Consider the following 59859-nt stretch of genomic DNA (forward strand, 5'->3'; position numbering starts at 1 on the left):
CACATCTGCCGCTTGGTGCGCTGCACTTAATGTTTACCGAAAGGATTACTTCCGGTATCGTAAAAAACGTTTTGACACACTTACGATTTCTTCAATCAAAATCAGAGACAATAGAAACAATTATCACCAAATAATGGAAAATGTTTTTTTAAGCGTGCATGCATGTACAGGTTGTCAAATTTTCGAGTGCAATAAAACAGATTGTACGTGATTCACAGCGCGCGTTTCTGCGTGATCGGGAAAACACTGACTAGTGACTAGACGGCAACCATCTGTCAGAAAATCTTGCGTCCGTTGTTCAGAGCTACGTCACTGCCACTAAGTTAACGCTGATAAAGATTCTTGAATCTTTCAAAGTATATTCATAAGACCATTCGTATATAGTAATAAGTTATGTCACAATGGCCATCTAAGCTCCAGCCACTGGTGGTCTAACTTTGGTGGTTATGTTACAGTGCAATTTTTTAATTAATGATTTCTTCCTTATTTTTACCGACTGATCATTATATGTCATATACCAAAATGGATTTCGGATTATTCCATTGTCTGTATATATTGTGATAGAACGGGTTTCTATCATTGTTGCATTTATTTCTACAGTATGTATATTTGTTATTGCACTCTTCTAAGTCTTCACTTCAGTGATCTGTTTATGTATCTTTGACCCAAATTCAGGGGAACACCGTGAGAACAGGTCTTATCTAGGGTGTGTTTGCTGTTTAGCAGTCACATTCATCAACCTAGTTGTCCTCATGATCACCCCGATGATGACCGCTGGCCGGACTACACGTGTGGTACACGTGGGAGGTGTTTATCAGTTAGTTGAGCCTTGTCTGTATTTAAGCGGAAGTTATATTTAGTGTGTAGGTGGGTTGTTGTAGCAACGGTTTTTAACCTAAATATGGTGCTCTGTCCGGACTTTGACCAATCAGTGGTCACTTTGGGGGTACTGGGTTGATGTGTCGTTATAAAATTGGCTGCTTCTAAGGAAGCTTTGGTCTTGACTAGGGAGTATGGTTAGGGACAGAACCACGCCGTGCACTGTCAACAGTGCAAACACTTGCGGGGTCTCTGAACTACCATTTGGGTTTATACTTAGAGCTACATGACTAACAAGGGTTTGTGTCGTTCTAGGGGATTGTCAGGGGCTTAGGGCTTAGACATCCATAGGAAACCTAGTTCGCACAGTGTAGTAGGGGATCGTCAGGGGCTTAGGGCTTAGACATCCATAGGAAACCTATTTACGCAGTTAGTTATGTCTCTTAGAGTTGGGAACATTTGGTAGGTCGGTTGTCTCCCGTTAGGTGTTGTTGGACTGTGTTTGGGAACACATGGTCTTGTTGTTCTGTAGCTATATAATTAGGTTTCACTACATTATATACGACGGACTGTATGCTTATTTCTCTTACTGTAAGTGGTCTACATCAGGCACTATTGTAAATATATTCTTTATCAATTCTATATTACTTGTCTTTATATAATAAATAGTTATTTATACCTGTATTTTACCTAGTTGAGTTAATGGATTAGTATCTGTGCTTCCGCTACATCCTAGAGATCGAACCTGTTGTGATACAGGCCTGTAACCTGTGGAGGAAACGGGATCCGGAGAGGATTTGTGACGACTGTGGACTCTGTTGTATACTAAAAAAATACTATACGATCACGATTTGGGACTTATACATATAACGGGAGCTACAGTCGGATTGCCCCTCAGGGTCTCTTGTGGAAAAACCCATCCCTATTACATTATCAATTAGGCCTAACCTTTATTTTTCTCACTATATGTCTCTACTAAACCCCAACCGATTTAGACCACCAGTGGGCGTGGCCTAATCTATTGTTCTGACCAGTGTGACATCAGCCTGAACGGCCCTATTAAATTGGTTAATGTGTGTCACTTTCATTCGCTCATGTTGTTTTTATTTTATCCAATAACCTAGATTGTAATTTTAAAACAATAAGTTTACCATCTCCATCTTTCTTTTCCTCATCCTCATCCTCCCAGCTATCCTACAAAAACAGATTACACGTTAGCTGACTTACTATATAATGTATAAAAACATATAGATATACCATATAGTTCGCTAGTCTACACAAGATGTACACATCCAGTCTTTCAATCTAGTTTGGAGGAATAAAGGTACAAACACACAAAGTACGAATCGCCAACTATCGAATCTGGGTTTACGATACATATCCGATAAAGTAAAGAGCTGAAACGTACTAGTACCACAGTATTAGATCCAGTAGCAACTAAATTTGACTTCGATCCAGTTTTGAATTGGAATTAAAGCGAAATGGTGAAGGGAAAATCAATCTTCTTCGAGTAAAAACCCAAATCTTCGTCAATGGGACAAATCTTTGAAATCATATCGTACAAAATTTGAGTTAAAAAGAGTGCCCTGGTCAGATTATAGACCATAAAAATGTATACAAGTCACTAGGCCAAATTTCTGGGATTACACGTCTTTTTCCACGCGAGTGGCCGTCTGTACACCACAATACCTTCACTTCCTCTTCGGTCCTACTCTGACAGGCATCGCTAATTTCCTGTCCCATAAAGTCCAGCATTCAAGTCAAAAACGTTTGCCATCTGAAATAAGAAACAGTTTCACAATATTATCAAGAACATAAGACGTAAACGTAACGCATAACTGAGAAAATATGAGTGAATACACAATGTGCATTTTACTCCCATTGCGTTTTCCGACATCTTGGGTATTTACGTTGCGAATGTTTCACGTTGCAAATTAATTGATTCGAACAGGAGGGCCGAGACACTCAGATTTCTTTTTTCAATTACTATTCTCCAATTATTCTTTCATGCTGCATTTTACAGGTAAGGGCTATCTATGATTTTTATACAATACTTTATCGTTAAAATACGAACTAATATACGATCCCCATCAGGGACACATTAAATCTATAAAAGAAATGGTGACAAGGGAGTAGCGGTTAGAGTTTGCATAATTAAAAACCGAACGCATACAATTTGTAGTCTGTTTTGTATAAGCCTGAGCCCCGATAACTCGTTTAGGCTTCAATAGAAGCATATCATTACAAATCCATGTCGCTTAAGTGTGAAAACGAAACAAAGATTCACCAATAGCGCTCTACCTTTAACGTCACTACTTCTACAATCAAAGCGTAATCATCAGTTTTCAAAACGCAGAAAAGGAGAATTACCTAAATCACGTGTTTTTTAGTACATGCTCCTAATATGAAAAATGTGTAGGAGTTTATTCCCCCTACGCATCTTTTGACTCAATTTTCTGTTACACTCAATTGCATACAGAAATTAAGGATAGAAACCTGATACATGTTATCAATGTGGGATGAGAGATTGCTCACCCGACGTATCGAGTTTACTAAATGAATAACCTGGAACTCTCTCATGTCAACGGTCATCGGACGGTATCACATAGCTAGGCATGACATTCTAGGTCTAGAAAACTGATAATTGGCATGTGTTACAAGCGTGCTCTGGGATAAAACGAATTATGGCTCTCCAATATCAGCAAACTAACCATTTCCTTTGATTGAAAACGTGCTGTTTAGCGTCTACTCTATTCAATCAATGTCACAAGTCATCAGTCTGAAGATAATGATGCGTGCATTTTTAGAACATTTTGTTACTACCGTTGATTATTCTATTTAACAGATATCTTATCCATTTCTCTATACTTCAGGTTACTGCGGTAAATTGAACCATCCACGTATACATCCCAGGGGTTCCGATCACTTACGATCACTCGTGTGGCTACAAGCCCCTGGAACTATCTCATAAAGTAAAACTGGATGGCCACTTAGAGACACAAAACAGAAACACTTCAAAGGCCTGCACTTAGCCAAATGTACTCTACTTCGTTATGGACGAATACAGAGAGAGAGGTGACGCCCCCTACATAAAAATCTACACATTCGACCACAGTGATCGCCGTTGTATGGCTCTTCTGACATGCTTAGAACATCATCAATGAACAAATCAACCGGTTTAGTTCTGTTTCCCTCCAGTTTTACTGAGAACATAGTCCATGGGTTGTAAGAGATCGTTATGCGTGATGCCGTAAACCCAATTGGATGACATCGAGTGATAGGCGGAACTTTATTTACACACCAAAAAAAATTTGACAAAATGAAAAAAGTTTTGTGTGTCAACGCCAACGCAAAACTACTATGCGTGTGAAAGCGCCTACATTTTTGCGTTCGAACGCCAATATTATAATCCATAAGTAATAGAACAATTTAATTGTCAATTTCGTAAAACTCTTCGATAATACTTATAATTTTTTTTTTCATTACGCATGAGATATTTTTGCTTTGGACGCGTTATAATGATGTAATCATTCTAGGTACATGAATAACACAATTCTCTACACTTTATCATGTTTTTAGCTTTTGGATGCGTTCAGCACAACGCAATATACTTCATTCCCCGCTACACAGCCGACTTGCGGTTAAAATTAAAAAATTTCATGTCCTCTTCCAGCCACATGGTAAGCATCACCCACATTAAACTATCGATGGAAATTAATACGTAAAACATATAATACATACAGTAGTAAGTATTTACAGAAAAATGGTAGTTATTTTTTCAAAGGATACTTGCGAAGGTGAGGCTTTCTTAGAGACACAAACCTACGCACGGCTTCATGTATCTGGTACGGGAATCATGGCTCTTTAAGCTGAATAGTCGACTGTGTTGTTATTCTACCACTTTTGCAGGCACTGTACTATAGAACTTCAACAATCAGTGTGCCCCTCTTTATCATTATGATCGAGACAGATTGAAATTGGGACAGGTTAATTTTTCTTAGTATGCTTCAGTGATCACCAGAGCAAGCAATATTCCAGCCATTTAAACGAGCTAGCTACCACACGTAGACACAACATGACAATGTAAATCAGTCTCTCGTCAAGGCACGTTCGCTTTCATCACAAGAAGACATATATCGAGCTCAGGGAAAACTGGCTGCTATTAATATTGACATGGCTTTTAACAAAGAAAGCCAAGTCGAGATATCAATTTTGTCTAACGAAGACACTTTTTTTTTATTTCGTGAATACTTCTAACGAAAATCTTTAATCTCTGAGCTCTGTAGAATATCAGTCTTTAGGAGTGTTTATAGCCATATGTCTAAGATGTTGCTGCTAATAGCACAGGGACATGGCACGGATTTCTAACAAACAGTATTTATGTATTTTAGTATCATATACATAAATACCGTTGGTTAGAAATTCGTGCGAGGTCCCTGTGCCTAACAGACGATTTATATGTTTTAAACTTATCAATACCTGTTCTGTAAGAAAAAATGAACCCATAAACTAGGGTACTGTCATAAAGAGATTTGAGATGTTTTTTTTGTTCATATTTTCCTGACACATTAATCAAAGTTTCTAGGAATGCTTTTACCTAAGGCAATATATAGTTTATGAATTTACACTAGTATACACACAAACACGTTCGTATTACAGTTATTGAAACTTTCCAAAATTGAAATAAAACAAGTTTGAATTTAAAACTATTTGGTCAAATGAAATAAATCACAGTTTAAAATAAAACAAAATAAAACTCTCTTTTTCACCTTTGTGACATTATACAGAACATCAAATTAACGCAACCATTTTAACGCAGCATTTTCCTCGCGAAACGCAAAGAAATAGATTAAATAAAATGTGTACATTTTCAACTTATTGCCCATTTTTTCTCAATACAACTATTACTGCGATTAACAGATGAAATCATATATTATCAATGATTTGATCTTATCAATATTTGGTATCATTTTATCTATATTTGATTTGAATTTGACCAATGTATCATTTACTTCAACCATTGTTTCATTTTCATTTGTCATGGTATTATTTTTCTGTTACCATTATATCAATCGATTTCACCATTATTTGATTTGGTGACATGTATATATTTTTTGATTTGCATCTATCATTGTTTTATTTGGTGTTATCATTGTATTATTTTCATTTATCGTTATATTATTTGATTTCATCTTTATTTTCATTTGACTTTACCATTGTATGATTCTACTTTACATTATTTACAGACATCATTATTTTATTGCATATATACTTTATATGATTATACTTTTCCATTATATGGTTATACTTTCCCATTGTATGGTTATACTTTTTCTTTGTATGATTGTACTGTTTCATTGTATGTATGAGTGATGTAAGCGTCTCTGTGACTCCGATTCGGAACTTTTTACCGGGGTTATTTTCTGTCATGTGTCTGCCACCATGACACTACCGCCATGACACGAGGTGTAGAAGCTTGATCTTTTGATGCAGATGCTGCAGGTTTGTAAATTTTCTATCATGAAGTATTTATCAGCAGCTCCAGACATTCGAAAATCTATACGCACAGTTGGATATGCACACAATCACGATTACTGGTTGGGTCCCAGTACAGTAACAATTTGGGTACAATGACGTTAACGTTAGTTTGTATATTTTTAAGCAGTTGATGAATTAGTCTAGATCTACGTTGAATTGTAACTTACCGGTATGTATAGGGCCGATTTGAGTCGGGACTGATTTAATTAAATACCATATATAAGTGACCATGGCATGACCTAAAAACAGATTGGGTACAACCCTGCATATGATATGGGTAACAGTTACCTATTTGAGTAGTTACCTGTTTGTAGTAATCAATAAGTTACCCAATTGAGGAATTCTGTGAAAATAAAACACATACTGGTTAGTAGGCCTTATGTTGTTTAAAAAAAAAAAATATTAAAAACGGCGTCATAATTTTTAGAATGCCTTACAACTAAACAAAGAGTAAGACTCTATGTTTCTATGCATGAAATGTCAAATTCTGTTGTCTCATTTTGTTGTAACTTGTAAGATGACAATTTAGGTTTTCTCCATCACAGGGATCTGAGAATTAGTTATAGATTATATAATCATGGACCCACCAGAGTGTCCTAACACAGGGATCTGAGTATTAGTTACAGATTATATAACCATGGACCCACCAGAGTGCACCAAGACCATCTTTAGACGTTTTAGAGGTCTAAGCTTAGATAAAAAAAAAACGATAAAAATCATACTTTACAGTACATGGTACGATATACGAGAAGGGTGGCCAAAGCTCACAGACTCAAAGTTTCTAACCTGCCTACCTTAAGCGGCGATAAAAACACATTTCTAGCACATCTTCATAAAAACGGTTACTACCGTTGGAAAGAGCGATAATTTTCCTTTCAAAATCATCCTACACATCTATACAAAGTGCCGTCACAAAGACGATTTAAGCCCCATTATGACAAACATTACTCTGCATTTGTAGATTTTTGACAATTATTTAATTAAGATTCATACTGTCTGTAGGATATATACATGTAATATGCGTGAGCGAGGCCTCCACTGCAATCTCATTGGCCGGATTAAAAATCTGTCTTCTTGGGAGGCATCGTATAGTAATCACTAGTTTATCTTTGGCGTCAACTACGCACTAGAGACGCATCGATAAAGGGGAAATTTTTATATCTATATATAGATTTCACCATTAGTATTCAAACACATACACACTGTATATGTAGAAGAGAGAGACTTTTTATCGTTTTTTTTTTTATCTAGACCTCTAAAATGTCTAAAAATGATCTTGGGGCACTCTTCTTGTTGGTCCATGATTATATAATCTATAACTAATTTTCAGAAACCTGTGTTCTCCATTGACTACAGTGCACAGCCCATCAGGGAAGTTCAATGTAAATGTCATGGTTGAATGAGTTTTACCTGTGTTCTTTTGTTAGCACCATAGTAACCTGTTTTAGTTTGTGACTTTTACCAAAATTAAATCAATGAAGTTTGTCCCATTTAAAAATGTACTAAGTTATGTTTGTAATGGTGCCATATCAAAATTATTACGCCCTTTTTTGATAAAAAAATTTAAAACTTCATGGATTTTTCTTTCACATAATTCCTCATTTGGGTAATTTATGATTACTCAGACAGGTAACTGTTACCCATATGCAGGTTTGTGCCCAACCTGTAAAAGGCATCGTATATACCCATTCATAAAGCTTTTAATGTCTGATGACTATTAAGGCCCATGGGCCTGTTGTTGTTCAACAAATTAGTGAGCATTTTCTGAATGAAGTGATATGTCACATTGTCACCAATGGGCCAATGGCATCCAAAATGTAGTCTTAGCAGACTTGGAACCTTCGATTTAAAACAAACAAAAAAAAAAAAAAAAAAAAAAAAAAAGAAAGAAAGAAAAACATGTTCATTAGCAGGCAATGTAAAATGTGCTTTTATCAATATTGAATAAGCAATGTAATTTTTTTTGTATATATTCATGAATTACAGAAAAGCCTCATAACTTCTTTTGATTGTATATATAGATAAAGATTTAATCTGTTTTTATGTTTTTGCTTTTTAGCGAAAAATGGAGGACAATCAGATGTCAGTTATTCTCAAGAAGCTTGACTTCGACCATGCATACAACAATTTTGAAAGAGAGAAAATAACGCCAGATATTGTTGGAAAACTATCTGCTGTTGAACTTGGAACATTGGGTATAGTCAACTCTTCTGACATGATGAAACTTAGAACTGAATGTGTAAAGTATGGTCACACTCCTCCTGCCAAAGTGTCATTGGATGGCAGGGCACCTGTATTTGACCTCCCAAAATGTACACTAGAGTATTTATTAGACAATGGATTTCAAATATCTGATATATGCAAGATACTGCAGGTTTCTGAAAGCACAGTTTATCGTAGAATGCGTGCCTACAATTTAAGTAAAATGTCATTTTGTGACATTTCCAATGATATGCTTGATCTAAACATAAAAAAAATATGTGGAGATTTCCCACTTTGTGGTGAAAATATGATAAAGCAAATTTTATCCAAGCAACTACATATCAAAGTTCAAAGATGGCGTATCCGGGATTCTATACACCGTATAGACTCTAAAGGAGTATCTCAGAGATGCAAGGGACGGCTCCACAGACGTGTGTATAATGTCTTGGCACCTAATCATTTGTGGCACATAGACACAAATCATAAACTTGTTAGGTGGCGGTTTGTAATAGCAGGTGGCATCGATGGTTTTAGCAGAAAGATCATGTTTTTGAAGTGTTGTGACAACAACAGATCTGAAACAGTATTTCAATGTTTTTCGTCGGGTGTTTCTGAATATGGCACACCAAATAAAGTTCGTTCTGATAAAGGTCTGGAAAATATTGATGTAGCAAACTTCATGCTATCTAAGAGAGGATTAACTGGGTTTATAACGGGGAAGAGTACGCACAATCAACGGATTGAACGTCTCTGGCGAGATGTTTATGAAGGAGTTTTAAGCTTTTTTTACAATTTGTTCTATTATATGGAAGACCAGGGAATCTTGGACTGCTTGGACATCACTCATTTGCAAGCTCTTCACTATATATACATGAACGAAATTAACAGAAGACTTCATGTATGGTCTCAGGCATGGGATGCTCACAGAATCAGAACAGTGAAATCATCCCCTCAAGCTCTCTGGATTGCCGGTCAGTTTCAAAATACAACTGGTGCGGATCTAGACGAAGAAGCTTTAAATAACATTGGCGAAGAAAGTTTCAATTCAGAAGCCCTAAGAGGAGAGCATAATGAAAGGCCTATATTTGGTTCTCCAGCTGAACTTGATGAACAGTGTATGCAGATGTTAGCACTTGAAGTTAGGTTCTCCTTGTTTTGATGTGAATTTTGGAATCAATGATTATGTAACATCTTTGAGAGTAATACGTTTAAACAATGACAGTTAATTAATACCTATAGAAATAAATTACGGTTTGGTGTGTGGGATTAACTTTATAACCAACAAGAGGCTAATGAGTCTTACTGTAATAGTCATCTGACTATTGTCACAATGCAACACCTCAAAGAATAAAGTAGTGGCAAACAATTAAGGCAATACAAAGAACTATTTTTTGATAAATTAATAGACACTGAATAAAGGTCAAGGTCATTCATTTTAATAAACATGGTAGCCCTTTGCCCCAGCATGTCACAGACCCAATATCAGGTCTCTTATAATTAGTTATTCACAAGAAGTCGTTTAAAGATTTTAGCCCTGTGACCTTGAATGACAGTCAAGGTCTTTCATTTTAACAAACTTGGTAGCCCTTCATCCCAGCTCGTCACAGACCCAATATCAGATCTCTAGTCCTCTGATTTATTTGTAAGAAGTTGTTTAAAGATTTTAGCCTATTTGATCCATGTCATGGTTCAAGGTCATTCATTTGAACACACATATATGGTAGCCCTTCATCCCAGGGTTAATATCAGGTATCTAGGCCTCTCAGTTATTCACAAGTCGTTTAAAGATATAAGTGTATTTGACCCCTGTGACCTTGAATGAAAGTTAAGGTCACATTAATTTTAACAAACTTGGTAGCCCTTCATCCCAGCTTGTCACAGACCCAATACCTTGGCCCGGCACCATAAAACTATTCTCAGACAGAATTTTTTTACTCTAGTATATGATTTTACATAGACTTGATCAGTAAAAGATCTGTCTGAGAAAGTTTTATGGTGCACGGCCCAGGTCTTCATGAATATAAACTAAGTGGTATACAAATATCGTTTAAATAAAAATGTTTTTTTTTTTTTTTTTTTTAATGTTTCCCAATCCAATAAAAACCTATATGGCCATGGGCTTTTTTAGATCACCTGAGACAAAGTCTCAAGTCTTCTAAATGTATGTACAAATGTAAAATTTTCTTCAGTATTTCCCTTATTGACACAGCCACTTTGGCTCCAGGGGTCAGAGTCATCATTAATGAAAAATCTGTTTGTACATCTCCTTAGGACATTTCTAACTATTATTTAGTGAATATCCATTTGGTACTTATAATGAGAAGTAGAAATTTAAAACAATTGTCTGACTGTCTATTTCCCCTATTTAATCTAAGTGAGCTGACACATTATCCCTATTATGTTGGTTGTCATTTGTTATTTTTCATTCAATTTCAAATTCATACAGTAAAATTGCAAGTAGCTCTAGTGTGTTTGGTCACAATATAATACATTCACGATTATCACTGGTTCTACAGTAAATGAAAACCAAACAAGAAATAACTCATCAACATTTATTGACCTATGGCAATTACATTTGCAATAACTAAAATTAGTGATATCCACATGGTTTTGTGCTCATGTTCATAATTATATTAATTATAATACTGGTAATAGGAAACAATTTGATTGATAATCAATGATATTAAAAAAAGTGGGGGGTTGATAGTTAGAAATTTTACTACCTGTATTGTAGAACATTTACTTATCCTCTTAGTTACAATGTGTGCATATGTAAAACCAGGAAATGTTCACCTTTGTATCCAACTATTAATACTGATGTTGTCAACAAATTACTTTTTGTTAATGTCTTAATCTTGCACAATCATAAATTACTAATTTATATGGTGCTAACATAATACTGGGCCTTAAAGGTCTATGACAGATGATGTGCCTTGGTGCAAGAGTTCACTTGCCCTTTTACTTGTAAGTTGAAACTAAAACCGAGTACTACCAATTTTGTCTATAAACCAATTACATGTAATTGAAAGGAATCAGAGTTCCCCCAGTCCTGACCCTCTGTTAACCTTCACATTTGAAGGTCATGACCTTGAATGTAATTAAGGTACTGGTATATGAGCTTGTTTGATTTCAAATCTTCTTTCCACTTCATAACAAAATGTTTAATTGTTCATACAAGTAATTATTTATTTTACAGTTATTCTAACCTACTAAAGGAACAGAGACTCTGCCCTGTTCTGTTTAGAAAATTCATTTTCTTTGTGAATGTGCTTCTTATAGTGACATTTGTTCAAATTTATTTACACAAGCGAGTTCAATATCGGATGAGTTCTCTTCTCTTAGTGCCAGAGATAAATACTATTATATTCTACAGACAGATGAGCTCCAGTATAATTTAGCTAAATCATTATACAATACGATGAAGCGTAGGTGGTTAGATTATAGATAGACATATTTTAAGTTTATAGATAGACATATTTTAAGTTTATAACAGGTTAACTATAGAAAGGGATTTATAGAATCTTACATGGGCCTGTTATCATGTGGACAGGGATATCTCAACCCGAGCGAAAGATTTTGGCTAATCAACCAGAGGCTTGCCGAGAGTTGATGGTCAAAATCTTTCACTCAGGTTGAGATATCCCTGTCCACCTGACAAACCCATGTTTGATTCTTTTTCTCTCATACTTTAACGAACAAGAGGCCCATGGGCCTTAACGGTCATCTGACTCATGGCACAAAACAACAGTCACAGTATAAAGTATTGGTTAACGGTTAATATAAACATACAAGGAACTCCTTAGTTGAATCATTTATATAAAATATGATTGTCCTTTCCCCAATGTTGTTTCACACCAAATATGGATAAAATCCATTCAAGGATAAAGGAGGAGTAGGATTTAAAAGCTTAAATTAAGAAAATTTCCGCATTTTTGGGCCCCGCCCCTCTGCCCCTAGGGGTCGGACCAGGCTCATTTATATAAAATATTATTGTCCTTCCCCAATGATGTCTCAAACCAAATATGGATGAAATCCATTCAAGGATAAAGGAGGAGTAGGATTTAAAAGCTTAAATTAAGAAAATTTCCCCTTTTGGGCCCCGCCCCTCTGCCCCTAGGGGTCGGACCAGGCTCATTTATATAAAATATGATTGTCCTTCCCCAATGATGTTTCACACCAAATATGGATGAAATCCATTCAAGGATAAAGGAGGAGTAGGATTTAAAAGCTTAAATTAAGAAAATTTCCCCTTTTGGGGCCCCGCCCCTCAGCCCCTAGGGGTCGGACCAGACTCATTTATATATATATGATTGACCGTCCCTAATGATGTTTCATACCAAATATGGATGAAATTCATCCAAGAATGAAGGAGGAGTAGGATTTTACAGCTAAAATTAAGAAAATTTCCCCATTTGGGGCCTCAGCCCCTAGGGGTCGGACCAGGCTCATTTATATAAAATATTATTGTCCTTCCCCAATGATGTCTCAAACCAAATATGGATGAAATCCATTCAAGGATAAAGGAGGAGTAGGATTTAAAAGCTTAAATTAAGAAAATTTCCCCTTTTGGGGCCCCGCCCCTCTGCCCCTAGGGGTCGGACCTATCTCATTTATATAAAATATGATTGTCCTTCCCCAATGATGTTTCACACCAAATATGGATGAAATCCATTCAAGGATAAAGGAGGAGTAGGATTTAAAAGCTTAAATTAAGAAAATTTGCCCCTAGGGGTCGGACCTATCTCATTTATATAAAATATTATTGTCCTTCCCCAAGGATGTTTCACACCAAATATGGATGTAATTCACTCAAGGGTTTAGGAGGAGTAGGCTTTTGTATAAATAGTTTTATGCACGGCGGACGGTGCACGATGACAATAGGTCATCCTGACCTTCGGTCAGATGACCTAAAAATGGTGAAACTTCAGTTGATATGAACTTCGCTGTGAGTGATAATTGTTGCCATATGTATTGATGACGTCACTATCTAGTGCATGTGAGCTGTCTTTTCCCTAGCAACCGTGGGATAACCCTGTCAAGTATGGGAGAAATTCATTTCCTTGTGCTTTAATTTCCTAATGATATCTGTTCAGATTTAATACACAAGCTGCATGGTTTAGTATTGCTAATTATTGTTCTAGTACATACAGATGAACCATAGTACAAGTTAGAAATTTCATTTTGCAGTAATATATGCGATGAATCATAGGCGGACGGTACTATCTGTATGCAAATTATGATACCACCAATCGTACATGTATATAAATTTTATTAAATTTTAGTGTCTCATAAGCCAAATACGGCTTTGAATAATTGTGTGCGATGGATATTTTTATATGGTACTGTAATTATTTTTAAGATGTGTGACACTTAAATAAAATAACATTGTATTGTATTGTATCAATTGTATTTACATAAGGAGATGCCAAGTGACTTGTCAAAAAGATTACATGTATAATTACAATAGTGTACCCAAATCTTGCAGGGCCCTATAATTACTATATCAAAAGGCCCAAGGGCCTTAACGGTCATCGGACTAACTAGACAATATTCATATATGAAATTAATAGGATATGGTGTCACGGTAGCCATCTTCGATTTGGCACAACCAGAGATGTAACAACACTTCGTCAATATCATATCAGGATCATTTCAGTCACATAACACCAGAAGAACTTTAGAAGAAGTTCAAAATCTGTTTTCAAGATGGCGACTGTGTTGGGCATCTTGGATTTCGGATTGACCCGAAAAATAACAACACTTTGTCAGGACTATTTCATGCAAATTTCAGCCAAATCGCACCGGTAGAACTTGAGAAGAAGTTCAAAATGTGTTTTCAAGATGGCAGCTGTGGCGACGATCTTGGATTTCGGATTGACTCGAAAAATACCAACACTTTGTTGGGACCATGTCAGGATCATTTCATGCAAGTTTCAGCCAAATTGCACTGGTAGAACTTGAGAAGTTCAAAATGTGAATGTTAAATCACGGCGCACGAAGACGGACGAAACATGACGACTATAGTTCATCGTGACCCTTCGGGTCAGATGACCTAAAAACTTCAAAATTTCAGTGAACATAGATAACATGAACTGTGTGTATAGAAATTCAAAATGTGTTGTAGTCTCTACACAACAACTTCCTTTAACAGATCGAAGTGAGTCACATGTCACATATAAAGGAAAACACACTTTACAGTATTCCAAAATATTTGTTTTGGAAAGCCAAGTCATATAAACCGAAAAGCTGGTCATCTGCTGGTAATTTCAATGTTGATGTTGGTCGTGGAAGGTACATACAGCAACTGCATGTATTTGCAGTTGGGATAAAACTGGTGCTTATAACAACAAATTCAATTGATGGGCTTAAAGTAAAGCCAACAGCTGGCTCTTCACTGGATGCTGTGACAAACTCCAAGATGTTTGATAATGTCAATGTGCCTCTTCTTCCACCTATAAATTATCAAAACACTTTTCAATAGTTTTTTGGTGTGAAATAAAATGATTATTACATGTACATGGTTTACAGTATCTATATACTTTTGTATCCAACAATGATCAATGACCACATGATGTAACACTACATATTTTTCTGCATTTGCCTTTAATTGTCCCTTTTGATATTCAGCACTTTGATACAGGATCTACGGTGTTTAAAACATTAAAATCCTTGAACTCTCTTATTGAAAATAGGAAATATTATGCTCTTAGATTGAAATTTTGACCAATTCATTGACCTTTTTGCTCCCACCCATCAGCCCCTATAGGAGATTTCAGAAAAGATGGCGTGACCTCATAGAAAGTTTACATCCGGAATCTCAAAGGTACAAACACAGTATGGCGACGGAAAAAATCAATAATAGTTACGTACATGCCCTCTACACAATCAATAATTCCAAGTTTAACAATTAAAGTATAAACTTCTACACTTGTAAATTCAGATTTTAAAATGGATTATTATTGTTTCACAGGTTACTGACATTTACATTTTTATTAGGTCACCTGAGCGACGTCCATCAACGTTTCCTTGTGAACGCAATCATTTGAGTAAATATAAACCGAGCTTAATGAAACTTTGTATGTAGACTACCATTGAAAAGATCTGGGACAAGTTTGAACATTAGGTTAATTCACCAGTAATTTATGGAGTTATTGCCCTTTGCACTAATAATTACTATTGGACCTTGTGAACACAATGACTTGAGTAAATATGCACGAAGCTTATATTAATGAAGCTTTGTATGTAGACTAACATTGAAAAATCTCAGACGAGTTCGAAAATCAACTTGATTCGACTGTAACATAGAGTTATTGTCCTTTGCACAAATAATTATTATTGGACATTGTGAACATTATAACTTGAGTAAATATGCACTCAGCTTCATGAAACTATGTATTTAGACTAAAATTGGACGAGTTAAAAAACTGGCCTGATTTGACTGTAACTTACTGATTTATTGACCTTTGCAATAATAATTATTGAACCTTGTTAGCACGATAACTAGGGTAAATATGAACCGAGCTTAATGAATCTGGGTATGTAGACTAACATTGGAAAGATCTCGGACGAGCTCGAAAATCAGCTTGTTTTGACAGTTATTAACGGAGTTATTGCCCTTCTGAACACGATAAATTGAGTAAAATATGTATGCACTCAGCTTCATGAAACTTTGTATGTAGACTTACATTGGAAAGATCTTGGGATGAGTTCTAAAATCAGCTTGATTCGACTTAAATTTAATTACTGTTCCTATTTCGTGAACAAAAGACATCAGTTGGCTAGCAAATAACATAACCAGTTTGTATCAAATACATGGGTAATTGGCTGAGGGGGGAGCTGTTATTTGAGACCATTTTTAGATATTTTTTTTTTCTGAAACAGACTATAGTCATCTTGCTTTTTTTCGTATTTTTCTTAAACTTATTTTAACCAACTTACGTTTTTAAGTCAAGTAAGTATTGAAATTACATAATTATGAAGAAATGTAAGCACCAGAAGTATTTAACACTGATAAAATGTGTCTATTTCATGGAATTTTGGAATTTCATGCTAGCCTGTTTGTTACCATGCATATACACAAAATGGCAGATGGTGCTTTCGATCGCTACTTTCTTTTTGTGGCAGATGGGAAATACTGACAAGAGCAGACAATAAAATGCTTAGAAATGATAACATTCCTGTTATTTAGGAACCTTTATCGTAGATATACAGTAAGTATTCATAAAACCTGTATAGACATTGTTAACGTGTTGTTGCCAGTTAGAGTTCATCCACACACGCTTGTGGAACATTAAAGTGACATGTTTTGTTTTCAACATGGCGATCTTGCTGTTTCTATGCGTAAACGCTCGGAAAAAATGTCCGATGCAATACATTTAGTTCTTATACAAGATGATATAGATATGTTAAGCATCTAACTGATTTGAAACAGTATTTTATTAGCACCAGCAAAGACAAATAGTTTATTTTTTTCAGCAAAAAATGTGAGGGCACCCTTATTATATTAAGCACTCTTAATAGGGATAAAATACAGTATATTTATGCAGATTTAATGTTGAAGAAATATCATGCACAAGGGGCTGTGTTCCCACCATGTTTATGTGTATAAAAATAAAAAATTGTACCATTGACTGCCCAGATGTACCTTTGTGCAACTTCGTCGTCATTTTTTCTTAAATCTCCTATAAGGGTCAACCACAGTCAATATTTACATAGCTATGAAGATTACACTTTTGAATTTCAACTCGATCAACACTATGTCTATGATCTGATTTCTAAATCTAACAATTTTATTATATACTTACTGGCAACTTCACGAATGTACCTCATGAAGGCCGCATACACTGCTCCCTCCTGGACTCTACCATTAGAACCTGTCTCTGAAAAGTTAGGTTTCAAATAGTGAGTCAGAGCTCTGACTGTTAGTTTCTTATTGGAAGGCCTCAACAGGAAGACAAAAGATGGGACACGGGAACCAATCTGCAAAAACAAAAATGTATAGTTCAGTGCTTCAAACATCAGGCCCAGAAGTCCTGTACATATCACCTAATGTCACATGGATATTTCAGGAAATATCTATAGGTAGCAATTATTGTCCTACCTGCCTTTACCAACAATACTGACAAACGCGATAATGATTAGAACATGTTACTTGAGAATTCATTTCAGGTGACCTTAAAGTTTCCTCTGGTCCAAACTGGGTGAGCTGAAGACTTCTAAAATTTTCACATTTTCTTTTTACCTGATAAATTCCAACCTCATCTAACCCAATTCTCAAATTCTGGATGCAACTGGACTGTGATTCGTCATTGGAGAAAAGTTCATTTAAAACATCATGGCGAATGAAGGTCGGAAGAGGACCATTTTGTAGTATGCTGAGGCCTAAAATATTCAAACACATATATTTACGAGATCGAGGAACAATGTTTTTTGCTAAAAAAAATATAAGCAAATTAATAGAGGATGACAAAGTGAAACGATATACATAAAAAGTGAAATATGTAAAATTTTACCATATCTTTTTTTTTAATCAATATATTACACATTTCAAGTACTAATATCAGAGATAACTTGGAACAGGAGATCCCAGATGGATCTTGGTGCCTACCAAAGAATGATTTACGTCCGACAATGGAAAAAAGGGATCTTTTCTAGATCTCTGCTTTTAGATCTTTGACTACATACACAGCTAGATGTATACTCTATATGAAAATTGAAAACGATCCCTTCAGTACTTTCCAAGATAAAGCAATAACAAACTTCAATAATCAAAATCCAAGATGGCTACGTGTGTACCTGTCTGCCATCTTGTTGACCAATCTGTCTCAAAATGCAATATGCACAACTATGAACTAGGGTCCTAACCTACATATGAAATTTGAGAAAGATCTCTTAAGTACTTTCTGAGAAATAGCGGTAACAAGAGAATTGTTAACGAAAAGACAGAAGGACGTAGGACCACAGACGAAAGGCGATTTGAATAGCCCACCATCCCACCATCTAATGGTGAGCTACGCTAATAACCACATAACTTTTATCTAAATACCTGTGTTAAGTTTTAGGTCGCACAGAGTTGTACACATTTCTTCAAAAGTGCGTATGCAATTAGGCTCCAAAAATTGTCTGGAGCACTTAATATCGATCTGATTGAAGCTCCTAGAATGCTGATATACCTTAGCAGTCAGACTTAAGAGAAAAAAATTCTGTCTTTCTATCATCTTTATTGGGGTATATGTATTGAATTGTACTTAAGAGTCAGTACACAAAATATGGCAATTAAAGATGCTCCACCCATAACAAATGGTATTTTTCCTCTATCAAGATCAGTTACAAGTAACAAAAGTTACTAACTAAAAACATGATTAACACTATTGAAAAGTTTGAGCTTCTAATTTTACTTCAAGATAAAAATATTTTAAAAAAAAATAATTAATTGCATCCCAAAAAATTGTGGCACCATGTCCTATATGGAATGGAGTAGATTGTGCATGCACCGAAAGGAAACTAAATTATTTCATATCATTTTTTGTGTTAATTAAGCATATGTATACACGATAAAACACCAATTATTGTTCAAATGATGAGTGTTAATTGTTTATGCTGTCGGCTGTGGAGCATCTTAAGCTTTAAGCTATGAAATTAGGCCTTAATGAGCTAGGTGAGCCACATTGGTGTTGATAATTACATATGTACAATGTTATATGTTTTTAAAGTAGAAACTGCAAGGAACAAGTTAATACGTTCAGCATTATTAGTAAGGTCTACTAGTAAGGTCTACTTTGTACTAGATTTTAGATGAGTGACTTTGTAGAGATACCCAGTAGATTACAATGGGACTTTTTTAAGATCTTACCAAGAATCTTTCCGACTGTAAGGTAGTCCTCACTCAGCACACTCCTAAGATCATGGTCAAAGTATTTTTCTTTGATGGCCATCAATACCAAACGGAAAAATTCTTTTCTTGGTCCACCCAAGTCGGATACACTCTGGAAAATAACATGAAATTTTAATTGATGCAAATAAGGACTCAAATTAAATTTTGGAAGATAAGGTAATCATAATAGCTTACTGGATCAAAATTGGGTTCAGCAATATATTTGGTTATAATTTTATAGGGATGTTTTTGTCCCCTGCCAGTGAAACAGGTAAGATTGTATTACCTTGTATTAAAGGTACCAATGTTTGAAGTTTCAAAAAATATTATCCATCAATCTGTTCTCAAGTTATTGTTTGATGGAAACCAACATCCAAAAAAACAAACAGACCTTAGATGGAGACAAACACTAAAGTCCCCTTCTGTTTCACCGACAGGGGACTAACAAGAGATCCCAGATTGATCTATGCATGTCTGACAATTGTCAGATGGATCTTTTCTCTGCTTTTCAAACTTCGACTATAAAAATCCAAGACGGTTGACCGATCGGTCCCAAAATACTCATGCACAACTAGGGCCCAATGGAAACCCACATATGTCATATGGAATTTGAAACAGATCCCTGCAGTACTGTCTGAGAAATAGCTGTAACAAACTTCAACTATCAAAATTCAAGATGGCGAACGGTCATCCATCTAGTTGCCCGATCAGTCACAAAAGGCAATATGCCCACGTACAACTAGGGCCCAAGGGGAACCTACATATGTAATTTGCGAAAGATCCCTTCAGCACTTTCCGAGAAATAGCTGCTGCTCTAACAAGAATTGTTAACGGAAGGACAGACAGACGGACCACGGACAAGAAGCGATTTGAATAGCCCACCATCATCAGATGGTGGGTTAAAAACTAGCATATCCCTATTGACCACATTTAATAAGGATATCATTATGATTTAAAGAATTAGCCTTCAAGATATTGCAAAGAGATGGCACTTGATCACTATTTACTTACCTCACCATAAAAAATCAACCTCTAAAGTTATTCTGAAATTTTTGATTTGCTGAATTTCATCAAAGGCTGTTTCCAAGATGTTTTCACGATCAACACAAATATGGTTGGTTTCTCCTTCAGAAGCTATTGTCTCCGTAACATCTTCAACCTCCAGCTTTCGGCCAACAATGGTATTAGCTTGCAAAAACTTCAGTATTTCTACGGGATTACTCCAATGTGAACAAACTTTCACTACATTTTCCACTATATCTTCTATGTCTTTTGATAATTTTGGAGATACATGTATAGGAAAATCAAGATCTTTTGAAGCTTCATTTCTCTTTGATAACTGATCATTCAAGTTTGGTCTCTCTGTGTGAGGTTCTGCTACATTTGAACCATTGGAAGCTCCGGATCCCTGTCCCTTTGTATTTGACTCTATAAGCTCTACATCCAAATCATTGTTCGATGACCAAATGTCTTGGTATACTGAATGCATTTCAATGTCTGGCAATTCCATATCAGAATCCTCATCACAGCAGGTTACTATATGGGCCCTCAGCATTGTTACACATATTAATTGGCCACATTTGAGACATTCTTCTTTTATCTTGCTGTTGAATGATAGAGTACCTTCATTGTCAGACAAAACATCCACAGTTTCTAGGTTTTTTTGTATTGGTCTGATAAAAATCCTGGACTGTGGGCTCATCACAGCCTTCAGATTTTGAACGTTCCAGGTGCAGCCTAACACTTCCAATTTTCTTTTGTTTGCTAAGCACTTCAAAAGTTCAAAACCACCAATCCCAATTAACTTAGGGAATGATTCAGACAGCTTCTGTTTCACCTCATTTTCATCGTCATCTGTTGAAAATACAATCCTTTTGAAGCCTAGCCCACTGCTCTGCAAAACTACTCTCTCGCGTCCATTAGGAACAGTACTTGCATCTTTGTCCGACAAGCAAACAAAACTTGCTGTCCAGGATCGAGCTGAACTCTTTTTCTTATCTCGTGCCTTAGTCTCTGTCCGTCTCCTTGATCTACCAAATAAAAGCCTGGTTTGTCTCAAAGATGTACCGGTATCAGTAGGAAGACTAGTATTGCTTTTCCCTAAAAAAAAAAAAGGATAAAAAGTTTATCTCAACTATCTCATGGAAATGCAATAAGGTCAAAATTCAAACTAGCTACTAACCAGGGGAAAAACATCCAGGGACCCCAGATTTATTTAAATCAATTTTGTTTGAAAGGACCTTGTGAGTTTTCTATATGTAAAGGGAACTAGAACACTGACACGTCAGAAAGGGCCCCGCTATGTGTCTGACGTGCTTAAGTGGAAAAGTAGTATTTTGACAACGAATTCTTCCGTGTTAGCTATATGTTGCTAATAAATAATTAATGTCAACATTAATTGGGAAACCGATGATGGTACATTATTATAATTCTTTGGAAAAAGTCTTCCAAGTATTTAACTTGAATCCTGATTCCAAGCTAACATTACATTAAGAGCATACAATTAACTCAAATAAATTTGACCTTGACCTTTGACTTAGTAACCTTGGCCAATGACCTTACCTTTGGACAGTCAACTCCTTGTTTAATTCTGAACAACTTTGCATCATAATGTTATAACAAAATGTTTATCAGTTAAGAGCAACAACATTGTGATTTTTTTAAATGTTAAAATCCAAGATGGCCGATTTTTTAATTTAATTTCAGTCTGAAAAATTACCAAGCAGATCTAGGATGGATGGGGAATCATCATGTAAAATATGGGGAAAATACTCCACTCCCTTCCATCATTAATGTGCAAAAGAAAAAAAACGGACAGACGGACGGACGGACGGACAGACGGACGGACAACCTGATTACTATAGGGCACCCGCATCTCGATGCGGGGCCCTAATTAAATTATGCTATTTGTTAAATTTGAGAAGATTTTTGAAGTATAAATTGTTACGTAATGTACTAATGTAACCTACAACAAAGTTTTACTACCATCTCATACTGATAATTATGACAGCATTTGACTCAACTCCTATAACAAATGACTAAATAATGCTCAAAAATGTGTTTTCTCTATATAAACTGTTGTAAACTTAACCCCCTGAAGAAGGAAAGAAAAAATAAAAGACAACTATGTACTTGTAAAAGAGAAAGAGACAATATATAGCAGCATGTTAAAGTATGGTGAACAATATAGACTTTCTTTTTACATTGTAATGCATATTTAAAAATATTATGCAAGTACATAGGCAATAAATCTGTGACATGAAAAATTACATAAAATATCAAAAAAAAATCCGACCTACCTACCCTATTTTTTTGGCCTAATGTGACCCCCTAAACAAACATATTTTTTTTTGGCCATATAGATCTTAATTGACACATGTACAGTACTGTATTACAAATATAATAAGAGGCCCATGGGCCTTCATGGTCATCGGATACAGAATGAAACAGACATACAAGCACTATATTGGCCTATCAGGCATTTGAAGTCTGTGATAATATCTATTTAACCTTTTATCTATGAAGGGTATTTCATTCCATTATAAGTATATGTTACATTTCCTATGAAAATAAAGGAAATAATGCTCATAAATGAGTTTTCTTTGACCCTGGGGAGGAAACTCTTGAGACCCCAGGGCCATAAAATTCACAAATTTTGGAGAGGACCTCGAGACCTTTCAATCTATGAAGAGAATTTGATTCTACCACATCTGCGGATGGAGAAGATTTTTGAAATTTTAGCCATTTTGTCCCCTTTTGCCCCCCACCCCCCACCCCCCCACCCCAGTACATTGGGGCCATATAATTCACAATTTTGATTAGCAGTATGCCTTAGAAGTTTTGTGCAAAAATTCATTGAATTGCTTCAGCAGTTTTGGAGAAGTTTAAAATGTAAATTGTTAATGGACACACAATGCATGACGACGGACAAAAGACGAATAGAAAAGGTCACTTGAGACTTTGTCTCGATCAGGTTACCTAAAAATGTAGAGCCAAACACCTGTGGTCCCACACATGCCAGATTCTTGTTCACAGCAGTTTCATCCTCAGAGGGAAATACAAAATAAAAGCCACAAGAGGGCCACAATGATGCAGGTGGTTACGACTGTTTTCTCCCTGCCATAATTTTATACAAACACATGTGAATTGAAGAGTCGGCAAGGGGGACAACTCCTTTTTAACTATATTTTTAGGTTTCGCAATACTATAATTATACAGATTGCCAATATCATGTATCATAATGTGGGACCAAAAAAATGATTTCATTCATAAAAAACATCTCTCTTTTTTACACACTTTCAAATGACATGGGGACATTGCCAGTTGAAATAAAACTGAATGTGCTCAAAACATTTTCAAGACATTTGTTGTGATGATTTATTTCCATTTTGTGATATTTACTGTCTCTTTCCTTATGTTCCAATTCCATTCTGATTCATGAATGCATGATTTTGTATGGACATGTAAAACACAACCGAGTTTTGCTGACTACATGTACAGTAGAAATAAGTTGATATTAAAAAAAGTGATATCCATTGTATCTTTTAAATACATGTCAAGAAATATTACAATGGATTTCAGAAAACAGGTACATTTTGTAAATCAAATGAAATTTGATACATTTGATAAATTTAAATTTTTTGATACATCAAATCAATTAAGAATATTCTGATTGCATCAAACCCAAAAGCATAAAGGAAGGACTAAGACAAAACTAAAACAATGAAGCAGCAGTATAACAACAAATACTGTAACGGAACAAGAGAAATATTGAGAAACATTAACATTAAATTCAATTTACCTTTGTATCGCTTGAGAGCCTCCTGAAATCGGATCCGGTCACCCATGGTTTCCAACCCAAGGCTTTGGAGTGAGGGATTGTCTAAGTTGAGACAAACTTCAATTTCTGTCAATTTGTTGTCCTTGAATATGGGCCATAGGGTCGACAGATTAAGCGATTTCAAAATATCCTCCACCTCGTTAACATTATGATTGGCCATTTTGAAAGCCCCTATAAGGGTAAAAAAAAATGAGTTTTTATAATAGCAAAGTAATGAATATGAGTGAATGAGATTGCTACTTTAAAACTCAGTGTTAGGAAATTGGGCTATGCATAATATTATAAAAAGCTATATCTATGTAATTGTGTGGCAGGAGAGGAGAAAATCAAAATGTAGTGGTCAGACCGGGATTCAAACCCGGAACCTCCCAACACTAGCCGAATGCTCTACCGCCAATAAGATAATTTAAGTTCGCCTACGAGTTCCGTAATTTGAATATGAGCAGACAACGGCAAATCACAAAATTGAACATCATCGCATGAAAAGTTCTAAAAATATTTAAAGGGCCACTACCTTTCCGAAACGGCTTTTAATTTTTGAAATGGGAAAGTAAACGAAATTGATAATTTTATAGAATCACAAAAGTTAGTAACTTTTAATACTGTTAATACTACACTTACCATCACCTTAATTTAAATAACTTAAATGCAAACTTCATAACGCGGGTTGTTTTATGTTTCCCACTGTCATCCTAATTACCATGTGTCGGTTGACGTTGATAAGACGTAACTATTGAAAAAATATTCTTGTTTCCTGTAAGTTGTAACGCCCTTTAAAAATGAAGGGTTGGTAGGTAGGTTTTTTTTTATATATTTTTTCTCTTCATCCCAGTTTCTTGCAGTGAAAAACTGAAGGAGACTTTATTCAGCCTTATATTTATAAACCATGGATTTGATTCCCAGGGGATTATTGTTGTCTTAAATTTACAGAATTTGTACCAAAATTCCTGATTTTGTGAAAAACCAAACAAAATTTAGGTTGTTATTTGTTTGCTTGAGGACAAAACCGACAAAAAGTTTTTGAGTAGGCATCAATTTTATAGGGTTGCGGTCAGGTTAACGGAAACACAAATATTTTTTTGTATGGCCTTATCACTGTGCCAGATGGCAAAACAATGAAACGAATCTTCACTGTTAACATAGTTTACACAGGAAATCTTGCAATGAAATACATTTTTTTAGACAATTATATTTTAAACATCTCCTCTGATTCCACCTGTCTGATCAAGCCCAAACTCACACAAGATCTTTCACTTATCAATGTGACCAATTCTTGTTAATATGGTGTTGATTCAAATTCAAATATGGCAGCAATGATGTCACTTCCAGTTTAACCTAGACAGCCATAACTCATTTTGTTATATGTTATGTAGAATAGTATATGAAGAAACTTTGTAATTGTACATTTTTCTCTAAAATGTCAACTTCCGGTCTATCATCGACTCATAATGCAAATTCGCCGTTTTCTGTGAAAATCACGAATACATCTTCTTGTCAAGTTCTTCATGGCATAGAGGCTTGATATTGTCCATGAAGTATGCTTTGGTAGTTGATTATCAATTTTGAAAAAATAAACGACCGTCTTGACCTTCATCCAAAGGTCAAAGAGTACTTGTAATTTTAGAGCTATGAAAGGTTTAAAATTGAAAATTCAGCTCATTGAGACCGCTGTAGCAACCACATAGCCAATTCCTTTGATTTTTGGTTATGTTATGTAGAATCAAAAGTGAAACAATTAACGTCACTACCACTTTTCTGTAAAACTTGAATTTTCGGTTGCAAATAAGGTTCGAAGTTCAAAAGTGCCATTTTTAAACAAAATCATTAATAAATCTTCTCAAATTCTAGAAGGCCTACAGACCTAATATTTAGCAAGTAGCATGCTGACATAAATGCCTACCAAGTTTGTTAATATGATTGACCTTCATCGATATTCAAGGTCACAGGCGCCAAAAAACCTAAAATCTTCAAATGACTCCTGCTGTTCTGCAAGGCCTAGATACCTAATATAGACATGAAATAAATGGCTACCAAGTTAGTAAATATGAAAGACCTTGACCTTCATTCAAGGTCACAGCGGCTAACAATCTGAAAATCTTCAAATTACTTCTTGTGAAGTTCTGAAATGGCAAAGACCTGGAATTAGACGAGTAGGACGTTGAGATGAAGCGCTACCGAGTTTGTTAATATAAATGACCTTGACCAGAGTTAATTTACCTTTTAGGTGAAAAGCCCGTGAAATTGTCCTGGTGACAATTTCTAGTTGTATATTTTATTGTTTTTAAGAAACTTTTAATTTTTGTTTCGCAAAGGTAGTGGGCCTTTAATATAGTGTTAAAATGCTAGCAAAACTACTCTTCTTCAAGAAAAATAGCTCTTGCAACATGTTCTTGGCATGAATAACGAAAAAATGTTAAAACACGTGTTAATCCATGATTTCCGATGTATTACCCACAAAATAGTCTATAGATCTAGTTGGCTTTGTTTTTTGTCGAATATAGACAGGTTATGGATTTTTAAAAAAAGTTCCTGTTTTGAAAAATATAGGTATAAATCAAGGACGTGTATGAGAAATCCTTGTATAAATAAATCAGAATAGGTAGAAAATGTTTCATAAATACAAAGGTTAATTTTTTATCGGGGTGTTACAGGACTGGTCCCTTCTTACGCAATTTCCGCCATTTTGACAGTGCATCCATGGTCTTTGACTCGTTGCCGTAAACAAACCAACACGTGAACTTAATTTTAATTTTGCTGAAAATATTCGCCACAAGTCTGTCCTAAGTTAGAATAACACAAACTTCAATAATTGCTTATTATCCAAAAATACCCTGCCGTGATCGGAATGAAGACAGTGTATAAATTAAGTTCAGTTAGGATCGACATGAAATCTGACCTAGGTCTCTATATGATTGACACAAATGTAGGTAGCCCCCATAAGAAAATTTACAAACCTGCAGCATCTGCATCAAAAGATCAAGCTTCTACGCCTCGTGTCATTTGGCGGCAGACACATGACAGAAAATAACCCCGGTAAAAAGTTCCGAATCGGAGTCGCAAAGACGCTTACATCACTCATACATACAATGAAACAGTACAATCATACAATGAGAAAGTATAACCATACAATGGAAAAGTATAACCATATAATGGAAAAGTATAATCATATAAAGTATATATGCAATAAAATAATGATGTTTGTAAATAATGTAAAGTAGAATCATACAATGGTAAAACCAAATAAAATAAAGATGAAATCAAATAATATAACGATAAATGAAAATAATACAATGATAACACCAAATAAAACAATGATAGATGCAAATCAAATATACATGTCACCAAATCAAATAATGGTGAAATCGATTGATATAATGGTAACAGAAAATAATACCATGACAAATGAAAATGAAACAATGGTTGAAGTAAATGATACATTGGTCAAATCAAATCAAATATAGATAAAATGATACCAAATATTGATAAGATCAAATCATATAATGATACAACCAAATCATATAATGATACAACCATATCATATAATGAAAATACCAATTCATATAAGTATATTTGAACCATACGAGACAGCTATGGCGTTCCATATGAACACATATATTGTACACAGCATACATGGGAGGCCGTCCTTACATGACCATAGATGTTAATAGGACGTTTAATTAATCAAACAAACAAACAAACTTGTAAAATATCTATGTATGAGCTAATTTATTTTCACATCTTTGACAGCTACATGCATGGACGTTGTATGGAACGTTTTCGTGTGGTTTTAAATGGGAAATTATGTTACGATTATTTGTATTTAACCTTCATGATTCGGTTGATGTAAAAATACGACGAATGCGATGCTGCAATAATTGCCCCTTGCCGGGGCCCCATCTCTGCATCTGCCGAATATTTGTGTCGATTTCCATGTATAAAGATGCTTTTATCGAAAAATGATTACAAAGCATTGTCATTAATGTAAGAATACTTCATTTGCATCAAATGTATCATCTCAAAACAACAATTTACATACCGCATTAGTGGTTTATCACACGAAACGAAACCGACACGACTGAGAAACACATGTATTGTATTACGAGCACTTACCCTGAGATATATATAACAAAACCAGTGGTGCCCCTAAGCTCCACAATCGTTTCCAGGTCACAATATTTATGCTTCGTAGTCAGTTTATAATTTCTAGAGCTTTTCTGAATCTCCAATCTTTTTGTAACGAGGCTCACCCCATGTCACAAGATCCGCGTCACCCAGACGCTTCGCAAATATAACATACATATATACACTATATACAACACTCCTCCCCGTTTTCTTTTAAGGCTTCTTACACCGGGGGCAAAAGTAGATGTCTAACTCATCTGCCTCCGTAGGAGTGATCGATACACATGTCCCATGTAGCCAGTCGCCACACTGGTCACACTGTATCATGAATGTTCCTGTGTCCACACCATGGCAGATGCAGTAGGTCGCTTGCTGGGATTCGCCATCCAACAACTTGGTCTTAGCCTCCTGTAGCCAATGCGGAATCTTCCTGTCCAAACAAGGTTTCATTCGGTCATGGTTCACAACTATCACCGTCTTCTCCAGTCGGATTCGATATATGTATGATGAGAGTTTCTTGATGACTATCCCAGGTCCTTGCCACATAGGTTGGGTCTTTTTGGCTGCTACATTGAGTATGTACACCAAATCACCCTCTGAATATTCTGTCTCCTTTACTCGAACGTCATAATCCCTCTTCATGTTCAACTGATGGGTTCCAAGTGTTTTCCGTGCAATCTCGTTTGCTTTTCGACTCGCTTCGACCAAGGTCTGAACATAGCCCTCCTCGTCTGCAGGCTTTCGATCAGATGGGGGTCGATACAGTAAATCAACAGGCTGGTTAACCTCCCGTCCGAGCATGAGCTTATTTGCAGTGAATCCAGTTTGCCTGTTGACTGCGCATCGGATAGCTCCTGCTATCTGAGCCAAGTGTATATCCCATTCCTCACGTGAGCGTATGAAGCAGCGTACCGCGTTCATTATGGTCCTATTGTACCGCTCAACTTGTCCATTGGCGGCTGGTCGATAGGCGGTAGTACGGGTCTTATGAATTTGCATCACATCACAAAGAACTTTGAACAGGCGGCTCTCAAAATTCCTCCCTTGATCGGTGTGAATGGTAAAGGGGTAACCGAATCTTGAAAAGAACTGGTTAACTGCTGCCATTGCCGTGATTTCTGCGGTTTGGGAAGGTAATGGCACACACTCGACCCATTTTGAGAATTGATCGACTAATACCAATATGTACTCATTTCCTTGGGCAGTCTGTGGAAGTGGCCCCATGAAGTCCAAATGAACACGTTCCATTGGTTCTCCTGCGTGGTACTTCGTCAATGGACAGCGTGCTTTCCTAGCCGGTTTCTTGTTCTTATTACACACGCTACAGGATTTTACGAATGACTGGACGTCCACTGTCATTCCATACCAATGAAACTTTTGCCGAACCTTGGCGTCTGTTCTATTAATTCCCTGGTGCCCGCTTGCCGGGATATCATGACAGAGTGATAACACTTCATTCCTCAATTCAGTTGGTATATTACTAACAACCGTGGACCTTGGTCTTCTTTCGATTCGCGCCATAGTATACCATCCTGAAGATGGTAGAGTGTCCGATTTATCCAATAATATTTCACGGCCTTGTTGGATGCAAATAATTCTCCCTCTGATAAATCCTTAGTGTCCTGAAGCCAGTCCAACAGAGGTTTCAGATCCGGGTCATTTTTCTGCGCCTTTTGAAGGTCATCCGGTGAGTACCCAGACCACTGGATTGTGCCAGATACTTTCAATATCACCGCTGCATCCAACTGTTCTGTCCCATCTAATATTTGGACACCTGACCTGGACACTGTCACCGTCAGTGACGAAAGAGCTTCAAAATCATCAACGTTGTCGTTCTTGAGCTCTGCTATTCGAGGCTCTGGGAAAGAAGCTAGAGGTACTGCCTCATCAACCTCAACAACAAACCTTTGCCAATTATTGTGAGCCCTTTCACAATATGCGCAACCTCCACATGGCAAACTCGTCAAGTCCACCCCCATCTTATACTCTCCGCATTCATCATCCTCAGGCAGTCGAGAAAGCCAATCCGCATTCTGGTGATCCTTACCCCGGCGATGTCGTATTTCCAGATCGTATTGACTGAGCTCTTCAATCCACCGGGCAATTTGGCCTTGGGGGTCTTTGAAATTCAGGAGCCATTGTAAGCTACTGTGATCTGTACGAACTAGAACCTTTCTGCCGAGCAAATAATGCCGGAAATGACGTGTCATTCTCACAACAGCAAGTAGTTCCTTACGAGTTGTACAATACCGTTTTTGTTCCGCGGTCAATGCAAAACTGGCATAGGATATGGTTCGCTCTTCTCTGTCTTGTACCTGGCTCAGTTCTCCTCCTACAGCGATGTCCGAAGCGTCCGTGTCAAGTACGAATGGGTCATGTTTCGTTGGCAGAGTCAATACTGGCATTGACGTGAGGGCAATTTTCAGCTGGTTGAAAGCTGCATCGTGTTCACTAGTCCACTGAAATGGAGTTTTCCCTGTCAACTCGTATAATGGAGCTGAAATCTGGGCATAATCTTTTATGAAAGCCCTATGGTAATTTGAAAACCCGAGAAATCTCTCCACCTCCTTACTGGATATCGGAGCCGGCCAATTCTTTACTTTCTGTACATGTTTGTCACCCGCCTCAAGTCCTCTTGAGCTGACTGTTCGTCCGAGGAATTCAACCCTTTCTTTGAAAAATTCGCATTTTGCCGGTTTCAGTTTGAGCTGATACCGTCGGAACCGGCCGAAAACAGCCTTGAGGTTGGCCAGGTGTTCGGTGAAATCCTTGCCCAATACCAGTATGTCGTCAAGGAAGGCTAAGACCACATTCCACGTCAGTCCTCTCAACACAAGGTTCATAACCCTTGCATACGTGGCCGGGGCATTGCATAGCCCAAAACCCATTTTGACAAACTGGAAGAGTCCATGTTTGCTATTGAAGGCCGTTTTGCTCCTATCCTCTTTCCTGATGGGGACTTGCCAGTATGCTGCATTAGCATCTAATTTCGAGAAGAACCTATTCCCGGTCAGTGTGTCGAGACACTCCTCTATGAGAGGTAGGGGAAACACGTCCTTGGAAGTCACTGCGTTCAGGCCTCGGTAGTCTATACACCACCGGACTCCTCCGTCACGCTTACGAATGAGGACAGGGTTTGCTGCCCATTCGGACACGGATGGTTCCACCACCTTGGCATCTAACATCTTCTGGAGGTGCGTGTCTTCTTCACTCGCAAAGCAAGTGGGCGTCCGACGCAACCTTTGCTTGATAGGTCTTGCTGATCCCGTGTCAATGGAATGTTCTATGGCTGAGAAATTGCCGAGGTCGAAGTCATTTTTGGCAAACACATCCTGATACTCAACCAGGACTTTGGAAAAGGTGTCTAATTCGCCTTGGCTCAGGTGCGACTTCACGTTGTCAACCAATTCTTGGAGATGCTTCGGGATTGTCGCATTAGAATTTTTCTCAACTGAAACCAGACTAATAGGAATTCGAGCCTCCAACGAATCACGATTGATCTCCTCTATGATCTCACAGGCTCGCGCTATATTAGACTTCCGTCGTAGGACGACATTATTGTCGGACAGGTTGACGCAGCACACAACACTAGAGTGTCGCCAGGCTCATGTAAAGTCCGTGGAATTAAAATCCGGCCTTGGTCTTCAAACCCTTCAATCACGAACTCTGATTTCCCAAAATCACGGTCCAGTTTACATCTTACTCTTGTGACGCTGTTTGGTTGTAAAACAGTCCTTTTCTTCACACACACTCTAGCGACTTCAGTGACTATATTCACTTGCTTTCCATTTCTTAGGTGAATGCTCTCGTTATGGATGTGCAGTACAGGGAGATCTTCTGACATGTCCAGTTTTGCTTTATTTTCTGTCAAAAAAATCTAAGCCTAGGAGGATATCATCTTCAAATTGGTCCAACAAAGATGTTCCTCTCATATACGTTAGATCCTAATTCCAGCCGGATAGGACCTACAACATAGCTCTTCAAGGTCATATCCCTCCCTGCAGCATTTAATGTCACTTCCTTGATCACAGGAGGGGGTTCTTCCAGTTGTTTATATACCTCGTCCGATATTATGGATACTTCAGCTCCGGTATCCACAATTGCTCTTGTTGTAAAGCCACCAATACAAATCGGAACTTGAAATGTTGAGCCAGACCTCAATTTGGTTATAACCAGGTTGTTGCTGTTGTTGGCTGGTTGGGATTCCAAGTCTTCCTGTGAAACTCTAGTGTCAGCCCCTTCGGAGGCTTCGCTTCTACTCGATGTTTCCTCTTCAAGTTCAAACTGTGACAATTTCTGGTTGAGGTCATCAAGGTCAAGGGGCGGTTCTAGACCTCTTTGTCCGTCCCATTCAAGTTTAAATGACCCTCCTCCTCCTCCGCCTCTTCTGATACCGCCTGTACTTGTGCAGTTTCTTTCTTCTTGAGTTCAGGACAATTATATCTGAAATGCCCTTCATTTCCACATTCATAGCACTGCTTCCCTGGCTGCGGAGTGATTATCTTAAGAATTTTATTTAAGGAAGTCTCCATTCTTCCAACTTTTTCCTCCAAGGTTGATAACCGTTGTTCAACCAACGAGGGTCCTTTGTCATCCTGTGGTGAGCTACCAGTGTTTGGTTTTGAATACGATAGCTTTTGTTTTCCACCGAAACTTCGCTGCTGGCCATACGCTCTATTTACATTTACTGCTTCATCTTCGTCTTCCTCCAAAACAGACTTCGCAGGTGAAGTCACTCTATCGCGGCCATAAATTGCTTTCCGGTTATGCTGGAACCAGCGCATGGTGTCGATTACCTCCTCAATAGTGGCAAGACGTAGGTTGGAGGCATGCTGTCCAGCTTCTTTATCATAGGCTCCCTGACAGATAGTAAGAATTGCCTGCTGGTACATAAATTCTTCTGGAAGATCTTTAAAAGCCTTCGTTGCCAGCGACAGCACTCTATCAGTCCAATCTGTAAGTTTTTCATCCGGGTACTGTTTCGCTGTCCTCAGTCTCGCTTGACTAGTTTCGGCCAACTCCTTAAATCCAAAGCGCCGTTCCATTTTTGACATAATGTCAAAAAATTCTATTCCTGGGTTCCTTTCAAGTTGGACAGTGAAGTACTCACTAGCTTTTCCTTCTAAAATCCAACAAAGATTCTCTGTGCAATCTTTCGCGGATAGTCTATTTGACTCAACAAACTTCATAAATTTGGTGCTGAAAACTTTCCAGTCATAAGCTGGCGTCCCATCAAACTTCAATGATTTGGGAATATTGGTCCGCACTGGCTTCACTTCAGAAGGAGTGTATCTCCTGTCTTGCACCCGCATCGTTGGTAAGTCATCATTTCTACCTCCATACCTCTGTGGTCGGTATGTGTCTGGTTCCATCTTATATCCACCATGTGGTTGCATGAGGTTTGGAGGAGCCATCCTTTGTTGGTGTGAAGAATATTGTGGTCTATAATAATCCTGTTCTTGTTCCGGGTTATTTTGATAACCATACCCCATGCTCCCTCCTGCGCCGACAGGCTCCTGGTATGACTTATAAACTGGCTGATGATCTTGATATTTAGCCTTCATTTGAGGTCGGGCTTGTTGACCATATTCATCGTCAGCTTTCTGGCTTGAGGTAATTACACCCTTTTGACTGTCCATAGGTGTCTCGTATCTTGGGCTAAAATTCAGCATATTTAACATGGTCTTAGTAACTCGAAGGTAGGGAATTTCCAGAAAAACATCCTCCGTGATGTTGCCCATTACATGGCGGACCTCGAGTATCTTGTCAGCCAGACGGTCCCCAATGCCTGGTATTTGCAGCAGATCCCTCTTCTCACAGAAATTAATGAAAATCATTTTGTACCAGGGAATAGGCGACTACAGGTCACCAACCACACTGATGCAATGATTACTCCGATAATTTCTGCCTTTTCCAGCAACGATCTCCTTCGTCAATAGGCTCGTCCTCTTCTTCAGAAGTCGATACTGAACTCTCTGATGAAACTTGTTTGGCTCGTGTTAGAGATGTGATATCAGCTCTAAATCCGGTCAGCAGCTGACTAAACCAAATACGCTTAACGTCAGATTTTCCGTGTAGACCGTCGTACAAAACGTCAAATTTGAAATCATGTATCACTTTCACTTTACGAGCTCGCCCTCTTTTCCTCTTGTGACTCTTGATTATTTCACTGGCCCACTTCACTGTCCACAACGATACACCCGAATTCTGTTGGCTTAAGTTTTGATGACGAATATGGGCGTTAATGTCAACAATGAGATTGTTGTGGTCCCGTTGATAACGTTGTAACGTTTCAGAATCAATAAACTCTCCAGAGGCTCGCTCTGTTTGAAATTTCTGAAAAGACGCTGGAGGAATGGTAATGTAACTCAGTTGTGTCCCCTTGTGACACTGTTGGGCTTCACTTCGAAATGTAAACAATTGTTCAAGAAATGTCTCTTTTGTGATATTCGCAGGAACAAGAACCTTCCCTTTTGGGGTAGACTGTAGGTTTAGTAAGTCATTTATTCCTACTCCAACTTTAACAATGGGTACCTTATGTGGAGGAACAGTTTGTAAAAAATCAATCAATTTTGACTTTAATTCTGAGATTTTACCACCTCGTTTGATTATGTATTGAATCCTGAAATCACTTGGTTGTTTGTAATGATCAAAATTATTTGCACGGGAATCACAAACTAGTATAGGTACATAATTATTCGACATTAGAATAGTGAGAATAATTGTAACGAAAATTTATCAAAAATATTCAGGGGCTAGCGGTTACAGACCACCTACCACACTGAATGTTCAAGAATATTCTTGTCTAGAATAGTATAAGAACAATAACATAACACACTGACCAGCTACATTTTTTTTTGTTTTTTGTTTTTGTTTTTAGAAGACAAGAAATTGGAAAATGGGGGGGGGGAGGGGGGTAACGCTAAATGGGGGGGGGGGAAATGTTTAGCAAACCTCAAAAATTATCAAAAATTAACCACAGATAAAAACGTGTGGTTTCTTAGAAAATTACTTTACGAAAGTAAAGAAATTGAACTCCAAAAATTAAGTGTATATTCCCCACTGGTAAGGCGACAGCAGGTCACCAAACCACGTGAAAGAATCAAAAGATTTTTATTAAATATCAGTATCCGAGGATAACTGATCTCAAAAATTGAAAATAAATCTACAAACGAACACCGACTGCCGCACGCCGTATGAAAATGACACGCCGACTAACCCGCAGCTAGATCTCTGTCAAATTCACAATTCGTTTGTTGCTGGGAAAAACAGAAAATCCAAAATGGCGTCCACCCGCAGCGAACGACAATCTCTGGAAATTATGATTTCCCGACAGGTTAGATGCTCGTGACGCCAGTTATTGTATTACGAGCACTTACCCTGAGATATATAACAAAACTAGTGGTGCCCCTAAGCTCCACAATCGTTTCCAGGTCACAATATTTATGCTTCGTAGTCAGTTTATAATTTCTAGAGCTTTTCTGAATCTCCAATCTTTTTGTAACGAGGCTCATCCCATGTCACAAGATCCGCGTCACCCAGACGCTTCGCAAATATAACATACATATATACACTATATACAACACATGTCCATGTTGACATTTCCACGCAGCCTCGTTTTCAAAGAGTTTGGCGAATTTATATTTAGAACTGTGCTAAATTTACACGGGGATTCCCCAAAATTTCAATGGTCAAAACTGGACACCGTAAGCAGAACTTGACCATCATTATGGTATACAATGACTTTTGGAAGGCCAAAGAACGCATTTAGACTGGTTTCCTTTGCCCGACTATTCACTTTAAGTTACAATTGTGAGAGTTTTCAGTAACCAAGGTTTTCTTTTCTTTACGCAAATATGAAGTTAACAGGCATCTGTCCAAAATGAACGTATCCGTTTTATAACAAATATATTATTAAGGATTTCTAAATGCATTTAACTATAGAATTCCTTTGGCTAGAAATATTTCTATTTTTAAAATAAGCCGTACCAGAGAGCATGTACAGTCCGCTGTCCAGAACAGATAATGTTGTGTGGTCACTGTGTAGGACGAAAGGCGAAAGGTTCCGAATGAACGGATTCTTTCGGAAGCAGACACTCCTCTCACTGTCGATCGCTGAAACAAACCAATTGTGAATATCATAAGTTCTCCAATACAGTATCTGAACCGTTTAACGTTCCCAAATTTGCGTTTCGTTTGCGTTTGCGTTATTTCCGTTAGCAATCGTTAGCTTTAGCAATCGTTTATCGTTAATCGTTATCGTTTGCGTTAGCAATCGTTAATCGTTAGTTGCGTTAGAAATCGTTTACGTTAATCGTTAGCAGGACCCACTTCCGCTAACTTTAACCACTAAAAATAGAACCAAATGCCGGTGAGATGCTTTGACGATCCGGATATTATGTTCGTTTTTATCTGCTAAGATATTACGTTTACCGCTTCGTGTAGAAGCGATTATCATAACATCTATGAAATAAAAAAATGAATAAAGTGTATTGTATTGCATTTTATATCTCTTTTGGATGTAAATATGTTTGTTAGAAGTGGTTAAAATAAAAATATGTACAGTAACAAGATCGCATACATGACGCTCCTATCCGTGAAAACGTTCTGAAATACTCGTATTTAAATGACATTTTAAAACTTATGTGATTTTCACTTTTTTATTATTCTTATCAGAAACATATATCTTATATATGTTTGTTGTTACTATGATTTCTGCGAAAGCAATTCAAATATTAACGAAACTGTCTTACAGAATATGAATGTCAAAAGCATTATTTTAGAAAGAATCCACGACAACTGAAAGATTACACAAGAAAATAGCTAAAACAGATAATAAAAATATAAAAATGTTATTACATTTAATGTAATTATCATTGTCTAGATCTAATTTACTTTGTGCCTTAACACCTTATGACGTAAACGGACTTAAGTCCCATTTATGAACACGGTCTGCAAAGTCTTTCATTTGAAGATCAGTTATGTAGAGAGCGACACACATTAGTTATTGCACATATAACCTTCAGTCTTGTTATTGCAGGAATGACACGTTCTTTTGTTTATTGAAGCGATATGCGATGAATCAGGGGAAAAATTGTTCGAGGTGGAGGCCGACGGAAGTGTCCTATATGGTACCAGTGCTGACGTGTTGTCGGCCGCCTTACGGGGTGACGATCGATAAAGACATTGCCATTGGCTTTCCTCATCGTGTATCGCTACCTACCTCAAATGTTCCAAAAACTACAATTGCTGAGAAAGGGAAAGCTTTTAGTAAAAACACAATTGCGTCCTACTCCTTTCGCATCGACGGTCACTAGAAATGAGGAACATTTATTTCGCTCATCACCTGATGTAAATCACGATACTCCGCGATCCGTAACACGCGACACCCACAGTCGTCGTCATCTAGAATTCAACTCCCCATCAAGTCCAAAGGGCAATCATAACCGGACTCCGCTCACAGTGCCCTCTAGTGATATACCTATATCACAGACTCCATCACTCACACCAGTCCGTAAATCTAGTTTTACAATAACAAAACCGGCGTGGCACTTGGACTATGATATGTCTGGATGATTTGACATTCTACTACTCAGGACATTTGTGTTGTACTTTTTACAGACTTGAAAAGTCTGACATGTTAAGTGATCATTGTATATCAGTCTTTGCCAATAGTACTCATATCAGTGATACTTCACCGCAAAAAAACTTGGGAGGGGAGATAGAGGAGTATATGTTATACTTGATCATGTATGTGTCCATGTATGTGTCAGTATGTACCCAATTATCATTGTCTAGATCTAATTTACTTTGTGTGTCTTTTCAGATCGTGTTCATTGCTGAATAAACACCTTATGACGTAAACGAACTTGAGTCCCATTTAAATTTGTGTCTATCATTCAGAGTTCTATATAACCATTTAGCGATTGTGTGTATTGTCAGTAAGTTAAGTTGAACGTAAACATGCAGGCTACAGTGCGGGACAATCACATGATAGTCGGTCATTTTTGGACTAAGGCCTAACTATGTTAGGGATTACACGTTCACAATTAGGACAGGGGCACGCAACATATGATGTCTTTATTAATAACACGTGTAGAATCTACGTCATATTACGATGCACAGTGTTGAAACATGATCAAAATATTATATATATTAACAGCATTAACGTGAGCCTGTGCAACAGGTAGGCCTAGATGGCATATTTCAACAGTTGTCTCCATGTAACACAAATTAATCCGTGCGCGTAAAATGTCATGTAAGATAGAATTTTCTTTCATACCTACAGGTGTAATACTGGCTGGTCCAGGGCAATACACTCATGTCGCCTGCGGCTGTATTGCATGTCTACCCATGCAATAAAGCCTCGTGACGTCACGGCGTCAACAAAATCTCTATTTCTTCGGTAAAATTTAAACATTTTGTTCAAAAATATGACTGGTTTTACTATAAAAGATGCACACGATGAAATTTGTGTTTAAAATATCACACAATGTCATGTATGGAAACTTGATTTCCAGTCGTGGATTTCTTCGAATTTATTTCAAAATGGCGGGATATATTAGTTGTAAAATTGCAATAAAACGTCGAGGTATGAAAGAAAAATACTCTTTCATAAGTGGATATGAAGGATAGGGATATTCTACCCTCGGGATCACAAAATGTTGCAAAACCCTCGGCAAGCCTCGGGTTTTACTACATTTTGTGACCCTCGGGTAGAATATCCCTATCCTTCATATCCACATATGAAAGAGTCTTATACTCTTACATAGCTATCTTACATGGGCAAACTCTATATAACAAAGCGTGATGTGTAGAGAAAAGAACCGACCAGCGGTTAGAACATGGGTACTGCTCCACAAAGGATTCAAACTCTTGACTCAGGGGTAGAAAGCTTTCCAGAACAATAATTTTATTCAAGAGTTGATTTATACAGACATATATGTAACATACATTAAAAAGACATCTTGTTAACTACTCAGCCAGCGCGGAATAAAGAAGAAGAGTAGCTCTGCAGAGTATCTATAACAGGTACCAGCGTTTAAGAAACATTTTATGCTTAAGTTTTTTTTTTTAATTTTGTAGTAATTTCACTGTGAGTACAATTTTACATAGAACATGTCCTATCCGTATGACACAGGGTACCCCACTTCACTTAAATTGTAGAGCATTTACAGAACAACAACCATTAAACTAAATATAAGAATCTTATCGGACAAAATATCTATATAATTGACTTCGATATGAAACGTTGTACAATGTATGCCCCTAAATCAGCTGTGCTTACCTTTTGCCCTTTTTAAGGCCGAAGAAGAGATAAAAGCCTTGCTATCATAGAGCTCGACGATCCCTTTCCCTTCTGCGCTAAAGAGAACGTGGTATCTGTCTCGTATTTCCTTCTGTTCTTCTCGTGTTGTGGCTCTTGTAAGTAGGTCACACTCCAGTAATGTGGTTTCCTCCATGGTGTAACCTTTACCATACTTCAAAACGAGGCTATCTCTGTTACAGCTGACCCAGTAAGAAATTTGTCTGTCTTCTTCGTACCCGACATGTTGTTTTTCTATTCTACTTAGTCTTGTGTACTCATTTCCGTGGGTTATACCCAATTCCGCGAAGGTTTCACCAATCGTAAGCTTGACGTTGTCAGAGGTTGTCGCTGTTGTCATGACTACAAGGAAAGGGGCGTTTCTAGTTATATTGAAGGTAAAGACACCCTGTCCATTGACTGGCATTGACTTGTTCCATGTAGGATGTGTTCTGAATTCACCTGCCAAAGGTTCTCTAGTCTGTAATAATGAAAATGTTCAATGAAAAGCATGGCACGTACATTAACAAGAGAGGCAGTCTTGAAACGGCCATAGCTGCATTTAAAGAGACAATTCAGTCTAACTTTTGTCCAGAACTACTCAAATTGCTCTTTAATAAAGTAGTGTTTTTTTTTATCTTTTTAGGTGCATGCTCATGTTTAAAAACAAATATTATGAACTCATCGGTTGTTATATATTGCATTTGTTTAACTTTTGTGAATTTAGCTCGATAGTGGGTACAACGCACATATTTTACATGCTTAATCGTATTCCTATATGATTCGGAATTTCAATTTAACGCTATCAATTAGAATACTTAACAATGCCACCGAATATGTCAATATTATATCTTTTTATATGTTACATGTTTCATGAGGAATGTAGAACAATATTTTTATGTCATATTTTGCCTCGTTGTTATGTAACAGAATAAGCCTCACTAAATTGTCCATTTAATAATATGACGTGAATAGAACTAAACCAGATTCATTCCAAACGTATTTATCGATTTTTCCTATTATGAGCTACATTATGACGCATGGATAGTTTAAGCGTTTTCTAAACTTTAACTGAACTTAATTTCCGCCTTTTCAAGAACTGTTTTCTTTATTATTTGGTTAAACCGACTCTTGTCTAATTACAAATGCACGATTCATGTAACAGAGTATGCTCGATTAAACAAACAATAATAGTATATGAACCACGGATTTGTTCATTGTATTATACATATTAACCTTTGTATACTGTTTGTGAGAGTATATATATTTGTATCATTTACAACAATATTTGAAAATTCAAACTAGATTATCTGCGGGTAAGATGTTCCTGATACCTTTACATACCATACATTTGTCAGATGACTGGGGTCGGACGACGCCTACATCACGCTTAACATGTATCCGACAAACATGTGTTCCGTTCATTTGTCCTTCTCCGTCAAGTTTACAAACATCGGACAGTATAGTGATGAACATAAAGAAACACCTGTAAACAAACACACACATGTGTTCCGTTCATTTGTCCTTCTCCGTCAAGTTTACAAACATCAGACAGTATAGTGATATACATAAAGAAACACCTGTAAACAAACACACACATGTGTTCCGTTCATTTGTCCTTCTCCGTCAAGTTTACAAACATCAGACAGCATAGTGATGAACATAAAGAAGCACCTGTAAACAAACACACACATATGTTCCGTTCATTTGTCCTTCTCCGTCAAGTTTACAAACATCAGACAGCATAGTGATGAACATAAAGAAGCACCTGTAAACAAACACACACATGTGTTCCGTTCATTTGTCCTTCTCTGTCAAGTTTACAAACATCAGACAGTATAGTGATATACATAAAGAAGCACCTGTAAATAAACACAAACACGTGTTCCGTTCAATTGTCCTTTTCCGTCAAATTTACAAACATCATACAGTATAGTGATATACATAAAGAAGCACCTGTAAATAAACACAAACACGTGTTCCGTTCATTTGTCCTTCTCCGTCAAGTTTACAAACATCAGACAGTATAGCGATGAACATAAAGAAACACCTGTAAACAAACACACACATGTGTTCCGTTCATTTGTCCTTCTCCGTCAAGTTTACAAACATCAGACAGTATAGTGATGAACATAAAGAAACACCTGTAAACAAACACAAACACGTGTTCCGTTCATTTGTCCTTCTCCGTCAAGTTTACAAACATCAGACAGCATAGTGATGAACATAAAGAAACACCTGTAAACAAACACACACATGTGTTCCGTTCATTTGTCCTTCTCCGTCAAGTTTACAAACATCAGACAGCATAGTGATGAACATAAAGAAACACCTGTAAACAAACACACGCATGTGTTCCGTTCATTTGTCCTTCTCCGTCAAGTTTACAAACATCAGACAGTATAGTGATATACATAAAGAAGCACCTGTAAACAAACACAAACACGTGTTCCGTTCATTTGTCCTTCTCCGTCAAGTTTACAAACATCAGACAGTATAGTGATGAACATAAAGAAACACCTGTAAACAAACACACACATGTGTTCCGTTCATTTGTCCTTCTCCGTCAAGTTTACAAACATCAGACAGTATAGTGATATACATAAAGAAGCACCTGTAAATAAACACAAACACGTGTTCCGTTCATTTGTCCTTCTCCGTCAAGTTTACAAACATCAGACAGTATAGTGATATACATAAAGAAGCACCTGTAAATAAACACAAACACGTGTTCCGTTCATTTGTCCTTCTCCGTCAAGTTTACAAACATCAGACAGTATAGTGATATACATAAGAAACACCTGTAAACAAACACACACATGTGTTCCGTTCATTTGTCCTTCTCCATCAAGTTTACAAACATCAGACAGCATAGTGATGAACATAAAGAAGCACCTGTAAACAAAACACACACATGTGTTCCGTTCATTTGTCCTTCTCCGTCAAGTTTACAAACATCAGACAGCATAGTGATGAACATAAAGAAGCACCTGTAAACAAACACACACATGTGTTCCGTTCATTTGTCCTTCTCCGTCAAGTTTACAAACATCAGACAGTATAGCGATGAACATAAAGAAACACCTGTAAACAAAACACACACATGTGTTCCGTTCATTTGTCCTTCTCCGTCAAGTTTACAAACATCAGACAGTATAGTGATATACATAAAGAAGCACCTGTAAATAAACACAAACACGTGTTCCGTTCATTTGTCCTTCTCCGTCAAGTTTACAAACATCAGACAGTATAGTGATATACATAAAGAAGCACCTGTAAATAAACACAAACACGTGTTCCGTTCATTTGTCCTTCTCCGTCAAGTTTACAAACATCAGACAGTATAGTGATATACATAAAGAAGCACCTGTAAATAAACACAAACACGTGTTCCGTTCATTTGTCCTTCTCCGTCAAGTTTACAAACATCAGACAGCATAGTGATGAACATAAAGAAACACCTGTAAACAAACACAAAGTGTTCCGTTCATTTGTCTCTCGTCAGTGTTGATTCCGTTCATTTGTTCCTTCTTTCGTCAAGTTTACAAACATCATACAGTATAGTGATATACATAAAGAAGCACCTGTAAACAAACACAAGTTCCGTTCATTTGTCCTTCTCCGTCAAGTTTACAAATATCAGACAGTATAGTGATGAACATAAAGAAGCACCTGTAAACAAACACACACATGTGTTCCGTTCATTTGTCCTTCTCCGTCAAGTTTACAAACATCAGACAGCATAGTGATGAACATAAAGAAGCACCTGTAAACAAACACAAACACGTGTTCCGTTCATTTGTCCTTCTCCGTCAAGTTTACAAACATCAGACAGTAAAGTGATGAACATAAAGAAACACCTGTAAACAAACACAAACACATGTGTTCCGTTCATTTGTCCTTCTCCGTCAAGTTTACAAACATCAGACAGTATAGTGATGAACATAAAGAAGCACCTGTAAACAAACACACACATGTGTTCCGTTCATTTGTCCTTCTCCGTCAAGTTTACAAACATCAGACAGTATAGTGATGAACATAAAGAAACACCTGTAAACAAACACACACATGTGTTCCGTTCATTTGTCCTTCTCCGTCAAGTTTACAAACATCAGACAGTATAGTGATATACATAAAGAAGCACCTGTAAACAAACACAAACACGTGTTCCGTTCATTTGTCCTTCTCCGTCAAGTTTACAAACATCAGACAGTATAGTGATATACATAAAGAAGCACCTGTAAACAAACACAAACACGTGTTCCGTTCATTTGTCCTTCTCCGTCAAGTTTACAAACATCAGACAGTATAGTGATGAACATAAAGAAGCACCTGTAAACAAACACACACATGTGTTCCGTTCATTTGTCCTTCTCCGTCAAGTTTACAAACATCAGACAGTATAGTGATGAACATAAAGAAGCACCTGTAAACAAACACACACATGTGTTCCGTTCATTTGTCCTTCTCCGTCAAGTTTACAAACATCAGACAGCATAGCGATGAACATAAAGAAACACCTGCAAACAAACACACACATGTGTTCCGTTCACTTGTCCTTCTCCGTCAAGTTTACAAACATCAGACAGTATAGTGATGAACATTAAGAAGCACCTGTAAACAAACACACACATGTGTTCCGTTCATTTGTCCTTCTCCGTCAAGTTTACAAACATCAGACAGTATAGTGATATACATAAAGAAACACCTGTAAACAAACACACACATGTGGTCCGTTCATTTGTCCTTCTCCGTCAAGTTTACAAACATCAGACAGCATAGTGATGAACATAAAGAAACACCTGTAAACAAACACACACATGTGTTCCGTTCATTTGTCCTTCTCCGTCAAGTTTACAAACATCAGACAGCATAGTGATGAACATAAAAAACACATGAAAACAAACACACACATGTGGTCCGTTCATTTGTCCTTCTCCGTCAAGTTTACAAACATCAGACAGTATAGTGATGAACATTAAGAAGCACCTGTAAACAAACACACACATGTGGTCCGTTCATTTGTCCTTCTCCGTCAAGTTTACAAACATCAGACAGCATAGTGATGAACATAAAGAAACACCTGTAAACAAACACACACATGTGTTCCGTTCATTTGTCCTTCTCCGTCAAGTTTACAAACATCAGACAATATAGTGATGAACATAAAGAAACACCTGTAAACAAACACACACATGTGTTCCGTTCATTTGTCCTTCTCCGTCAAGTTTACAAACATCAGACAGTATAGTGATGAACATAAAGAAGCACCTGTAAACAAACACAAACAAGTGTTCCGTTCATTTGTCTTTCTCCGTCAAGTTTACAAACATCAGACAGTATAGTGATATACATAAAGAAGCACCTGTAAATAAACACAAACATGTGTTCCGTTCATTTGTCCTTCTCCGTCAAGTTCACAAACATCAGACAGTATAGTGATGAACATAAAGAAACACCTGTAAACAAACACACACATGTGTTCCGTTCATTTGTCCTTCTCGTCGTCAAGTTTACAAACATCAGACAGTATAGTGGTGAACATAAAGAAACACCTGTGAACAAACACACACATGTGTTCCGTTCATTTGTCCTTATCCGTCAAGTTTACAAACATCAGACAGTATAGTGATGAACATAAAGAAACACCTTGTTATGTATGACACTAAATACATGTAGTTATTAGATAAGGGAGATAACTCCTATAGCTTTATTATCAATACATCCTATAAAGGTCATATCATTGATTTAGGTTATAGAACTTTTTAGAATATTATCATGTATATAAACAAATATGTTTGTAAACATGTTGATTATAAGTAGGGATCTAGAATGATCTATTTCCAGAAAGTTCTATGTGTTTATTTGTTTACTGTTTTAGTTAGATATTTCTAGAAGTAGAAGGTTCTCCAATATTCTTGAATTAGGGTTTAGCTATATATACTCCAGCTGTGTAAGGCTAATCAGAACTGCAATGAGACCTGTAATTAGACGTATCAAGAATTGTACAGCGCCATATTAGATTCTATTGGGAGAGCTATTGTGACTTTATCTGTGGATTATTACAACACTTTGTGTGGATTTATTCATATTGCCTGGAACTTTAAAAATCATCTGTGGACATTCATATTCCTCCTGGATTTGTGATTATTGTTAATTTGAAACCTGGAAGGATCAAGGATTATACCAGGACATTCGCATACAGATAAGTAACACTTTAAATCATTGTATTACTCTTGTACCACCACCAATTACTTTAGATATTGTAAACCATCTCTGTATAATATTGTATATATAATTAAATTGTGTTTTGAATTTAGCTGCTGGTTTCTCATTTCTGTTATTCGTTCATGTAACAGGAATTGGGGGCTCTTGTCCGGAATCGATATTTTAATTTGTGAAATCTAACTTTGAAAAATTAATTAAGAAATTTTCAAAATTAAAAACTTGGAGTTTACATTTGAAACCAACAGCTAGATAAACATGACTACTATGCAGGTAGAACAGTTTGTTAAAGCGCCATCCCTGGATGTTCTTTTGCAAGTTAGTAAGAAGGATTTACTGTTATTGGGTAAACATTTAGGCCTTACTATCAAAACTAATTTGAGGAAAGCTGAAATTAGGAATGTAATTATAAGATATTTTGTTGACAATGACAAATTTGACTCTAGTGCATTAGATAGTATAGAGGAAACAGTCAGTTCAGAAATTCAAATTAGACAAATGGAACTTGAACATGAAATGAAACTAAGACAAATGGAAATAGAAAAACAGTTAAGAGAAAAATAAATAGAAAGAGAATTAAAAGAAAAAGAGATTGAGAGAGATCAGATGTTAGAGCTAGAGAAGCAGAAAATTCAAGCTGAAACAGAACTTAGAATGAAAGAATTAGAACTAGCTTCTCAGGACAGTTCAAGTAATCCAACTTTTAGGGGTTTACAAGGAAACAGAGGTTTTGATGTCAGTAGAAACATTAGGTTAGTTCCTCCTTTTCAAGAGAAAGAAGTTGACAAGTATTTTCTGCATTTTGAGAAAATAGCTGACAGTATGAAATGGCCTGAAGATAAGCTTACAATGCTTCTTCAGAGTGTCTTGATTGGTAAAGCTAGAGACATTTATTCTTCTTTGTCTGTAGATGATATTTCAAATTACCACGTAGTCAAGAAAGCTATTTTGAAAGCTGATGGAGTTAGTTCCTGAGGCTTACCACCAGAAATTTCGAAACTCGAGAAAGAGAGATGAACAAACTAATGTAGAATTTGCTAGAGAAAAAGAACAATTGTTTAATAGGTGGTATGATTCTAAAGAAATTGATGAGGATTTCGGTAAATTGTTGATAGAGGAGTTTAAACGTTGTGTCCACAAAAACATAAAAACTCATTTAGATGAGAGAAAAGTTGAAACACTAAGTGAAGCAGCTACAATGGCTGATGATTACGCTCTCACCCTCAAAGGCTCATTTGTTAAAAACAGTTCTCAAGACAAAAACAGTACCACAGGTACTAGTAAATTTGGTCAGCCTAGGAATCAAACCTTTAGTGGCCCTTCCAAATACAAAACTAAATTCGGTGATAAAACTAAGTCTGCTTCTAAAACAGATGATAGGGCAGGTGTGGGGTCTCCTTCTGGTCCTATTTGTAATTACTGCAAAAAAGTAGGGCATACTATGTCTGAATGTTATTCTCTCCAGCGTAAGAAGCAAAGGCGTAAACAGTCAGTTCCTTCTGTGTTAGCTATGTCAAAGCCTAATCAGAAACTTAGTAATATTGTGGAAGATTCTAAAGTGTCTGTTTAGATTAAGAGCTCAGAGTCTGATAGTGTTTTGGAGAAGTACTCTCCCTTCATTTCTGAAGGTTTTGTTTCACTTACTAGTGATATCACCAACTTGAAACCTGTGAAGATTTTGAGAGATACTGGGGCTTCTCATTCTTTAATATTAGATGGCGTAGTGCCTTTGTCTGAGGAGACCTCATGTGGTAGTAGTGTTTTGCTTCAAGGTGTAGAGTTAGGTTTTGTTAATGTGCCTCTCCATTGTGTTTATTTAAAGTCAGACTTGGTAACTGGGCCTGTCACCATTGGTGTTAGACCGGAACTTCCCATAGAGGGCGTGTCGCTCATTTTAGGCAATGACTTGGCTGGAGAGAAAGTTAGGGTAGATTCCTTAGTGTCCAGTATTCCAGATAAAACAGGCGATGCCGAGACTATTCAACAGGAATTTCCTGGTATTTTCCCTTCTTGTGCTGTAACTCGTTCAATGAGTAAAAAGGTTTCTGATGTTGCAGTAGTTGAGAATCATTATAGTCCAGGGTTAGGTGGCACTTTCTTGGCTCATGATATAGAGGATGTCGGGAGCAAGTGTGATTTTTTTAGCAATCCAGTAGACTTTGATAGTGATAGAGTTGTTCCTAACAAGGATACTTCTTTGGCTGACATGATGAGTAAATCATCTTTGTCTAGAGAGGAGCTTATAGTAGAACAGGAAAAAGATCCTGAAATCTCCTTATTGTGTAATCGGGCTTTGAGTGAGGAAGAGGCTGAGAAAGTCCCAGTTTATTACTTCCGTAGGTCAGGTGTGTTGATGCGCAATTGGTGCCCCCTGATGTGTCTCCCGAAGAAGACTGGAAGGTTGTCAATCAAATAGTTGTCCAACCGAGGTATAGGCAAGATATTCTGAGTTTGTCTCATGACGTACCTATGGCAGGACATTTAGGTGTGACCAAGACTTATAACAGGATCTTAAATCACTTCTTTTGGCCCAAGTTGAAACGGGATGTGGCTGATTTTTGTAGGTCTTGTCATACTTGTCAGATGGTAGGGAAAACTAATCAGAAAATCCCTGTTGCACCTTTGCATCCCATTCCAGTATTTGAGGAACCATTTAGTAGAGTCATTATAGACTGTGTAGGTCCTCTACCCAAAATTAAGTCTGGGAATGAGTATCTTTTAACTATTATGTGTGCTTCCACACGCTTTCCTGAAGCCATTCCACTCAGAAATATTAAGGCCCCTAACATTGTCAAGGCTTTGGTTAAATTATTTACATTAGTTGGTCTTCCAAAAGCTGTCCAATCGGACCAAGGTTCGAATTTCATGTCTGGTATTTTTCAACAAGTCATGTACCAGCTCCAGATCAAGCAGTATAAGTCTAGTGCTTATCACCCAGAGTCTCAGGGTGCGTTAGAACGTTTTCATCAGACATTGAAGAATAAGAGATCTTATTGTTTTGAAAACAAAAGAGATTGGGACGAAGGCATACACATGTTGTTGTTTGGCGTTAGAGAATCTGTACAAGAATCTCTTGGTTTCAGTCCCTTTGAACTTGTGTTAGGACACACTGTACGTGGTCCTTTGAAAATTTTGAAAGACAAAACGAAGATTCTAAAGTGAATCTCTTAGAGTATGTGTCTAATTTTAAGCAAAGGTTGACAAGGGCATGTGAATTGGCAAAAGAAAATTTGGCCGTTGCTCAAACCAAAATGAAAACATGGTATGATAAAGATGCCCGTACAAGAAGTTTTGATCCAGGTGACAAAATTTTGGCTCTATTACCAATACCGGGTCAGCCTTTGCAAGCTAGATATTTTGGACCTTAAATTGTTGAGAAAAAGGTCGATGATGTTAACTACATTGTACAAACTCCAGGGAGGCGCAAGAAAACTCAATTATGTCATGTTAATATGCTTAAGAAATATGTAGATAGAGAAGAGAGCAAGATCTCTCAACCTATTGCTTTCTTTGGCCTCTGTACCATCACAAAGTGAAAGTACAGCTGATATTTGTAAATTAGACTTAGATGGTGGTGTACAAGATGTAGGTTTAGACTGTGGTGTTAAGTTACGGAACTCAGATGTGCTCGCGAACTTTGACAAGAAACTGTGTCATCTATCAGAAAAGGAACTCAATGAACTGAAAGATTTGATACTTGAGTTTAAACATTTGTTTCCGGATACACCAGGCAAAACAAATGCTATCTATCATGACGTGGATGTAGGCGATGCGCCACCTGTCAAGCAACATTCTTACCGTGTCAATCCTTTGAAAGAAGAACATTTAAGGAAAGAAATTCAATATATGTTGGACAATGATATTATTGAACCAAGCAAAAGTGAATGGAGCTATCCATGTGTTCTGGTGCCAAAACCAGACAAGACATACCGATTCTGTACTGACTTCAGAAAAGTAAACTCTGTCAGTAAAACAGACTCTTATCCAATTCCAAGGATTGACTCATGTATTGACAAAGTTGACAAAGCCAAGTACGTAAGCAAGTTTGACCTGTTGAAAGGATATTGGCAGGTGCCATTAACAGAAAGAGCTAAAGAAGTGTCGGCATTTGTAACCTCACAAGGTTTGTACCAGTACACAGTTATGCCGTTTGGTATGAAGAATGCCCCGGCAACATTTCAACGTCTTCTTAACAGCGTGAAATCAGACCTGGAAGGCTGTGATGGATACATTGATGACGTCGTCAACTACCACGACACGTGGGAAGACCATCTACGCGGGATTCGCGAATTCTTCGAGAGACTCACTACCATGAAATTGACTGTAAACTTATTGAAATGTGAATTTTGTTATGCAACTGTTGAATTTTTAGGCCATATTGTAGGACAGGGGCAGATTAAACCTGTTCAGGCCAAAGTAGAATCAATTATAGATTTTTCAACTCCTGGAAGCAAGAGAGAGCTGATGAGATTTCTTGGTATTGCTGGATACTACAGAAAATTTTGTCAAAATTTCTCTGTTATAGCAGCTCCACTTACTGCTTTGTTAAAGAAAAATGTCAAATTTGTCTGGTCAGACGAATGTAAGTCTGCCTTTGAGAAATTGAAAGCCATACTATCAAACTCACCAGTTCTGACTGCTCCAGATTTTAATAAACAGTTTAAACTGTTTGTTGACTCCAGCGATGTAGGTGTTGGTGCTGTTTTGATGCAAGAAAGTTCTGAACAAATTGACCATCCAATTTGTTATTTCTCGAAAAAGTTTGACAAACACCAGAGAAATTATTCCACCATTGAGAAAGAATGTTTAGCGTTGATTTTGGCATTTAACCTATTTGATGTACATCTCTGCACTACAGTTGTGCCTGTGTTGGTCTTCACCGACCATAACCCTTTGACATTCATTGGGAAAATGAAAAACAAAAATCAAAGAATTCTCAGGTGGAGTTTGACTTTGCAAGAGTACAATCTTGACATCAAACATATCAAAGGGAAAGACAATATTCTGGCTGATGCTTTATCAAGGATTTAACGTTACTTGATATTTCAAGAAAGCTTCCTTTTCAAGAAAACTTTCTTTTCTTTGATCATTGATTTAGGCTATAGAACTTTCTAGAATATTATCATGTATAAACAAATATGTTTGTAAACATGTTGATTATAAGTAGGGATCTAGAATGATCTATTTCCAGAAAGTTCTATGTGTTTATTTGTTTACTGTTTTTGTTAGATATTTCTAGAAGTAGAAGGTTTCTCCAATATTCTTGAATTAGGATTTAGCTATATATACTCCAGCTGTCCAAGGCTAATCAGAACTGCAATGAGACCTGTAATTAGACATATCATGAATTGTACAGCGCCATATTAGATTCTATTTGGAGAGCTATTGTGACTTTATCTGTGGATTATTACAACACTTTGTGTGGATTTATTCATATTGCCTGGAACTTTAAAAATCATCTGTGGACATTCATTTTCCTCCTGGATTTGTGATTATTGTTAATTTGAAACCTGGAAGGATCAAGGATTATACCAGGACATTCGCATACAGATAAGTAACACTTTAAATCATTGTATTACTCTTGTACCACCACCAATTACTTTAGATATTGTAAACCATCTCTGTATAATATTGTGTATATAATTAAATTGTATTTTGAATTTAGCTGCTGGTTTCTCATTTCTGTGAAATTATTATCTGTGTAATATAAGTTTCATAAAAAATACTTACATAATTAAATATATATCGATGACCTAAGATGAGGTTACAACATCAAACAAGATTCACTGTGAAATCTATGACATAAATAAACATCCATTTCGCTGTTTTGCCATCTGGCAAACATACTCAATACTCCAGTGGTTCCGATCACATACGATCTCTACACCCTTGGATTATCTCATGAGGCAACATAACAGGCATTTTAATCCGTTGATGTACATCAAAAGAGTATTAAAAGTATTACGGTACTTTGTGGTTGACTGTGCTGCTTTGAAGATGGGCGTCGCTCTCTCAATCTGTAGTTTTCAAATTTTTTGTTTACCTGTAATTGGTTCAGATATGTCCCCTTGGCTGCCTTCAGTTTTACTATGACATAGTCCAGGGATGTAGCGATTGTAAGTGATCGGAACCCCTGGAGTATCGAGGATGTCCGGCACAGTGATAGCCAGCTAACGCGCGGTCATTAGTTCAGAAGGTGAAGATAAGCGTTGTATTAACGGTATGATGATAACTTTTAATAAAATTGTCCATTTTTAAAAAAAAAAGAAAAGCCGTTTCGGAAAAGTAGTGGTCCTTAACAATGGGGAATAGTTCACATACCACATGATATCTGGTGACGTTTGTGAGGGACTATTGTTTCTATATCTTCCGCTAATGCCATCAGCGGTAAAATTACAGAGATGTTCCATTACCACTGAAGATATACTAGTCCCACACAAACGTTATCGTAACGACGTGGTACCTGAAGTAGCCTCTTTAAAACGTATCATAAAGAGCGAATATGCATAAATACAGTTAAACTTGTCTATAAATACCACCAAATAGAGAGAGGAAATGGTCTTTATTCTTAGGTGGTTTTTATACACAGGTTCAAGGTTGTTGATATTGATAATTTGGAACCTTACAAAGTACCATATTATAGATGCTACACTGCTGATGGCATTTCACATATATTTCTATAAAATACAAAAAAAAAATGAACCAGGCGAATAAGTATCTTCCTTCGTTTACAAAAGTTACTTACAATACACCTGTCCATTACCAACATTGAAAGGCTTAATTTACTTAAAGATAAAAAAAAATTAATTGCGTCCTTTATGGAATAGAGTACGGAGTGTGGCATTCACCAAAAAGTAATGAATTACAGTGTATTTTTATATTTATAACGTTAATTTAACAAATATAAACACGATTAAACATAAGTTATTATTCAAATGATAAGTATCGTTTACGCTCTGTCGGCGGTGGATACAGATGCTGTTTATGAAATAATCGTATTTAGTAGTTAGGATGCCCATCGATTTAAATAACGAAACACTATGTAATTCAACATTCAGAAAGAAATAAGAAATGAAAAATGTTTTAGAGAAATTAATGACAATGGTTTAGAGAAAATAGAAAGTGTTTAAGAGAAAAAATCGAATGTTTCAAAAATATTTAACCTATTTAGATGTACATTTCGATGATACCCTAAGGAGAAAAAGAAACTTACCCCTCCGCTGTATGTGAAGTGTGGCAGCTACAATTATAATACGTAAATATTCTGTCGTCTTGACTCAGGTTACAAAAACATTTTAGATATTAAAGTCACGTTCTCACTTGACTTTGACATATAATAGTTGGTTTTATCGGTAAACACGGTATTTATATAAGTTCCATTAACCTCGACAGACTTCACAGTCTAGTTACTAGTATATAATCGGCGTGACATGCAAGCAAATAGGTCATTTCATTATATATAAAGCATAAAAATCCGATATCAACCTAATTCTAATTCATAAAAATCTCATAAAACACTATACCATAAGAAAATAAACGCAAACATTTCGTTATTTCAAATAGAAACACAAAACTTCGCCCCTCATATAGTAATATCAGCCAACTTTATATAAATTGTTGATGTATACACTATGTATATACAAATAGATATGGATTACAACAGTTACAATCCTAACTAAATACTAACTTGATATGAGAATATAACTGAACTTATATGCACAACCTTCTGAAACTCGATATTGTATTAAATAATTATATACACGCAATATATAAGTATGAATATATACAATTTTGTTTGTTTGTTTGATTTATTAACTTCCTATTAACAGCTATGGTCATGTAAGGACGGCCTCCCATGTATGCGGTGTGTTGCGTGTATGTTGTGCGAGGTGAGTGTACTGGGAGACTGCGGTATGTTTGTGTTGTGACTTCTTGTATAGTGGAACTGTTGCCCTTTTTATAGTGCTATATCACTGAAGCATGCCGCCGAAGACACCAAGCAACACACCCCACCCGGTCACATTATACTGACAACGGGCGAACCAGTCGTCCCACTCCCTGTATGCTGAACGCTAAGCAGGAGCAGAAACTACCACTTTTTATAGACTTTAGTATGTCTCGGCCAGGGGACAGAACCCAGAGCCTTCCTCACAGGGGCGAACGCTCAACTCAAGGCCAAAAGTGAGGCGGTGCCAAGGGAGGCATTAGGAAAGATAAAGTCAGTTATGAAGAAGAGAAAAGATAAGATCCTAAATTTAGTCGCCTTTTACGATCATGCAATAGGGGCAGCAGGTACAATTCTAACGCCCAACCTGCAGGGCAAAGCCAGTGTAATGAAATGCCAAATAGTCAGTATACGTGTTTCAAATTAGTCCTAGTTGTGTTCATTTTTACAGTGCAATAACACGCAATCAGGGTGTCAGATTGATTCTTGATACGATACCCTACAATTAAGATGGGTAGTCGAAATGTTAGACAAACTAAAATATGTCTATTAGGCGTGAATTACTCGCGAACTACCTATGCACTTTCTAAAACCCCAATTTTTTACACTGAGCTTCTATTATGACCTATGTTGCACATAACAAATAAATAGATAGTAAGACATCTTTCTCGATAATCCAGGGGTTACTATAACTGATATATATATATATATATATCCCTGGAATATCTCATAGTAATACTGAAGGCACCATAAGACACAGGTAATTTAGTCCTTTTATATACATCTAAACAGCGCTAACACAGTAAACTATGGTTGCCTTCGGGACTTTGACGTTACGCGTCGCTCTCTCTTTAGTCTTCAATATATTTTTTTTGCAGGAGTGAGATTGGTTCTGATTTTTTTCTCCTGATCTGCTTCCAGTTTTACTATGAGGGGTGGATATAACGTCAGTGATAGTAAACCCTGTGGAGTATGGTTACACATGAACAGGAACGTACGTAACTGCTGGTAAAACTCCTAATACGTAATATGATTCATAGCGATAAGAACTTTCTAGTGGGCTACGTAGAAACGTCCGTGGCTGATAAATATCACACACATTTGCGTACGTTATGTCTTATTGGGGAAAAAGTACTACTATTTGTCAGCAGTGGATGGAGCATATTTAAATTGTAATATTATTTTAATTATTTTGCTGTGGTATTACAAATTTATAGGTTCATAAAGCTAAAACCTTAAACGTTAAACAAAAAGCGCTATACTGCATAACAGTAATTACATCGAATATGGCATAAATTCGTACATCTGTTGAAAAACGGAATTAAAAAAACCACACTATTGTTTGTCTAAGTGCAAGTGTCTGAATTTTATAAAGAAAAAGAGATGAGGTTTGATTCGTACATGTAACAGAACACCGACCAAACGTCTGATTCAAGCGTTCTTCCTACATGACTATCTTGGGCGAACTACAGGATGGAGAGATTTTTTGCCTGCGGTGTACGTCCAACTGTCGCTAGCTAGTCTACTCGTTATGGTAGTGTGACGTTTACCGGGTCCGATCCAGTCACAATTAACTGATGATCTATATTGTCTACATAATGTACTGTTCCTATCAAATTACTCAGTGCAAATATATACAAATAATACACAGCTGACCTAGCTGTGACTCTATCTATCACTAAATATTATGATTAACAATATCAATCCTACTGATCACTCAGTGCCTCTGAGTGATCATGATAATTTAACTTCAAAATATACAGACAGCATAAATCATACAGATCAGAATAATTATTAAATGATTAGCAACAAAATACTGAATTATCTATAAGCCTATGCGAGTAGTCTCCCCCACCTCGGGTGATTCGATAATCCCTACTCGTACATATATAACCAGACTACGATAAAATCAATGTTATATTATCTATTAAGAACCTTTCCCTAAGGCCTAACACTACCGAGCTACCGAGTACTCAAAATCACTGTGTACTCACAGTACTCACTGCTACTGAGCACTCACGTTTACCGAGTACTCTCAGAGCAATCACTCCAGCAATGATTCACACACAATCATTACATATTACCGAGTACTCACAGAGTAATCACTAGTACTCTCAATGATTCATGTAATCGTAATCATTCAACGAGCAATCCCAAGGCTCAGTTTACAACTTACTCTCCAGAGTATATAACGCGGAGGAGGAAAGCCTTATTCAGGCACGTCAATCTCCGATCTCAACTCTACCGTAAGTTATTATCAACTGACGTATATAGGCAAGCCTTGTTCAGGCACATCTATATTTACCTTGTATTAACCACTTAGGCGTTTTAGCTTCAGCAGCTCGTACAACAATAATAAAAACTCTCGTTGAAACCGCGGCTTTATATACTGCCGGGCAACGACATTAGCGCCCTCTATTTACAATAATCCTAGGCCAGAGAACGCTTAACTTACATATAGCTTAACAATACAAGCGTCTACTTGACGGCAAGACTAACAGACAAAATAGAGCGGACAGCGATTCCGGATAGCATGGTAATACAACCGTATTTCATCACACTACCCACGCCTCCGAGCAACACGTGTCCTCACGTGCCATTACAGATAACTATAAGATACAAAATAGATTCGACATCTCGGCCGTTCTCCGAGTACCAGGAGGTCTTTTCACCATCTTCGATATCTGTATCCAGAATAAACATTTTAATAACGCGAAGTATAATCAGAATGCTACTTCGGTTTATGTCGTGTTCGCCTTGGGATTGCCCTGTCAGATTCACACTCATTCTCAACACACATGAGTTTCTTTTCTGATTCACTGACATTTTCTTGCTCTTCACTCTCAGCGCAAACTAGATTCAAAACATGACTCATCAATTTGAACTTGCACATCCTTGCGCTCAAAAGCTTCTGCTTTGCTCTCACCACGCAATACCTGAGGATGTTTCAATCTCATTCTATCAGCATGGATTACTTTAGGTTTCCCCTTGTACCCACATGAGACTCTGTAAGTCACATCTGTCAATCTAGCAAGTACCCTGAATGGTCCTCGCCAACGACTTGCTAACTTGTGCGTGGTGCCAGCTGGAATATCTGGGAAAAAGACATACACGGAATCACCGGACTCAAACTTGGTCCAAGACAGCTTCTGGTCATGATAACGCTTCTGTCGGAGCATCGCACCTTTTGAGTGTTTCCTAACTAACTCATGTGCAATTTCCATTTTCTCTTTCAATTGCCAAGCCCACTGATTCTGGGGAATCGCTCTAATGTTCCTAGGCATTTCATACTGTATGTCTAATGGAGTACTCGTTTCCCTTCCTAGCATCATGGCGTTCGGAGAGCTTCCTGTCGTCTCGTGCTCTGTGGAGCGATAGGCCATCATCACATATGGCAGGTGTTCGTCCCAATCCGTTTGATGGGTATCCACAAACGCACTCAGCATGGTTACGAGGGTTTTGTTTGATCTTTCAACCAAACCATCTGATTTTGGATGGTAGGGAGTGGTATGCGTCTTGTTGATCTGTAGCAATTTACACATCTCCCGGAACAACGCGCTCTCAAACTGAGATCCTTGATCTGAGTGAATGGCATAAGGAACACCAAACCTAGCAATCACTTCTTCAACGATAATCCTGGCCACTGTCTGGGCTTCCATGTTCGGCATTGCAAAGCTTTCCGTCCACTTTGTGTAGTAGTCTGATACAACTAGTATATGCCGATTGCCCTGTTGTGTGAGGGGGAGTTCACACAAGATATCGATTGCAATTCTTTCCATGGGGAACCCTGACTCCACCATTTGCATAGGAGCTCGTTTAGTTTTACTTGGATTCTTTCTTTTACTGCACTGCGGACATCCTATTACGTATTGTTTTACGTCTGCCTGTAATCCTGGCCAATAGAAACTCTGTCGAATTTTTGCCAAAGTCTTCTTTATTCCCAGGTGTCCCGAACTGCGATTGTCATGACTGTGAGTCAGCACGGTTCGTCTTTCCGATGCAGGTACAATTGCCTGTAGATTTGCCTCTGAATGGGGATTTTTCCGATACAACATGTCCTCATGTATCACCAGGGATTCAAATTGTGTCCTTAGTGTTTTCACCACTATGCTCCGGTCACCAATTTCTTTGTACGGAGGTTTTTCTCCTCTTTTCACCCATTCAACCAGTACTGCAATATCAGCATCATCTTCCTGCTTCTGCTGAAGAGATGGCTTCATTTCAATTTTGTGATCTTTTGAATCCACCATTGCTACGGGATTGCAGGCCTCAACATTTGCAGTTGTCTCTGATTTGTTCTCCCACATGGGGTCAAACCCGCATTGTCGACATGGTATCCGACTCAATGCATCGGCATTGCGGTGTTGAGTTCCCGGCCTGTGTTTGATGTCCATGTTATAGGAACTCAGAACCTGTAGACATCGGGCCATTTGCCCTTCTGGTGTCTTAAAATTGAGCAGCCAGCGCAGAGAACTGTGATCCGTTCTCACTGTAAACTTCCTACCGTATAGGTAGTGTTTAAAATATTTCACGAAGTGTACGACTGCCAACAACTCTTTTTAGGTCATCTGACCGAAGGTCAGGATGACCTATTGTCATCGTGTTTCGTCCGTCGTCGTGCGCCGTCCGCCGTCCGCCGTGCGTCGTGCGTAAACTATTTATACAAAAGCCTACTCCTCCTAAACCCTTGAGTGAATTACATCCATATTTGGGTGTGAAACATCCTTGGGGAAGGACAATCATATTTTATATAAATGAGATAAGTCCGACCCCTAGGGGCAGAGGGGCGAGGCCCCAAAAGGGCAAATTTTCTTAATTTAAGCTTTTAAATTCTACTCCTCCTTCATCCTTGGATGGATTTCATCCATATTAAGTGTGAAACATCATTGGGGATGGACAATCATATTTTATATAAATGAGCCTGGTCCGACCCCTAGGGGCTGAGGGGTGGGGCCCCAAAAGGGCAAATTTTCGTAATTTTAGCTTTAAAATCCTACTCCTCCTTCATCCTTGGATGGATTTTATCTATATTTGGTGTGAAACATCATTGGGGAAGGACAATCATATTTTATATAAATGAGCTTGGTCCGACTCCTAGGGGCTGAGGGGTGGGGCCCCAAAAGGGCAAATTTTCTTAATTTTAGCTTTAAAATCCTACTCCTTCCTCATCCTTGGATGAATTTCATCCATATTTGGTTTGAAACATCATTGGGGAAGGACAATCATATTTTATATAAATCAGTCTGGTCTGACCCCTAGGGGCTGAGGGGTGGGGCCCAAAAGGGCAAATTTTCTTAATTTTAGCAGGCCCACTTCCTGTTTTCAGGTTTCGGTCTCCGATCTCAATGATTTTATAGGGGTTTAATTGATGCCGAACAACATACAACATTTTCGTAAAGATTTTTAGGTCATCTGACCGAAGGTCAGGATGACCTATTGTCATCGTGTTTCGTCCGTCGTCGTGCGCCGTCCGCCGTGCGTCGTGCGTAAGACTATTTATACAAAAGCCTACTCCTCCTTAACCCTTGAGCAGATTACATCCATATTTGGTTTGAAACATCATTGGGGAAGGACAATCATATTTTATATAAATGAGCCTGGTTCGATCCCTTGGGGCTGAGGGGTGGGGCCCCAAAAGGGCAAATTTTCTTAATTTTAGCTTTAAAATCCTACTCCTCCTTCATCCTTGGATGGATTTCATCCATATTTGGTGTGAAACATCATTGGGGATGGACAATCATATTTTATATAAATGAGCCTGGTCCGACCCCTAGGGGCTGAGGGGTGGGGCCCCAAAAGGGCAAATTTTCTTAATTTAAGCTTTAAAATTCTACTCCTCTTTCATCCTTGGATGGATTTCATCCATATTTGGTGTGAAATATCATTGGGGAAGGACATTCATATTTTATATAAATGAGCCTGGTCCGACCCCTAGGGGCTGAGGGATGGGGCCCAAAAAAGGGCAAATTTTCCTAATTTTAGCTTTAAAT

At 37.4% G+C, this 59859-nt stretch overlaps 2 protein-coding genes across 2 annotated transcripts; one reads left to right on the forward strand and one right to left on the reverse strand.

Moving 5' to 3' along the window:
• Positions 1 to 6048: 6048 nt before the first annotated feature.
• Positions 6049 to 9925, forward strand: LOC138312595 (uncharacterized). Its single transcript, XM_069253402.1, has 2 exons — positions 6049 to 6321; positions 8417 to 9925. Exons 1-2 carry the CDS (start codon positions 6307 to 6309, stop codon positions 9716 to 9718), a joined length of 1317 nt encoding a protein of 438 aa, XP_069109503.1. The 5' UTR covers positions 6049 to 6306; the 3' UTR covers positions 9719 to 9925.
• A 4737-nt stretch (positions 9926 to 14662) lies between these two features.
• On the reverse strand, positions 14663 to 27433 carry LOC138312596 (uncharacterized). The gene is given in 7 exon segments (XM_069253403.1): positions 14663 to 15011; positions 17364 to 17538; positions 17801 to 17940; positions 19412 to 19544; positions 20444 to 20453; positions 20455 to 21532; positions 24234 to 27433. Coding segments are annotated over 7 exon segments (1995 nt in total). The 5' UTR covers positions 24433 to 27433; the 3' UTR covers positions 14663 to 14751.
• Positions 27434 to 59859: the final 32426 nt, after the last annotated feature.

The sequence above is a fragment of the Argopecten irradians genome, unplaced genomic scaffold (genome assembly GCF_041381155.1).
Source record: "Argopecten irradians isolate NY unplaced genomic scaffold, Ai_NY scaffold_0384, whole genome shotgun sequence".
Classification (NCBI taxonomy): Eukaryota; Metazoa; Mollusca; class Bivalvia; order Pectinida; family Pectinidae; genus Argopecten; species Argopecten irradians.